The sequence below is a fragment of the Pezoporus wallicus genome, unplaced genomic scaffold, assembly GCF_028554395.1.
Source record: "Pezoporus wallicus isolate ANWC-B61680 ecotype Strahan unplaced genomic scaffold, APGP_CSIRO_Pwel_v1 contig_7379, whole genome shotgun sequence".
Taxonomy (NCBI): Eukaryota; Metazoa; Chordata; class Aves; order Psittaciformes; family Psittacidae; genus Pezoporus; species Pezoporus wallicus.
Genome location: NW_026642884.1, coordinates 1,245,349 through 1,315,887, shown reverse-complemented (window position 1 = coordinate 1,315,887; position 70,539 = coordinate 1,245,349). Strand labels below are relative to the sequence as shown.

At 42.1% G+C, this 70,539-nt stretch overlaps 3 protein-coding genes across 7 annotated transcripts in view; 2 read left to right on the top strand and 1 right to left on the bottom strand.

The window, feature by feature from the left end:
• The window catches only part of LGALS3 (galectin 3), a 2,479-nt gene extending 575 nt beyond the window's left edge, over positions 1–1,904 (top strand). Inside the window, exons 3-6 of the mRNA XM_057433043.1 lie at positions 1–278; positions 484–572; positions 828–996; positions 1,638–1,904. The exon at positions 1–278 is cut by the window's left edge and continues 52 nt beyond it. Of these exons, the coding sequence (XP_057289026.1) occupies positions 1–278; positions 484–572; positions 828–996; positions 1,638–1,793 (692 nt within the window). The 3' untranslated portion in view covers positions 1,794–1,904. The remainder of the gene's footprint in view (positions 279–483; positions 573–827; positions 997–1,637) is intronic.
• A 1,772-nt stretch (positions 1,905–3,676) lies between these two features.
• On the bottom strand, positions 3,677–22,777 carry DLGAP5 (DLG associated protein 5). Its single transcript, XM_057433076.1, has 18 exons — positions 22,523–22,777; positions 21,892–22,100; positions 21,325–21,417; positions 20,057–20,141; positions 17,946–18,050; positions 16,727–16,797; positions 14,761–15,056; positions 14,237–14,358; positions 14,025–14,154; positions 13,574–13,659; positions 12,852–13,012; positions 11,258–11,350; positions 9,847–10,066; positions 8,542–8,791; positions 8,134–8,191; positions 6,619–6,781; positions 6,007–6,056; positions 3,677–4,961 (listed from the first exon to the last, which is right to left on the bottom strand). The coding sequence occupies exons 1-18, from the start codon at positions 22,761–22,763 to the stop codon at positions 4,839–4,841; spliced, it is 2,556 nt and encodes an 851-aa protein (XP_057289059.1). The 5' UTR covers positions 22,764–22,777; the 3' UTR covers positions 3,677–4,838.
• A 7,747-nt stretch (positions 22,778–30,524) lies between these two features.
• Positions 30,525–70,228, top strand: FBXO34 (F-box protein 34). 5 transcript variants are annotated; one of them, XM_057433041.1, is made up of 6 exons: positions 30,525–30,657; positions 44,671–44,747; positions 55,540–55,644; positions 57,735–57,883; positions 58,160–58,359; positions 67,533–70,228. In XM_057433041.1, exons 5-6 carry the CDS (start codon positions 58,283–58,285, stop codon positions 69,709–69,711), a joined length of 2,256 nt encoding a protein of 751 aa, XP_057289024.1. In that variant the 5' UTR covers positions 30,525–30,657; positions 44,671–44,747; positions 55,540–55,644; positions 57,735–57,883; positions 58,160–58,282; the 3' UTR covers positions 69,712–70,228. The 5 variants fall into 5 exon arrangements, with proteins under 5 accessions (XP_057289024.1, XP_057289023.1, XP_057289020.1 ...); XM_057433040.1 differs by having other exon boundaries at positions 57,712–57,883; XM_057433037.1 differs by lacking the exon at positions 57,735–57,883.
• Positions 70,229–70,539: the final 311 nt, after the last annotated feature.

Below are 70,539 nucleotides of genomic sequence, written 5' to 3'. Positions count from 1 at the left end.
CCCAAGGCTGGCCCTCCTGGGGGAACCAGCCACCACCTCCTGGGGGGGTCCCAGCCTACCCTGGCCCTCCAGGACCCTATCCTGGAGCACCAGGACCCTATCCTGGAGGACCAGGGCCATATCCCGGAGGACCAGCAGGACACGGACCGTATCCAGGAGCACCTGGACCATTCCCTGGAGCACCAGCAGGACCAGGGCCGTACCCTGCCCCAGGACAACCACTCAGTGGCCCTGGATTTGGGCCCCCTCATCCACAGGGGGGACCAGCTCCTCCAATGGTAACAGCTCCATTGTTTTACAAGGGTTTCTGCATCTTTACTGCTGAGTTTTGTTTGTCGATAGGAGGGATGTGGGGCTGGCTGTCCCAGGGAGGTGGTATGGGTGGTCACTGCCTCATGGGGTTGTCACACCACAAGCCAGCCTGTGCCAAGCTTCTGGCTTTTAACACATTTTCTGCTAACATCCATCTCCCTTTTCTCCCAGACAGTCCCCTTTGAGCTGTACCTGCAGGCAGGACTCAGCCCTCGGATGCTCATAACCATCACAGGGTCCATCAACCCCAATCCAAGCAGGTACCAAGGGGCGTCAAGCACCAAAGGCAGGGGGAGGGTTCTGTGGGGCACTGCCAGATGGAACACAGCAACTGGAATTTGCTTTCCGTTCCTGAATCATACCCACCTGGTGTAAGATCAAATATTACACACAATAAATGTCCTGTTATTGCCCAAAAAGGTCTGTGGGGCTTTTTTCCTGCCTTGTTGCTGCTATTTTTGTCAAGCCCAGGGCTTTTGTAGAAAAAAGCAGCAAACCTGTTACTGTCTTTGCAGGTTTTCACTGGATTTCAAGAAAGGGAATGACATTGCCTTCCACTTCAATCCCCGCTTCAATGAAGACAACAGGAAAGTCATCGTCTGCAATTCGATGTTCCACAATCACTGGGGAAAGGAGGAGAGGACAGCTCCAAGATTTCCATTTGAAGCTGGAAAACCCTTCAAGGTGACAGAAACGTGCCCAGCTGGGTCTCTGTGTCTCAACAGCACCTGCATCAGGCGCTGGGGAATTTGGTCAGGGCTGTCTAATAATACTTTCGCATCAGCTCTCAGGGGTGCTTTTAGGGCAGTTGCCCGATGTTCTTTGCTGGCTGTCCAGCACCGAAGGTTCTATGGAACTGCCACTTCTAACCCCTCCTGCAGGTCCAGGTGCCCAGGGTATAACTTCTCGCCACTTCCATTACTCCTGTTTATTATTAGAGCCTCATTATTTATACTGCTGTTGGTCTATAAAGCATTTTCCCTGATAGCACCCAAGCTCCCTTTGTGAGCTTTTCCCTCCTGCAGAATAGGTTAAGATTTGGTGTGAATGCAGCTCTCACTGTGTGGAGAACCACTTACTGAAAGCAGTTATAGTCATGAGGTGACAAACTCTGGGCTAAACCATAGAGGAGGAAGAGCATGGCAGGGCTTTGGTGAAGGCAAAGGTCACCAGTGATGTTTGCAGCTATGAATTGCTGCACCAGCTCATCCTGGGCTGCACTCAGCTAGCAGCAGCAGCCATAAGGCAGTGCCAGCCTGCTCAAGCCTGTGGCTTAAGACAAATCCAGCGGTTGTCATTTGGCTGATGTGCGGGTTTTATTTCAGCTCCAGATCCTTTGTGAGGCAGATCACTTCAAGGTAGCAGTCAACGATGCTCACTTGCTGCAGTACAGCTTCCGTGAGAAGAGGCTGAACGAGATCACCAAACTCTGCATTGCTGGAGACATCACTCTCACCAGCGTCACGCCAACCATGATATAACTATGGTGGTGCAATTTTAATGCAAACTTGATGCTTTTAATATGGCTGTAACCAAAAGTGCCTTCTTACATGAATACTTTGAGGTAATAAAACATACTTTCACAAGTAAAATTTGTGTTCGGTAAGGTGTCAAAAGGCAAAATACCTTTCAGCAAGCTGGGTTCAAAGGTGGAAGTATCTGAATTCTTGCTGTAGAGACAGCACATCACTTTAGCAGAGGATGACGGCTCAGAACAGCTTGATTTGCTGCCCTGTATCCTGGGCTGCATCAAAAGGAGCATGACCAGCAGGTCGAAGGACGTGATCCTGCCCCTCTACTCTGCTCTTGTGAGACCTCACCTGGAGTATTGTGTGCAGTTCTGGTGTCCTCAACATAAAAAGGACATGGAACTGTTGGAACAAGTCCAGAGAAGGGCCACGAGGATGACTGGGGACTGGAGCACCTCCCGTATGAAGAGAGGCTGAGGAAGTTGGGGTTGTTCAGCCTGGAGAAGAGAAGGCTGCGTGTAGACCTCATAGCAGCCTTCCAGTATCTGAAGGCGAGCTACAGGGATGCTAAAGATGGACAGTTCATTAGGGACTGTAGTGATAGGACAAGGGGTAACGGGTTCAAACTTAAACAGGGGAAGCTTAGATTGGATATAAGGAGGAAATTCTTTACTGTAAGGGTGGTGAGGCACTAGAATGGGTTGTGAAGGGAAGTTATGAACGCTCCATCCCTGGCAGTGTTCAAGGCCAGGTTGGACACAGTCATGAGCAACATGGTTTAGTGTGTGGTGCCCCTGGCCATGGCAGGGGGGTTGGAACTGGATATAAGGTCCTTTCTAACACTAACTCTTCTATGATTCAGTGATTTGCATGGAGAGTACTTGGGAAAGCAGCCTGTGGTGTTCTGCTGCTGGACCTCTGAGCTCAGGCAGCAACCTTCAAACCCATCTTCTACAAGCACCAGTTAGGGGATGGTCATTTGATGTTTTTTTTTAGCCTCAGCAGCTCTGGTAGGTAGAGCCATTTTTTCACTAAAGGAATCAAAGTAGTGCAGCAAAGGACTGAAGTTCCCCCCCCACCATGGGGAGGAGGAGGTGCACAATCAGGCTGTGAGTGGCTGCTGCATAACTCACAGAAGTACCACCTTGCTAGAGGTGTCCTCTTAAACACTGGAAAACAGGGAAAGCTCGAGAGCCTCTGAGCCTGACCAGAGTGAGGTACTTCAGGAAGGGGCTCAGAGCTAGAGGAAGCAAAAATCTCTTTCCTAGACCATAGCTAGAAAAGTTATATCACACCTCCATTTCAAAGGCATATTCTGCTCATTTGGTGGCTCAGTTCAATGTGCCATGCTTCCTTCTCATGGGAGATCTAAGTTGTACAAGTGTTACATGCTCCATGGAACAGGTCATGAGCCTTGGGCTTTTCTCCCTTCATCACTTCCGTGTGAGTCAAGACCAGTTTCAAGGGTGGGGAGGTTTACTGGCAAATTCACCGCATGACTCAGGCTAGTAAAAAATAAAGTATGTTCCCTTTGCTGTGAGTCATTCTCCTGGTCTTGTCTGCAAAACAAGAACAGTAATAGCCGCCACTAACATTTTAAAGATCTCTTTGACACGGCTCATACTCTTGTAACAGTTGCTTCATTTAGCGATGCCATGTTAACAACAGGCACAGTGTTGGAATTTCCAGCAGATGTAGTAGCCTAGACAAATACACTTCTAAGATCAGCTTAAGTGTATACATCAGATGTCCAAAATCCCTTGCCCTCACTGTTCAATGCAGTGTTGATGGCTAAACAGAGGAGGAAAGTCATTAAGAGCTACCTGTTTGGAACTATCCATGTTAACAGGAATTTAGTAACAAAGTTGATTCCAGCACAGTAACACCAAGTCACATTAGCTTCCTCTATTTATTTCAGTGTAATCAGTACACAGCTTCCAGGTTAAAATTCATGTCATACAAGCTCCCCAAGCTGTACTGGTGATGCTTTCTGCTGAGGGATTTGAATTACCTTCATTTGGTTTAAAGTGAAGGCTAGAGGAAGAATGTGTGCATTACACTAAGGTCACCATTACAAGAAGCTGAGTCAGATATTGGTTAAAAATACAGCACTCAACTGTACTCCTAATACGATTGCTCAAATCAAGTATATATAACTGGCATACTCCTTATGCATAAATATATTACAGTCCAGAGAAGAGAATGCACAGCAATAAGATGCAAGGAGAGGCTGAGGTTAGCATGTCAAGTGTTCAGAGAAAGAGGTTAAGAGATTTTCACATGAAAAAAGCAAAGAGAGAATACAACTGAGCTTGAAAGTACTTAAGAGACTCAACAGATAACTGTGTCCTTAAAGAAAATATCCAGTGCCTATTTTAATACATTGCCAGGAAAAGATATTATCTGACTCAGAATTCCTTGTTCTGAGTTTCTACTATTACAAAGCAAGTGGTTGTTAAACACAAAAAAAGACTCCCACAGAATTAAAAAAGACATGCATCAATCCCTGCCACAGCTGCTGCTCAGGCAGTTGTTAACGCACAGAATACCAGAGCCTAAGGGTGCAACAGCATCCTCAGAGCAGTGACCGAGCATGTAACAGTGCTTAGGGAGGTAAAATGTTGAGTTACCTCAGAAGGCATGCACACGCCAGAAACAGGGCACCAGTACAGCTAGTCTGGTAGGCGTCTCATAATAATTTATGAGGTAAGTAAGGTCAGAATATAGAAGTTTAAAAATGAATAGTTTTAAAGCTTGAAGTAGACAGGCAATACATAGAATTATACAAAACTAAAAATATTTCATGTTGTAGGCAAAATATGCAATCATTGGATACAGCAGGTATAAAACCAGTGAACACCCCACTGCTAATATACAGCAGTACTTACAGTACAGACTGACTGCACTGTAAAACATTATGAAATATTTTTATGAGCTCCACTACAAAGTGCTACAGGCATTCATTCACTCAGACCACAGTTCAAGGGTAACAGATGATTCCAGATACCTGGGGGTTTTGTTGGTATAATTTACATATTTTTAATTTCAAGTTAATTTTCATTTTTCCCCAGAGGAAGAAAATGGAGAAAATACAATAAGGTCATTGAATGCTTCAGCTGCTGCAAACTTCTGGGCTATGGTCTTGACTGGAGTGATGGGAAGCTCAGCATCCAGCACTGGCTGTGGGAGAATGATAAGAGTGTGAAGTAAGTATTGGAGGAACAGTTATCCACTCTACAAAACGGCACTGCAATGACTTATCAAACAAGGTAATAGCAAATTCTACTAACATCATCTGTATAAGCACCAGACCAACAGCAGTTACTGTCAGCCAGCCACTTACATATGCGAGGTGCCTGCCTACCTGAGGCCACTCAAACATCATGGGGCAAAAACTAGCAGAAAATACCTGACCAGGGAACAGGAGCATGCAATTCTCTTGCCTCTCACTCAGTACTATAGACACACTGCAGCTTCAGAACAAGCCACGCATGGATCTGTCAGACCCATGCAGCCACTTAGTAGATGTAAGCTTATTAAACTGTGCTTGCTTCTATAGGATACTGTTACAAAGCAACAGCCACAGGTCAAAACCATGTGCCACTTTAAGTACCATGGCCCTGCGAACAGAAATTTTGCAAGCTTATTTCCAGACATAAGAAGTGAATGTGTGGTCCATTTTGAAGACACTCATTGCTATAATCAGTAATCCATATATTTTAAAGAGGATTTTTCACAAGACCCAAGCAACTCTATGCCCAAATTCTGTTAGCAATTTGAAAGGTTTTGCACACATGCTTTTCCTTATTGAATCTTACTGGCAGCTCTAAAATTTAAATTTAAAGCTATGTAAAAAAAAAAAAGAGGGATGGGACAGACCTGAAAAATTCCAAGAAGGAAGTGGAATGAAAAAGCCAGGCCATTCATTACATTAGTAAATATTTACAAGGGAATTCACAAGAAATACAATTTAAAGGATCAATCTGATAAAAATCAGTCACTTTTCTGTTACAATTATCTTGATTCATCCTACACTCATGTGCAGTAAGGAATAATAGTGCGAGCCCAAACAGGGAGACAGGCTGTTGCTGTGGCTTGTATTTGGCGTAAGTTAAATGAATTGGATTAATAACATCTTAAAGAGTTTGATTTACTCTGGAGGAAAGGTTAACAGTACTGTAGTGTGTAAATTGTCTTAGTCAAATGAACTTGAAGGTCAACTTACTATATCAGAAGGATTTCTCTCAGTAGATGTCAAATTATTGCATGAAACATCTGAAAAATTGGATTATTAAGTTAGTCTGATGCTGCCAAGGCTGAAAAAAAGGTATCATTTTCTGCACTTACTGAACAAAAAAACCAAACCCTCCTCCCATCCCCCAAAAAAACCCCAACCAACCCCTAACTATATTTACTTCCACTTCAAGCCTTTTATATTAGCTTTTTCCTTTACATATCACACAGAAACTACAAGGACAAACCTAGGGGCACTTTTTGCTCAACGTGTAACACCTGTGAAAGTCATACTAGCTAAAGGAGGTTTTGCTAACAGCATACATAGATTAACCAAGCTACAATGACAGTGATTTCAAAGAGTAATACTTAGACTACCATAAAGCTTTAGAATAAACATAAGGCCCCAGCATTATCAAACAAACTACACTAAGCATCTCAAAGATAACCACTGAATCACAGCATGGTTTGGGTTGGAAGGAACCTTAAAGCTCATCCAGTTCCAACCCCCCTGCCACAGGCAGGGACACCTTCCATTAGCCCAGGTTCCTCAAAGCCCTGTCCAACCTGGCCTTATTTTGTCTCCCCCTTTCAGTTAATGCACCTGTTTGATGTGGTTTTGGTTCTCCAGACTGAACAAAGTTAGTCTCTGCGCCATTATCCTTCTCTGGACTGTACATGACAATATCTTGTTGTTCTGCAGCAGATAATACCATCTCTTCTGTGCCATCCATTACTTTTAATTCACTGCTAGAATCCTCCAGCACCTGAAAAACAGGAATTTTCACTGTTCCTAGCCCTCTGAGAGGCTAAGATGTCTGGAGCCACTGTATTTGCTTCTCAGAGAGCCAAAAGGAAAGCATCAGTGAAACCCGGTGGACACTAAAAAGCTCTCTCATTTTCTTTTTGTGTGCAATTTAAAGAAGTTTGTCAGCTCTTGATACAGAAAGCACAAAGTTGAAACAGCAGCCAGAACATTCAAGGGATGTAAGTTTACGGAAAAGAGCATGTCCCTGCTTTGTCAAACCAAGTCCATACATCTAATCTACAGGCTTTATAGACAATTCAGGAGAGACAGGATTTTAACTCTGGACACTGTACAAAGCACAAGCAGGACAAGGCTCACAGCTTAAGACTGTGATCCATTTCATATGAACTATCTTCCCAAACATCCTTGTAAGCCTGATAATCTCTTTGCGAGTATAAAGGAAGCTCTTCCACATGAACGAAGATTTTGAAGTTCAAGTGCCAAAAATATTCTGAGGATGTTCTTCTGAAGGAAAACCTATCAGCCATACTGGAAGTTATAAATTACCACCATTTTCCCAGAGACATCACCAACAAGCAACTTCTCATTTGATAGGGAATAGATGAAGTAAAAGGTATAAAAACAAATCAGTAATCAAGATTATTTTTTAATACCTATTTTATATACAGGGCAGATGTCTAGGGGGATATAGACAACATAACAACTGTTGTAATCATGCATAGATTAAATCAAGATACTCTATTTCCGATGAAAGGTAGTAATGGATTAGTGACTGCAGGACACTGGCTTTCACCGAGTATCACAGTACCACCTAAACCAGTGAAGGCACAGCCCTTTTTTCTTATTTTTTAAGGCTACTCAAACACAGGCATATCACCAAGTCCTCAGACATTTCAGGGCATGAATTCCCAATACTTGTATTAGTAACGTTACTCTTGCTATGCCTTTGAAAAGTGTAACAGCCCAAAGCTCTGCTATGGCAGCCTAAGGACCATGAGGACTAAATGCTACTGCTGCCTTTAGCCATGGTCCCCCAAATGCAAAAGCATTTTAAAGAAAAATTCACACCAGAAAACAGTAGTGGACTTCAAGGAACATTGCTTGCCCAGGTGATGTGTGTCTTCACAGAGCAGTCAACAGGACCTCAAAAAGATAGCTCCCAAAGAGCTAGACAAGATCCCCAGTCTGCAGCAGTCCCTACCTATGTCCATTGAGAAGGAAAAAAAATCACCAAATGAGGATTTGATCAGAAATCCAAGTTCTAGAACTAATAAAAATAACTTTCTCTTTTTTTTTTGCTAATTAATAATAAAATATTTAAAGCACATACATGAACTCTGCATGACTTACCTTATTTACCTCTTCTGTGCCAGCAACAGAGCAATGTTCTTCAGCAACTACAGAAATGCTGAAATAGAAGCCAAAATGTTATCATTCTTCTCAATCACCTTCAATCAATCATGTTTTGACTTACCCAATTGATCCTAAGATGTATTATGCCATTATATTTGCTTGTTTGGCACTGGTCAACTATGAATCAAACTTTCTGGGCAAAAAATAAACTTCTACCCCAGCAGCAAAATTACACTTAGGAAAAGCTCTTAGTATTTCCTTGGGGGAGGGAACAGACACAAGGACTTTGCAGCCTTTACCACTAGCAAATTGGAAAGCCACATTTAACGGGTACTAATATTCATTCTTTCAGTGAGAACTATAAATTTACTTGTACAAAGTCAAAAGCTGCCTTAACACATCTACCTTTGTTCAAGAAAACCACCAGGGAGTTTTTCCAGTGGGGGAGTTTTTCCAACAGGAAACTGGTGCATTTTCAAATCTGGTGCTGGGTGGAAGCCTTTGGGCACTGATGGTGTTTGTTCTGCAGTTGTATCCTCAGGGTGATGAAGGGCAGAAGGAATGCCTGGAAACAAAGCTCTACTGGATGATCTTGGAGTTGCCAGTTTTTCAGAAGTCCGCTGGGAAGATCTGCAAGGTGTCTTTGAAAGCAAGCCTGAAAAAAAGCATTTTGTATTTCATTGTTACAGTAGTTTTTAGAAGATGAACTGTTTGTTATCATTCTAATTAGGAATGCTTTTTTCCTGCTTGCTGAATTGTCTCATATGTATTATGTAGAGAAATTACAAAACTACATTAACTCCAGCTGAGCAATTTAGTAATGACTATTGCTTCACAGAAAGCCTGAAATAGTCAGACTTGCTGTTCCTATTAAGGAATCCATCTGGTGACACCTGTCATTAATTTCCATCTTTTACGTTTAGATAATTTTAGTAGAATTAAAAAGACAGGTTCAGAATTGATATTCTGACAGACTGTCTGCTAGAGCTTGCTTGAACCCGGTGTCGCGCAAAACTTTTCAGGTCTCCTCTACTAACAAGAGGCATACAAAAAGAATCGCTAGTCTTGTGATGAGACAAGAGATCTACACACACACAAAAAAAGGCAAGTTAAAAGTTAACTCTAGCTCAAAAGAACTAGAAATAGGAGAGAAGCAGAACTCCTAATGAGTCAATACATAGATTGAAATGAGAAAGCACTGAAAATAAAGTTATATTTTGAGCACCTGCTAAAACACAAAACCAAACAAAAGCCAACTAAAACCCTACAACTATTAAACATCTTTTATAGCAGACTGGAATTATGTTACAATCTTGTTAACCGTGAACACAGATCACAGGTATACTTCATTTGCAGCTTTGAAGACAGCACTGCAAGATATTTAGTTTGAAAAAAAAAAATAAAAATCCCTACCTGGGAACACTCAAATTGAAGCTTCATTATTAAACAGATGCTGGAAAAAACATGAACTGGTCACTTTAACCTCTCTGTCCAAGCCGAGATTTCATTTTGCCGTAATCACTCAAATCAGTGCATTCATGTAGAACAGCTTACTTTGGATCCCTGATGTAATCAACCACCAGTTAAAATCCTGTGTCCAGCACTGGAGTTGTATCCAGTATAAACAGCATAATTCCTCTCCCCAGTGAGATTGCTTAAACTCTCATCTGTACTTTCAGGTCACCAAAATCATGATTAGGCTCCACCCACCTGGAAAGGTTTTCACAGGGCTTTCAATTGTGAAAAATCCCCCTTCAAAAACCACTTTTTCTGCCTGTGGTAGCTTCTCCTGTTGTGTATGATCAGCAGCTCCATCATGCTTCATTTTATCCCTCATAGCTGCTTTTACAGCAGCAAGCCGGTTTTGGGCTGCAGTTCTTCCAGCTGTTCCCAGCTTTGGTTTAGACACTCTGTTTGTAATAGTCTTTTTCTGAAATTTTAAGAAAGTCTGGATCACATCTGGACATTTCAGACAGATCAATTGCATACAAACATCTACACAAAGCAATTACACACAAACACCTATGCAGCTGCTTGTCACACGCTGCAACAGCAACAGGCAACAGACACGCTAGAAACAAGATCTCTCTTAATCTCTGGAATTTCTTGGTCTAATATTCAGCTATTAAAGTTAGTTTGTGTTGACAATATATTGAGGATTTTTCATGTTGAGTCTGCAGTTCAGAAATACGCCATACAACTTTTTCCTAACGAAAGCAGCGGGATACAGGGACTCCTAGTGGCAGGGAGATAAAGTAACCGCAGGACAGACCCCAGTAAGCCAGGGAAGGAAGTCTCTCCTGACATTCAATTTTTCAAAGGAAGTTTTGTGTCTTGTATTATCTGTAGGGTTCTGACATTTACAGGTAGCTCACAAAGACCTCATTCCCTCCAGTTTCCTATGCCTGGAGTTTCTTACCGACCTTCCTATCAGTTTTATGATTAAACAGTCTCAAGGAACTGGACGGAGTTTAGGTTATGTGAATATGACTTGGTATTCAGTCATTAGAAGAAATTTTATATTCCAAATCAGAAAGTAGATAAAACAGCTTACATCAAAGCTTATCTTGCAATAAGCAACAACTTATTTTGGGAAGTGTCAGATCCATTTGTGCTTAGCAAACTAGCAGTTTAATGCTAGCCAATGGTGCTGTCTTAACAGGACACCAGTGTAATCTCGTACTCACTGCTCAAAACTCGCAGTCACTGCCAAATTACTGTGTGGTTTCCTTTTCAGCTAAGTCAGTGGCAACAAAAGTGGCCCAGATAAGATGTTCTATATCTGAAGGGTAAATTTCTATTCTAAAATTAATAATTTGTCTTACTAACAGAGAGTCAAATGGCTCCCAAACGATTCATTGCTAATTCTTAGTTCTAATCTTCCCAGCTAAAAGAGGCAATTAGCATTACAAACACCAAGTGATATTGAATGCACTTGGAAGATGCAAGGGAGAAAGGATGCTTCTTGACAAAAATTTCACTGAATTTCTAACCATTAACATGTAAAGAAGCCAGATGAGCAAGGCTTTTCCATTTAAGAATAGTCTTACCGCAATAGCATCTTACTAGTTATTTTAGATAACACACTGCTGCAACTTGATGCCTTGGGGACTATTCATACCTTTACAATTGCTTTGCTTGGGACATCAAGTGGTTGCCATTCATTGTTTTGGAGCTTCTTCAGATCATCAAATTTTTTATTCACATCTCTGATCTATAGGACAGCCCAAAAAAGTCCAGGTTTTATTTTCAAGACTTACCAGATTCACATTAGAGCAGTGTTTCATAAAATTAGATAACACACTTAAGCATACTTATAGCATTTAAGTTTTTTTTTAATACAAAAGCAAATTAAACCAACAACAGAGTATTAAGCATTCATACAGTTGACATGAAGGCTATATTAACATACACAAGCTTCGGATTAGATAACAGTATTGGTCTTATTTCTGTAGTTTAAGGTCTGTAGGGAAAGCATAGAATTGTTCAGTAAGATCCAACATCGAAAATTAAGGAGCTGTTTTACAACCTGATCTACTGAACTTAAGCACTTTGACAATTGTCACATTTAAGGAATGCAGAAGAACACATTGCGTAATAGCTTTTATCCAAACAAGCAGAGTCTTCCATTATGTAGGAAACATGCCATGCACACTTGCTTGCTTTTTTAAACTTCTGGCCTTAACAGCTTCCTGATGCAATCTGTACTTGTTTGTAACAAGCAAGCTCTACAGCATTACCTCCTCCCCACATGGTGCAACAGCCTGCTCTTAGGCTTTGTAATGGAGGCACTTGCCTCATTTGCTAGTGAGGTCATACAAGGGTTATTTATGTACAGCAGACCAGCGGCTAAGGTGACAAATCTTTTACATCCTCCCTGAAACTAGGAGGATAAAGAAACTTGAGCTGCTCCCAGATACATAGTAAGCATAAGTAAACCTTGCTTTTTCAAGTTACTTGTTGTAGGAAACTTCCCCTCAAACATCTCTCAAGAAGGTCAAACCCTCACACTTTCTGGAAGGAATTCAAGACCTATGACTAGGATCTTAACACTAAACCCATCTTTGCATTTAACCTAACTAGTTACTAGTTCCATTATTGAATGCTGACTTACCAATATTGTTGATATTGGTAATTTAGAATAATTTATATAATTTAGAATAACTTGGATATATTTAGAATATTTTTGATAATTTAGACTATTATATTTCGTTCTGAAACCAACAGAAGTAACAATAGAGTGACAAGAAGATTTTCTACCACCTAAGCTCACCCCTATAAGAAGTTACTGTAGTTTCTGCATTATTCTCATGCTGAAACATGGAATTCCTACTTTTCAGGTGAACTTCAGAAATGTTCCAAAGCTCTCAGCTTTTGGTCCAGGTAGGCATTGTGACCTCATCCTCATTCCAAATCAGAATAAAACGTGACCACATGCCTTCACTCCAGAGAAAAACAAGATACACAGCACACAAGAAGCCACAACAGATGAACAGGTCTACATATGCTACTATACACCTGTACAGTATAAAATCATGGTATATCAACTGGTAATATTCACTATCAGAAAGTGTTTAGGAAGTACGTTGTTTTTTTTTTTACATTAAAAAAATAAATCAGAATCTGAATATGCAAGAAAACAAAAACGCTTCTATCCATTGTTTGTAAATAATCCCATCAACTTTCTTCTAGGAGGTTAATATGCAAGTACTTACCTGAAAATTAACCATATCCCAAAATCCATCTAAGTCTGTACATGTCGTTTCTTTTTCACCACGTTTAAATTCACAATTATCCACCAGTCCTTCAAACTGTTGAAATCTTTCTGCAAGGAGCAGTCTTGTCTGACCAGTCGTGGTACGAATAAGATCTTTAGCTAACAGCAACAAGGAAACAAAAAAAGCGTACCTTGGAATAATCCATCATTGCATAGTTGATTTAAATATGTATTTGAAGGGTCTGGAGTTTGGTTATTGTCTGAACTATGTTCATCTATTACAGACCTGCAATACAATTCTGATAGAACAAACTTATCCATTGAACTGCTCTAAACTTGCTTCTTTCAAAATGCTTATCTCTAAGTCTTTAAGATAAGCATTGGTGAGTCAACTTCATTCTCCCAAATGTGAACACTTATTCTACATTAAAACCTAATTTTATTTTAAAAAATAAATCAGCTGGGTTAAAGTTCATACATTTAAATACATTTAAAACTAACAACAGAAAACCTGTTTTGATAGTATCAACCATGTGTCATGTCAAGTACTACACATAAGTTTTAGTATTGGGAGATAAAGCATGCCTTTTTGTCTTGAGGCAGATACAACTTTAAACTCTATTTAACATAACTTTACTCAGTGCTGTAGATTTAGGTGCTATTTTGAGAATATATTCAGATATTCCACCACTTCTAGTGCCTATTACAGCCTAGTCTTACCATCCTCTGGAATGTCCAACTCTAATTTTCCTTCCCACTGGAGGCACTGAGACTCCAGGCTCTGAGTCTCAGACCGAAGAATGTTTCTAAAAATAAAGGGATAATGAAAAAATAAGGCTTTGGAGAATTTTCTAACTGCTGTCACTACTTGTGACTGTTATGATTAGTACCCTTTTGCTTTCAGGGAAGCTATGCCATTAATTTTAGTTTGCTGACTGAGATACTTTTCTACTTCTTTCAGGCTTCTGTTCCTTAGGGCAAGGCGCTAGTCTCCAGAATTTTATATTCTTTACTTGAACTAACAATATAAAAGGGAAGATAGGAATATGTGCCTACTCAGGGTACTACTGACCAAGCATCGTAAGCTGATCTTTACAGGGTGTGTCATTACACAACACACGTCAAGGACTTCCAAATAGACAATGGGGAAGTGAAACAAATTAACACAAACCTGAAATAGGGCACATCATGCTCTTGCTCTCTTATATCATCTGACTTGGTTTCAAGCACTCTTGTATCTGGAGAGATTGGAGCTCTGGAATTTGATTTCTGAATGGAAGTTTTTTCATCCAGTTCACTTGCTGAAAATTATGAAAAGCATTTGTTCAGAATCTGGTGAAAACTAAAAACATTAGAACAATAAACTAAGTGTCAACTTCCTACCTTTTTCTTCTTCCAAACTTGTAGGGGCTTGTTGTTCTTGAATGTCTTTACCAGCAGGTGAAACTGGACTTTTAAAATTAGCCTCTTGTGCCTTAGTTTCACTGGATTTTTTAATTGTAACACTGGAAAAAAAAACAAAAAGACATTTAGAGGGAAGACATTGAGAAACATGACATCAAATATGGCCAAATACACAGAAACTCGCAGTTTGAAAGCAATCCTACACACAATGCTAGAGAACTGAAGGAAATCCTATTAAACTGAATAAATCTGCAGATACATATATGGCACAGTCCCTGATACATGTTGCTGCTCTACTTCTAAAGCATAAACAGAATTATGGATTGTATTGCTTTCTTTGCTGTTGAATTAAGTCCACATTTAAGCTATGTTAGCAACCATGTTGAGCAGGTGCTTCAACATAACAGTTTGCTACACAGGGAATCTCTAACAGAAAGATGACGTTTTGGGTATCATCACAGAGGTTCCCTTGCATTTTAGGCCATTAGAAGAAAGAATCTTACCCTGGTGATTCTGAAAAATCCCAGAAGGCATTAGGTGTCAAAAATGCACTTGCCCTAGAAGGAGTCATGGGTCTAATTTTGTAAGTTTCTAATCCATTTAATGGCTGGAACACAAAGTTTTGAGGTGCAAAAGAATGCATTCTGGGTCTCCTCAGAGCAGAACTGGTTTTGTTTTCCACTGAGGTTTGTTCCTGTTGAATTTCTATTGACACTGGATGTTTAGAATCAGCTGCAGAACCTTTCATCACTGGATCCGGTTGAGTGTTTTTATCCACTTCATGTTCAGAAGGAATTACCTATAACAGCACAAAGAGACAAAGCAAACACTACATTATCGAATCAATTAAGTGCTTACTATAGGCTTGGGCTGAATTTTAACATGACTGAAAGCCATTAGGAAGGGAACAGTTTCAGGTAACTCGCTTTCTGCAATAGCATACATGTATAGAAGTCATGATTTACCAATAGGCCCAACTGGATTTGACACCTGCAAATCATTCTAGCAGCAGGGGTAGCACTTCGCTACAAGGAACACAACAATCCACTGAAGGGGCTAAAGCAGCAGAACACCTCACCTATGAAAACAGTAATTAAAATCAGCAAATGCTTGATCCCACTGCTAGAAAAAAAATGCTTTAAGGTGATAAGCTCCTCAAGAGCAGAACGACTAGCTCCAAATCAAACTATGCCTGTTGAATAATCACAGTTTATACACATACTCTAATCCAAAGACCAAAGAACAAGCTAAAATAAGCTGACAACTGAGGAATGCAGACCAAGACAAGTGCAGTTAGGACCACAGAATGTCATTAAAAGAGGAGAAAAAGTTAATCAATAAATTGAATCCACATTCCTATGAAATGAACAACCAGATAGTCATACAGAACACACTTCTGAGATACCTATATTGAGATATTGTAGCTCAAACCAGCCAAAAGAACTTGGATTGTTTTTCAAGAAAATATATGTCTTCAATCCACTGAAAGTCTTGGCTCTACTTTAGATACCCCTACTTGAAATGTAAGCCTTGAATTCAATTTTTAACTCACTTCTAATGAGATGACTGAGGTTACAGCAAGAGTTTACCAACTGGCAGCACAAACCAACTCCTGCCTGTAAAGAGGTACTCATCTAAGCAAGGGTGTAAGCGCCTCTTACCTCCTGTCAATGTCTGTACATGACTGCACCAGTTTCAAGACCATGCTAGAGCACAGCCACAGTTATGGAAACAGGAGCAGAGATGGGAGACATGAGGTAAGAGGCAATAGTGGAGTGCAAAGAAGGAGAAAACTCCTTGATAGTTCTCATACACAATGGTCAGCTCATGAAGGCATGAGAGCTATAATGAATTCAAATACTGCTGTCCCTATGTAAAGGAAAAAAAGTTTTTATTACAGCAGTGTCACTAAGAACCACAATGACTGCCTTTAATTATGATAAATCATGTCATAAATCCTATCTACCTTGCAGCAGAGAACATTCCCAGCTTTATTTTTTGGTGGTTCAAAACCTAAACATGTACTTACTTCTCAGCTTCTGGAGTATTGTATCTTTAACTGAGCAGGGAAAGGATACATCCAGAGTTATGTTTCAAGAAGGAATGAACTGCACAAAAATTACAAATGCTAGATAAAACCAGCAGGTTTTGTGGATTGTTTTTGTGTATATGTTGTGGTTTTTTTTTAACTAGCTAAAACATCAGACATGAGATATGTCATGTAAGAATCTATCTAATTCAATTCATTGTCCAGATCTTGATTTGTAATCAAGTCACATGTAAGCACTACAGCTGATCTTAATTTTAAAAATATACCATAATAAAAGACATACAGCTTCTTCCCAAAAATCTAGCTTATTAGTGAATTTATTACTTGTTTGAACACAACCATGTTTGAGCTACAATTACGTTGTTATTACTCTTAAATCAGTTTTACTGCTTTTCCATTTCAAATGGTAAAAGACCTACCTCTGTGATGCCAGGTTTGACTGTTTTCTTCTGCTTTCCTGCATTTGCTGTCTTCTTTTGTGACTGGTTACCTAGAATGAGAGAAACTCCCAAAGGTCAAAAAGGCATCTGATTAATATAATTTCTTTCTCTCAAGATTGCCATAAAAGTCCAGTGGCTAAAGACAGGGAGAGACTGCTTTGTTTTTTGAGGGGGATGTGGCTAGAGGGCAGACACCTGACTGCATAAGTTCATTCAAAAGAAAACCCAGCCTAGGATTTAATAACCTATTAAGAGATGTATCACCTAGAAAGGAAAACAGATGCATTAAGTCATTAGGCTTTAGATGTTTTCTTATACAAAAGTCATCTTAAGTCCTTAAATGCAGAAAAGACAGCATCAAGCCAAATAGAGTTCAGATTTTTAATTTCTATATGGCATAGGATCCATTGGCTAATCGAAACTGATACTACAAAAGCTGTGCTTTTAGCCTAGGCGTTAACTTCTGTCACATATATAACAAGGAACACTGCAAAACATTCTAAATATCCTGAAAGCCAGAATATATACTAAAAATTTACCCTTCAGTAGCCATCATGTTCCTCTATTCTAGTAAACAGGCAAACATGGATGAAGAAATATTCCTGACCTGAAGAATACAAGCTCTCATCTCTTCCAGAGGTATCTGTTCCTGATCACAGACTTAATAACCCTACAGCATTAAGCAGTGATACACTGAACTGGCAAATCTTTACCAGTTCTCATTTTGTTCTTTCAGGTTGAGATTACCATATGGATACTGATGCTCTACACTGACAGATTTTATGGGAAGCTGTCCAATGTTAATTTCAACATCTTGATTTAAATACTGCAATAAGGCTCCAGATGAGAGTTTAAGTGATACAGTATTTAGTCCTTTTCTTACATGATGATTTGGCATGATTTACATGCAATTTATTCAAAAGAGATAGTTACACTGCAGAACATAGTATGCTAAAACAGTTCAGAACAAACTGATATTTATCTCTACAGCACAACAGAGTGAGATATGAGCAAAACCCTAAAGACAAAGCTCTCAGTATATAATTTGACAGTGAGCCTAACAGCAGCATATAAATACGCACATTGTTTCCACTGTTCACTTATCCAGTACTATATGGTATCTCTTTACAGCACACTATTCCAAACACATGTTAGGCTTGAGCCACACAAGCAGGACTAGATTCACTACCTCACTTACCAGTAGTAGCCTCAGTAGCTGTCGTTTTCTGCATCTGCCTAGCTGCAGAGGCTGCTGCTCTGGTGATTCTTACATTTGAGGCTGTCTGGACTGCAGTCTGCAACACTAGGAAATATTAATTCCAGAGATTGCAAGCTTAATAAGGAGCTGCACTCAAGTAATAAAACAGAAAGTTTATATTTTACAGAAATCAGAGAAGTGCAGTAGCAATTATCAGTTGCACTAGTTTGCCAGAATCAACAAAGTTGGGTTGTTTTTTTTTTGTCAGTTCAGTGCAACCAGTGCTAGCAATGCTCTAAAGGTCCTTGATAGAAGGTGTTTTTGTTGTGTAGTAGCACCTCCAGGACCATCAAGGTACCAGTGTGCTTGATGCACGTACAAAGCTTAAGGAACCCTTCTCAAAGTTCCCTGCAATCAGAATCAACATAATCTCCACTTTAGAGATCACGCTTTCTAGAGTAATAACTTGTCACAGTTATTTGCACAACTGGAAGCTTAAGGAGACCATCTGTGTAACACAGCGATGCTCTGGTCATTATATCAAAGTATTGTAATGTCTGAATTTAATCTAGTCTAACAAAGTATTCTTCCGACAAAACATTTCAGGGTCAATTTATAAAATACGACAAATCCATGCACTGTATTACCCATCTTAAAAAATTCCATCTTTGTATTTTAGTAATGTTTTAATATCCTTCAAAATGATAGCATCCTCCTGCACAGAAAAATTTAACAGGAGCTCTTTATTTCATACCCTCCCTTTCTACATCTGCCTGAAACCTAATAGCCTTACTTGGTCAATCCTATTCATGTTTTTAATATCAAACTGCAATTCCATGGAAGCTAGAATGACAAGTTGGGGAAAAAAAATTACCAGATATATAACATTTGATTTAACCAGACATTTACTTCCATAACATTTTTATACCAGTGTTTAAATACATAACATGCATTCTTGATTCAGCACAAAAGGAATAATCAAGTCTACTGGATGAAAATTGTTCAAATGTTACTGTTTCAATTGTTATATCAAACACTGATAACAGATCTTTTCAGTATTCACTGAAGGCATTACTGAAATTTACTTAAAAGTCTGCTGCTTGCCGATTTAATTGAATTAGTGATGCATAAGTGATTTAACTCTGAATTACTGAGCATCTTGCATTAACGTCAATATTCCACATGACTTCGCCTGATCTACTTAAGGCACAGACATCATTGCTCTATCAGGAAGTATTTCTAATCAAAAGTATTCCACTCCCTGAAAGGTGGCATGGGTTGTTTTTTTGTTGCTGTTTTCTTATGAAATATATGTAATTGTCACATAGAAAGTGACAGATATAGAAGGGGCTCTTGTAAAATAGGAAAATGCAAGATTGTAAAATTTACTGAAGAGACAATCACATCCAGTTGCACCAGTGTACATCAGAGGTTTGGGCTGTTGTCTCCAACATTCTGTGCTAATGTGTTTTACCATTGGGCTATCCTTTCCCAGTGCTGAGTTACACAAGCAGTTCCATTTAGACACCACAAACAGCATATTTACTGTATAGACAGAAGGTGACCTCACTGAAAATATGTACAGCTCATGGAGTGAGCTATTTTTCAGGCCACCCACAATACCAAGGAAAATTCATATTTTCTTATATCAGCTAGCCTTCATCTTCCCAGGTGAAGTCCCTTGCTCTTCTGTAACAGCAGCAGTTACATACAGAAGTGATAAACTTCTCAGAGACAAACAGAAAGCTCTGAAAAGTTCCAGATGGTAAAGCAGCTAGCAGTCATGCAATCCAGACTACCGACTTCTCCCGCTCCTAGGGTGAATAATCAGTAACCAGGACATTCCATTTCCTACAGCCTACAGAAGCAACAAGTACACATGATACTTAGAGCCACACACTTTATAATCTGCCAGCTGCTGCCCTTGTCATAGTTGATAGGAAGAGCAGTCCTAAGAACTTTTTGTCTCCTATGGACAAAAATGTACTGCAGATCTTAACTGAAGATGTTCCTTGCCTCCCTCCCATAATGTCACAACTACTGACTCAGGAAAAAAACCCAGAGGTGTCCTTCTTATGGATTCAGGTGTAGGGATCATACTACTTTCATACCTTTTGCTTTTTCACCAGCTTTGTCTGTACTCGTCTGTTGACATTCTGCTTGCATAGGGCGCACTTTATGCCCGTTGGCAGAGACCTACAAGTAGACAGTATTTTGCTAAGTATTAGACTTCTAGAAATGAAGCAGCTTAATTTCTTTCCTCATCTTTCTATCCTAGGCTCCAGTAAAACAAATGGTTATACAATTTGGCACAAAAGTAAAAAAAAGTAAAGCTAAAACAGCTCAGTTTAGACATGTGTTAACATGTATTATACAGCTAGTTAAGAATTTGCCAGAAAAAGAATGAAGAAAAATATTTAAGACACATTTTCAGCTTACTGTGAAACTAGGTGTCAATTACTGTCACATCCTAGTAAATGTGTTTTAAAAATCAGTTTTCAGAAAAAAAGCCCAGTATTGATTCAGTTGTCCCTTTGTAATGTTATGACTGGAAACTCTTAAACTACATTCAAGTTATACAAAGGGTACAGTTAGAAAGGACCTTAAGATTATTCAGTTCCAACCCCCCTGCTATGGGCAGGGATGCCTCACAGTAGACCATGTCGCCCAAGGTTCTGTCCAACCTGGCTTTTAACGCTGCTAGGGATGGAGCATTTACCACTTCTTTGGGCAACCTGCTCCAGCACCTCACCACCCTCACAGTAAAGAACTTTTTCCTTGTATCTAACCTCAACTTACTCTGTTTTAGTTTAAGTCCATTACTGCTTGTCATATAATTTTTGTAAGTTTGTTTCTTTTAAGTTCTGGAAGGCAAGATTGCTAGATTTGAAATACAGCTTCTTTTACAGATTACTGCTGGCGAAATTCCCCAACAAAACCTACTTTTTATACAACTAATAGCAGAAGGGACTGCCAAGATTAACAGTAAAAATATGCCAACACTGAAATAATTTTGGAGTGAAGAATTAACTGCATTCACGACAGACTTTCTGCATTCCAGGGAGATGCACTGGCTCTCCAAATCGAAACCAAAGTATGTAACTTCAGTCTCACTACTGCCTCAATGCATATCTGCAGTCCTTGCTGACTACAATACTTTGTATTGAAAAACCTGATCCAGAAGATCTGTGCACTCTTCTCAGTACTGACCTAATCAAACTCCCTCTACTTCAGATCAGCTGATCTAATTTATCTTTCTTACCAGGAAAACCTCCTTAGGGACAGCTCTCAACTTTAAGCATACAACCTTCAGTTATGGTCTGAAGAATAATTGCACACTTTTCTCTAAATTAATCTGAAATTTATATAGAAAACAAACCATAGAGTGCTTAAATGCAGTTGGTATCACAGTTATTTCTTCTTGGTTCTTGGCCTTTGATCGAGTAATCCTCCCAGAGAAAGCAGGAGCTGCCTAGAAACATCCCCAAGGAAACAGGAGTTAACATAATCCTTATCCCCCACCCTATCATTGTCAGAGTAAGCAAAAAGTTCAAGTGTTAAAAGCAACATGCCTGTGCAGAATGTGTCAAGTGTGTAATGTGAAAACTTTCAGTCGAGTGAATTAAATAGGAACAAGTTACCAGTTCTAAAATAACTTAGTTGTTTCATTTGTGGATGAATCATTCCAGTTTTGAAGTGATAACATAGTCATAAATACAAAAATCAACATTTCACTAGTACTATTTCCAGCTTTGTTAAAAAACAAACACTAAAGAGCCAAATCACACCCTTATTGTTTCTTCTTATAAAATAAAGTATTTATGAAGTATTTACAAAATAAACTGTTTGGCATAACATACACATCATTTTGTGTACAAATAGAAATGTTAATATCTTGTACCACATATACTTCATTTATATATATATTTAATATTACTCTTATTACCTTTTCTCTCTGCTTCACTATCACTGGATCTTCAGGTACAAATGAGAGAAAACCTGGCGCAGTTGGTCTATATAACCCAACTTTAAACACGCCCTTCTTTGCTTTCTCTCTCTGCTCTCTCAGTTTTCGAAGTTCCTTTTCTTCTTTATAGCGCTGGAGCATTTCCTTGCGTTCATTAATCCTCTTGGAGGCTGCATTTGCAGCTTGTTCTGAAGCAAAGATGGAAGACAGGCACATTACAAAATCTTGGAGATATTTATGAGCCAACAATAAGCATATGACAGACACCAGTTAAATGTTAGATGAAAATTTAGATTTGAGTTTTTCAATTCTTGAATGACAAAGCGACTTCCCATTGATTATTAATAGCAAAACAGCATTCTTCCTTTAGCTGCTGCAGACCAGACAGAGCAAAGCCTTGCTTATATCACCAGAGCAGTGAGGAGGATAAAGCTGTATTAAGACTTCATTTTCTTAGAAAAACTGATAGTCATTTTTTTAATCCTAAACCTTTTCTTCAAATTAAAGCATTGACCACAATTAGGTCCCTGTGATAATGTTACTAAATCTACCTAAAACATTGTTAATGATTTAAAAAAGGTTTCTAAGATTTTTAAAAGTTTTTACTTACTCTGTTTGACACTGCTGTCCTCTTGAGAACATGTTTCACTCCTCTCCTTTAGTTGAGGATTTCCCTTCTCTCTTGAGAGCTGAATATTGACATCTGCCAATCCAAAGTGTCTGCCTTTTTCAAACAACTTGTGTCTGTTCTCCTTCTGAAGCATTGATTTTCTACGTGCCACTTTTGTTCTGAGGGCTTCTGTACTGAGATCCTTTTTGTATCGACTGGCAAACTGGGAGGTAGCAGCCATCTCAATGACCCTGGACAAAACCCATAATGATTAGGAAAAAAACTGTTATGGTTTGTTTTGCTCTTTTCATTCAAGTTTGCATGTTACAAAAAAAAAGCCATGGGTTCTTTGAATTGGGTATGTACCAGAAAAATTGCAAATGACAATTTCAGTAATGACTCTGACTACCTCTACTGTAGTTCATAGGTCACATTTGCCATGCTTTATATCCAAGTAATTAAGAAAGGTTAATTCATGAGGATCTCCAGTAATAATTTTTGAACTGATCTGGTTAGTATTCCCCACTGTATTACAGGAATCCATGAAGAAAACGATCAGAGGAATATATCTCTACTACCTAACTTCTAGAAGAATCAGGCTTTCTGATCCCATTGGATGAATGTCACTCCTAAAAGCAGCAGTTAACATCAAGCCTCTACACCCATCCTTTGTGGGCTTTCAGAATGAATTCCCGAAGTTTACCTTAACCATGTACACTAATGGTACTTTCAAAGTGTATGTGCAATTTTTGATTTAGTGCCTTGAGGGAAGGTAATGTAACCTGTATGCACAGAATACACATTGTTTTCTACCAGGCAAGCTCACAGAAAGCTGCATTTGCTTTCAACATGGATAAATATTTAAAACATTTAAAGGATTTTTCTGCTCTACTTTCTACTTTGAACAACTTTTTCCTAGCTATTGTGGTATAAATGCACTTAAGGCCTTCTCACATGAATAAGCCTCAACAACAAGTGATTTCAGTATGTAATCCTGCAGAAGAATTGATCTGAAGCTTGAAGGTGGCAGATATAAGTAAAGATACAGAGAGAGATGCCCACAGAGGTAGTATCATCTCACATCCTAGGTCAGCAAAACCAATACAAGAGATTAACCATGATCCCTTTGGGCTCATTAAAATTGTATGGCATGTTCCATGCCCTAAGCATCTCTTTAGGACGAAAAAAACTGTCTACTTTTCTTTCCAGGCTACGTTTTTTGAGTAGTACCTTGCCCAAACAGGAGTCTAGAGTCATATCTTAGAATCACGGAATGGTCTGGGTTGGAAGGGGCCTTAAAGCTCATCCAGTTTCAACCCCCTGCCACAGGCAGGGATACCTTCTGCTAGACTAGGTTTCTCCAAGCCCCATCCAACCTGCCCTTGAACACTGTCAGGGACAGGGCAGCCACATTAGTTAGACTTTAAATTAGCACAAATTCAAGACTAGTAGCAGGAAAGGGACAAAGGACTTAACGTAAAACCAAGGATTTGTGACCAGCTAGCATAACCTCTCAAAATTAAAGTTGAAAATCTATAGGATTGATTTTTATACATATATGTCTGCGCATATATATATTTATGTATATAAATAAATAAAAACAAGGGAAAATGCCTACTTTTGACCAACATCACCACAAGCACCAAAGGACTAATACAGACATGAAATACGTTTAGATACCGAGTTTACATTTTTTAACCTGAATAGCGACAAAATAGAACTATTTTTAAAGCAGGAACCCAGCAAGTTTAGGGGCCGAACAGGGTCTAGACTCAACGGTTTTGCGACGGGGGTCACGACAAACAGCACGCCATCCTCCATCCAGCCCCCGCTTCCCACCGCAGCTCCTGGATGCCACCGCACGTCTTCCCCTCAGCCCCTTCCCCGCCACCACCCCACCATGTTTTCAGGCCAGCTCAGAGAAAAGACATCGCTGCTGGGCCCCCACGTCCCGCTCCCGAAGCCCCGCCATACCTTGGGCCGACACTGCTCTCAACACCCACAGAGCATCCTCTCTCGGCCCTCACTTTCAAATCTCACCTGACAACGCTCATTGGCAAGCCCAAGCCAATCCACAAGCTCTCATTGGCCCAATCATACCAACCGTTAATGGGCAGAGCCGCATATTCTAGATGCTTATTGGCCCCTCGTGATCGCCACGGCTGATCTTTATTGGCTGCACTTAGCATTTTCGCCCTCGCACTTGCCGCTTATTGGCTGGAGGGATGAGGAAGGCGAGGTTTCTGTCTGGCGTCCCGCCTGCGGCGGGGGAGCTGTTTTAAGATGGCAGAGGGGCGAGGTGAGGTGGTGGTCTGGTGCCTCATGCTCCGCGAGGATTCGGGGCAGGGTGAGGGTTTCGCTCCGTCCTGTCTTCCCGGCGCCCAGGCAGGTCTGTCTGTATCTCGGTGCCGTCCTGTGCCGCCGCCTGAGGAACCGAAGCCGGGTCTGCCCAGGCTTTAGGCAACGTAGGGTTGTCGAGCCTTTGCCACACCAACTCTCTCTTTAAGTCCTGTGCTCGTATCGTACCAACCTGGCGTTTTGCTGTGGTGAATTGTGTTTAATGCGACTCTGGTCTGCATCGCTCTGCGTTTGTTTATCAGCAAAATTAAAATGTAAAAACGCTATTGAGGGAACCAACCGCTTGGTGGCACTGCAAAAATGTAGACAGCGTTTGAAATGAAGTGGTGTCAAACAGGAAATTGCTGAGCAGCAGGCGCTGGGGAAACGGGAGGAGCAAACCTTCTTACAGCCTACAAATGCAGGATCTTTACACGGCATTACAGTGAAACGTCAGTAAATTTTTACATAAACGCGATTACAGTGGATGGAGACAGTAATGAGTGGATTAAGAGAGCAGAGCGGTCTGCCTTGAACCACTGGAGGCTCTCTCTGTCCCTCACAGACTGCAGCAGTTAGAGAAGTGTTTCCCCTCCGACTCCCGGTAGGGACTGCCAGGGGTGACAGCAAAAGATTCGCAAACATCGACCATCCGGACGAATCCTACAATCACTGATTTACTGCAGGACAATGAAAGATGAGTATGGAGGTTATTAAGTGCTGCCAGGTTCCCTTGTGGCATGCAAAAGATCCAGCTAAACAACAGAACTACAGGAGTTTGTAGACTCTGCCCACAGAGTTCAATCCAATGCAGTCCTCAGTGTTTGCTGATATTTGTTACTCCCCTTTTTCTCCCAAATGGGTGGAATTTGAGGGCAGTCAGCAGTTCTACCTTAGAATATCAGGTTGTAGTCCAGTAATGTGAACCATACTGAAGCACAAGTTTTAGGAGAAAAAAATTATTTTAGGAGTGTTTTCCAAGCAAAAATCATTTTCTCTTATTGTTTACCTATATATGAAGGATTCCTTCATGCTGAAACAATATTTGTCTCCTCCTTGGAGCACCTAGACCAGCACATTTGCTCATTTCCACTCATGGATGTCGATACTGAATTTAGGAAGCATGGCTGCACTTGTAGCCAGGGCTTTAATCTCACTAGCTCAAGTAACATCAGGGATGACACACCTTCAGGGTGGACAGGTAACCCAAGTAGGTAGCTCAGGTCTTTGGCAGGCTCAGGCTCTGCTGTGCACCTTCATGGGTCGTTACTTGAGCTAGTGAGGTTAAAGACAATTTACTTAGCATACTGCAGTACCACCTTCCACTAACACTATCTAGGTCACAGTAAGGGTCTTGACGTTTTTGAGTAATGCTATGATTTTAAAGTATTGCAGTGTCACTTTATGATAACATGTGGTGTGTGCTTTTCAACCAAATTCCTGATTGCTACTGATTTTATTGTGTTAAGAGGAATAAACATATTACCATTTCATAGAGACAAACAAGCAATATAAATATACAAACTCATTATCCTATGAAGATATTATACATGCCTGGAAGGTTAAACCCATTTTCTTACAGTCCTGATGATTTTATGATAACATGCTTACATTTTGCCCATTGAAGCTTTGAGAACTAATTTGACTATCTGTTTCTTGGCAATACAACTGTCATTATCAGATACATTTTATACCGAGGAGATGGTTATGTGAAAATCTGCTGACTTGCTCTTTCTACTCTTCATTTGTTCACATGGGACATTGTTTTTTGTGAGTGTGTTTCTTCCCACCCTTGCATAAATGCACCTTACTGAAGAATAATATGGAGTGTGTAGGTAAACCTATCCCCAAATTTAGCCCTTAAATAATTACATTTCTGAATATATTTTTGGTGAATGGAATTATAAAGCTGTAGCCCACAGCAAGACATACTTGTCACTTGCATGGAGTCAAAGAAACCCCCCTGTAGCAAACTCCAGTAAGTGGAGTGCAGCTTGATGCTGCAGAGGGCACAGAATACACCTCTCACCAAGCAATTCATATCCTCTTGATCAAGAGTGGTGCAGCAAAACCATTAAGGGCTATTCCCACTAACTTTTGCTTATGCTTTCCTTAAGTGGTCACTAGTTTAAAAAAAAAAGACCAATTCTAGGTGTGGGAAATAGTTAAATTCCTGTCTTGCAACAACTAGGAAACACAGTTAAGCCTTCTGCTGCAATTTCTTGCTCTGTTCTTTGGGTTTCATTTGCACTGTAGCAATTCTTTAATGGGACTATGAGACTGCCACCCACCAACACCCTAATGCCTCAGACTGTAGCCTGGAACAAGGGAATGGTCCAAGCAAGTGGGACAGATAGACATTTGGACTCTCACTAGGATGACCTTGGAGAGCATCTTCCCTTTCTTGGATATTTGCTCCACCACCTAGATAAGCACACAAATGAGTGACATCACATTCAAACCCTGCAGTCCACGGCGTTAAAAAGAAATTGGTGACATTGCTCTGTTCTTTCAAAAAGACCCCTAAACCCTCTATGTGTGGGCCCAGGATCCAATGCTGATGGAAACCCCTACATCTGGAGCAAGTCTAAACCATCCCTGTTTGATGTCTCTGCTCAGGAGATGGGAGTTTCCACTCACCCTTGGGAGGTGTCTCACACTCTCCTGGCTATAAATAGAAAGACAAGGTACCTGACTCTGGGTATAATATTGCACTCTGTCAGCCTGATCCCTAGTTGCTAGATGTTGTAGCACATTTATAAGCTCCCAGCTTTCACAGGAGACAGCCTAAAATGCAAACTAGCAACTTTTTAATGTAAAATACAGTTGGAAACAAAGCCTGAGTAGTTTTTATCTCAGCATATCTTTACATCCTGTGTTATTTATGGTGGATTTACACTGAGTGTTCACTGCTGTTACAGATTTCAGTTAAAAACCTGCTGTAGAAGTGAAAGTATCCTGCAGCTGGTTTCATCCTATAAAGATTTTTCTTAAGGAAATCACATTTCTTTCCAAACACTCTCAAACCTTGGTTTTCTTCCATAAGGAAGAGGGGAGCAGGAATTACCTAAGAACAGACACTGTCTTCAACCATAAGGCACTGCTGAGTTGAGACCAATCTTTTTGTTTTTTTTCCAGGGACTTTGTGGACTTCCATGTGGTTTACTTCGGGTGAACTGTACTTTCATCCCTTTTAACATAGCAGATGAAGAAACCACTTAGTGTGGTGGTATTAGAGGACGTTTCAGCAGCATGAGGTAGGTTTCTAATTGAGATAAGCCATGACCATTATGTTATCATTTGAAAAGAGCATCATTTTCCTTAGCTTAGACAAGATTTCTAGTATATGTGTGTGTGTATTTAATTTATTTTGGCTTAAAACCTGCATGTGTTTTTTTTTTCTCAGCATGCACCTCTGTGTCTCCACTGCCCAGAAGCAGAACATGTCATATGGAAGCTGGATGTGACTGCTGGGGTTGTTTCATGATTAAAACAAATACAAGGAACGGCTTGGTTTAGAGAGTACAACAATGCAAAACTTTGAGGAATATGACCATTAATTAAAATTGAAACAATGAAAGAGCTGTAAGGATTTGGTTAATCCCATGTACTCTGTCAGTTGAACTTCTCCAGGCCTCTGATAAGATAGGACTGGGTTTATCTATTGTATTTTTAATGTTCAAGGCTACTGAAATGCAAAAGTGCCAGATAGCCATGTAAGCTAAACAATGTTCAAAAGCTTTCTTATATTATCACTAAATGCCCTGGCTGGGCTGGGAGGGGTAGGGGCAATGGGAGAAAGGTTTCTTAATCATTAGAAGGTACTTAGCAGCAAATGGCCTTTAGCTGTGTTTATCAACTTACAACAAAAGATTTGTTCTGTACCATTGTGAGGCCTTTTTCTAATATGACAGGGCACATATTTCATTCCCCTGTAAGCTGTTGGGCGATATCTTGTGTGTCAGTGTATGTCACTGGGCTGTGGTACCACTCTAGTAAATTTTTTTTTTTTTTTCCATGTGCACAAACAAATCACCATGGTCCTATAGCAAACCCCAGAACTTTCCTCTGGAACACATGAAGCTACTGTGTCAGCAGCAGCTCAATCCCATTGTTCTGGGGTTTTGTTACGGTCCAGAGGAGAAAGTACTGGAAGGATGAGGAACTGTAGGTTCTGTTTTCTGCCCTGTCACTGATCTAATATGTGACGTTTGGCAACTCATTTTACTTCTGTCATCCCTCCCATCCTCATGTTATCTTTGTATATAGCAGCTGTAACTAACAGGGACGCTGGAGACTTTTGGAGATTCATCTCAGCCATCTGACACGCCATGTTCATGTGATCCTGTGTCTTGGCTAATTAGCTCTGCCCCTTGTCAGCACTGTGCTGTGCTGGCACACACTGCTTTTTAGCTTGAGAATGGTCTCGAAGATCTTCTCACAGTATTGCATTACACAGTTGTAAGTCACACCCCCACTGCTGCCCTCCTGCAGGTCAGAGAAATTAGACCTTTTTGGTTTGCTAGCCTTGCCCTTACTCTGGGTGATCTGTGGTCCTCCCTCACAGGACCTGCATCCCTCCTCAACTGCTGAAATCTTTTGGGATTTCATCCTGGGAGGGGGAAAAGCTCCTTCTTGCAGGAACTCTATTAGGCTTCAGCTAACATCTGGTGCCCACTGCTTAATTCCCTTTTTCCCAATGCCTTCCCTTTGCATTTTCCTCTTGTACTCAGTACATTTGGTTTTGGAGGACTTCCCTGGTGCCCGTTTCCCTCTGTAGGCTGAGGGCTCCAAGAGGATAACATAAGGAAGATGTCTGGGGTGATGCCTATGTGATGAACCACTGCCCAGGGGCTGCACAGCATGGGACAAATCTACACCAGGAACAGCAGCAACATTTTCACAGATCACTGCAAAGGGTACTTAGTGATTGTGCTGAGGAGGCAATCTTGGCAAACAAGCTAGCTGGAACCGAGCTAGCGAGGTTCCATTATCTTGAAGGACTACTTTCAAGCTCCCAGTAACGCCTTAGAAGCTCTTTTGGTCCTGCAACCAGGAACTGAGTAGATTTTAAAGCCGGAAGGTCTATCAAATGAATTTCTTTAGCCTCCTGCTGAGGGCCGTATAAATTTTTATCCTGTTATCACTGTATTAAATGCACTTGTAAGCTGCTGGTGCCAGACAGCTGGCTGGGCTCTGGCACCGTTGTTGCTGAACTTCACAGCAGGTGGCACAGGGGCAGCAAGGTCCAGGCCTGGCGACACCAGGGCGAGCAAGGCTGTGAGGTCCCACGCCGGCCAGCTTGGGGGACTGCGGGGAGGCCATGATCCTGCCGGTCTCCAGCACCGGGGTCTGTCTAGAAACATCCCTCGCCTCGAACCTGCCGACGGGACCCCACGGGCTCTGGGGAGACCGCCGAGGCCCCGAGGAGCACTCCGGGCCCGCGAAGAGGACAGCCTCCGGGCCATGAGGAGAGCTATAGTCTCTGAAAGGACCCGACAGGCCCCGAATCGGGACCCCGGTCCCTGCAGCCGGCGGTGCCTGGCGCGGCGGGGATGCCGGTGCCTGGCACTGTACGACGGCGGCCTGCAAAACCGCAACCCCCAGCGGGCCCGGGATCGTTCCACCCCGTCCCGCCCCGGGCGCGGATTGGCGCGGCCGGCGCGGCCCCTCCCGCCGCCGGGGCTGGGCGCAGGGGGGATCCGGCCGCGCCGCGCTCAGCCCATCTTAGCGCAGCTAGCCGCTGCCGCCGCGGAGCCGCCGTCTTCTGCGCGGGAGCGCGGCCAGCCCCGCTCCGGGTAGGCTTCTTGTGGTGGGTTTGGGACAGGGAGGAGGGGCGTCAGCTGCTCGGTGCGCTTCGGCTCGGCTTGCCTCGGCTCGGCGCGGGGCCGCAGGCCGGGGCGGGCAGGTGGGCGGCGAGCAGGCCCCGCACGCGCCTCCCGCTAGCACCTCCCGCTCTCTGGCCGGCCATGGTGGTTCTGGGGGCCGCCGAGGGGCCACTGGCCGCCTGCCGGACAGGGCTGCGCGGCGCCGGGCTCCACGGAGGGCACCGGGCCTCCTCGCTCCCCCGGCGCGGCGCCTCCCCGCCGCCGGCCGCCCCCTCTCGTTTCTGTTTTGTCCTGTGTTATTCCCGGCGCCCCTCTCAGCGCAAACATTCGGCTCCCGTGCCCAGGGCGCCGCGCTGTCGGCGGTCGCAGCCTCCCTGGGGGTTTCATTGCGTTTCCCCTGTCGTGTCCCCTCCCCGGCTCCGTTGGCAGCTCTCCCGTGGCCTTCCCGCCTTCGGACGAGCCCGGCCCGCCGGGTCTGACAGCGAGAGCCCGGCGGCGGGGGGAAGGAGGGCTCCTTGTGAGCCGGGTGCCGGCCCCTCCGCGCGGCCCGGAGCTGCTCTCCTCCCATGCGGTTGCATAACGCGTGGCTGGGGGGGTTGGGGGACGGCCCGGGAGCTGTGTTTTGGCGGGTCACGGGCTCTCGGTGGGCCCGCCTGCAGGAACGCGGGGCTTTTCCTTAAAAAAAGACAACATCAGAACAACCCCCCACGTATTTTTAACCAAACTTTAGCCTTCTGAGCGCTGTCACTTCCTGATGGTGTGATTCTGTATGGCTTACGCCGTGCTCATGCATCTGTCAGCTTTCCAGAGGGAAGGGTTGGGGAGCTCAGAGAACATAAACAGTGATCTAAAAAGACAGCGTTAATCGTTATTAGGTATTGTAGGTAGTACTTTAACAAGGTGTTCACGTGGGGATGGTTTAAGGACCTAAGGAAAGGTTCAGTATACAATTACAGGGGAAGAGATTTCTTCTCAAAATTACTTCCTTAAAGGCCTTACTCGAAACAATAAGCGTAGCTTCTAATTTCTTCAGTAAACCGAGTTTTTTGACTTGTGCCGTGTGGCTTCCAATTGGAAACAAAACGTGTACTGGCTGGAGAAATAGGACTGACACTCGTCCTGCGAGGTGTTTTATACAGTGCTCAACAGCAGCGTATGTCTCTCGTCTCCGTTCATAAATAACCGGGTTGGAAGGGCTGTTTAGCACAGCCGCAGCAGCTCGGGGTTCGTCGAGGGCTGTAAAACCAGCCTGCGAATCTGTGTACATACTCAAGTGGTTAACCCTGCTGTGCTGCGAGCTGCCTTGGCTATACCATAGTTCTCGGTATACAGTGTTGGTAGCTAGAGATATCCAGGCTAGCTTTGAAATGGGCTAATGTGTGGCAGAGACTCGAGTCACAAGCCTTAATGAGTGTTTGCGTAGTGCTTCGTATTTTCTCGGATGAAAGGTTTTAAATAATTGGCCATTATAATTGTCTGTCACCCCCAGAGAAGAGCCAAAAAAAAATAAAAAAAATCAATCCACATGGAAGTAGGCAGTTGTTTATGAAGTCCAAAGTCTAAACCTGTAAATGCCTGTAGGTGGTTAATGTTGTTACTGCTTAACACGGAGACGGCAAAATGACTGACTGAAAGAAAAAAGATCTAGTTCTGCTCTCTTTTTGAGCCATTACTCTGAGCATTGGCCGGACAAATGACATCCTGCTGATGGGTGAGCTACTGGTCTTCAGTGCCCTTGAAGAATTCCTGGTGTGACTGGTTGCACTAGTGTTGTGTTGGGGTGTTTTGTTTTTTTTTTCTCTTGAAGTCTTAACTGGAAGCCTTGTGCAGTGTTTTGATTCCTTTTTGGTAAATGGCTAATCCCTTGCTGCAGGGGATAGGAGTGTTCTGAATGCAGTGGTTTTGGGTCCTGAGGGGAGTGCCTTGCATTGCTTTCCAGCAGCCACAGTGACAGCATTATTGACTCATTTTGAAGGTAACTCGCCCAATATTCCTCTTACCTGTGAAACCCCGTAAATTTGCTGTAGCACAGAGCCTTTGAGGGAAAGAAATAGAATGTCAAGGAGCCTGGGCTTCATCACCAGCAGCCTGGGAACAAAGACATTGCACTTGCCAAACTCCTCATGACAAACTTCCATTTTAGTTGGTGGGAAAAGTTGTGGGATTTGATTTAATAACCAGTGTCTTAAAATCATTTTGCATGTTCCATGTGACTAAGTTGTCTCTTTCATATTTAATTGGGGAATGAGCAGAGCTTGAGGAGGAAGCTGTGTATGTTTCACTAGCACTAAATGGTCTTAAAATTCTTTCCTTTTAGATAAGGATTGTGAAGAAGTGCGAGTGACTTGTCAAGCACTAAGCTGCAGCTGACTTTCTTATAGGCATATAAACCATCTTTTTGCTTCCCTTAAAACTGGAAGCTTGTCTTATAATGTGCTGTGTATGTGCACCACAGTGTTGGTGAGCTCTTGGCCACCTTGAATAGCAGTGAGATCATGTGTTCATAGAGACTGGCATGTAGTTCCTGTGCCAGAAGGGGCTGTGGTTTTGAGGTACAGAGGTGTCAAGTTCAATTTCTAGTGCTGTGAAGCTGAATACTGGGAAATAGATACACAATACTACCTAGGTGTAACTGGAGACCTGGAGGTTCCATGTCTCAACACATTCATCATAATGTGTTACTTCCACTTCTTGCTGCCCTATAGCGTAACGAAACAAGCAGTTTGGTATAATCCTCAGACACCAGTGATTTTATTATTGGCAGATATGGCATATTTTAATATTCCTGTTGCAGGCTTGATACCTGGTTTCAAAAAGGATAATGGCTTTTCTTGCACCAGGTAGTTGAGACTCTAAGGAAAACATAGCACTGGTCTTCAGGCTATGTTTAAAGATAACATAGTTTTGGAAGCGTACATCTCTCTTGACTTTGCTGCTTTTATGGGTTTTGTGGATTATTTGGTCATCAGATGTATTACTAAATGTTCCTATCCATGCATTTAAGCTTTTGAAGGAGGTCATTAGTGAAAGTTGGTGGTTAGAGATCAATTTACCAGCTTTGTAAGCTCTGCAGAGAGGAGGGCACAGGAGTGCTGCTCTGGTATGTGTAGCTGCTCAGTTTTTATTTGTACCATATTTTACTGGTTTTGTTTTCCAAGTTGTTTTGATTCTATTAACTTGTTAAATTTAGATACTATTAAAGTCAGTGTAATAGAACTTTTTTAATGTATGAAGGTTGTCTTTTTTTTTTTTAATGTCCTTTTTTTCACCCCTAGGATACTGAGAATTGAATTAAGTGCCTGTAGTGTGGCTTCTGGCTGTAGTGTGGGATTTGTATTTGTTCCCCAAATAACTTCATTTTTTTTGTCATCTTGTGGAAGTGAAATACCTGCTGTATCACTTGCTAATCCTGGTGTTGCAGTCAATGCTAGGGCATAACTGAAGGTGTATTGAGTACTGTAGGCATGGAGGTTGGGTTTAATCTAGTGATTTTTGGGTATAAAATGTAGAGAAATCAGAGCGGGACTGGCTGATACACGTATAGTGTGGGCTTGTATTTCTACTGTCAGCGATACACACTTGGACAGTAAGTTGATGGTAAAAGCCGGGTGTCTGCAGTGTTGTTGTGACGGGTATCAGAGGCAGAAGGATTAACTATAGCTGGTGGTTAACTATGCCTAACCATGTTGCAATGGCACCTCCTGTTGCAGTACACAGGTAATATGGATGTTTACATGGATCACCTTCCTACACATTGGAGGTTCAGCTACCTCTTTTGTTGTGAGTTGCTGCCACATGACTACTTAATGCTGTTTTGAGAGTAAAAATACACTACAGAGGAATGTGTAAATGGCTGTTAAGAAAATGTCAGCTTTTAAAAAAAATAGGTATTCAGTAATGGCTGACTGGTATCTTGGGGTGTAGAAAATAGTGCTTTTCCATGTGATTAAAAAAAGTTCCTGCTTTAGAAACTGCTGTGTCTGCAGTTCATAGCAAAGTAATGGGATTTAGGTAGCACGGAGGCTGAATTTCTGCCAGTTAAAATCTTGCTGTCCTAATGTGCCATTTTGTACAATTCTTGGAAGCTAATATACAATGTTATTCTGCCTTACAGCAAAACAACTAATGATTAAAAATTCAGCAGATGCTGTGGTTCACTTAACTATTTGTTCTTTCATCATTCAGGTCATATCACACAATTAGTGTTTCTAATGTTCGATCTAGCTTTTTTGCTCTAAGAATGGAAATTATCTGAACTACCAGGGGATTTACGAAACTGTTTTGGCAGGAACTGGGCTATGCAAAGTAAATTATTCAGAACTGTTTTTATCCTTCCCCTAACTTGGAGAATCTCTTTTTGATTTCTCAAATATTAGTTAGTGCCAAACAGGGCTTTTGTTTCTGCAACTTCTCTCCCTTTAAAAATCGAACTGTTTTCTTTTGATTGCTTTGAGATAAATGAGACTCCCTACTTGAGAAGGGGAGGGAGAGAACATGATAGGTATAAGTGCTTGGTTTCTTACTTAAACTCAGTATTTCATTTGGCCACAGAAGTGTTTTTGTATGAGAATTCTCATTTTGTTTTGGGCACGGTTTCTGCTGCTTTCAGGACATGTACTTTTAATTTGCACAGTTTTGGTTAATGGTATTCAAGCCAGCATGTCGCTTGACTTTTAAATTAGAGTTAAAGTTTTCCTTCCCCATGTAACTTTAATTAGATATGTTTTGGGCTCTTTTTGTAGCACGCATAGGTTCTAGAAACCTTTTTCTGGACTACCTGGAGCTAGAAAGCAATGTCCATGTAGCAACTTTCGTAGCATATTTTCATTTCTTTCACAAGTTTTCTGTTTGGAAGCTGATGCCTGAACTGCACAAGAAGCAGCCTGTCTTATCTTTTCACAATTGGTGCAGTAACTGCCTTTGGTTGATTTCTCAACACTCACCTGCTGGTACTCACAGTAGGAGATGGAATGCTCTTCGTTGGGTGCCCTCTAAACTGGGTGCATGCATTGACATACATGTTTATGAATCATGCTGTTACAAGCATGATAAAGGCAGGATAACAATGGAGAAAAGTTGCTGGGTCATCCAGTGTCTTTGACAGTAACTTTTTATACTGGGGCAGTGCTTAGCTCGAGTGGTTAAGAGAAACTAAATTCAGAATGTGGAGCGCAGGTGGAGTATTTTGGTCAAGGGCACACCTGAGGTTCAGTCATTCAGCTCAGCGTATTGCTGCAGGTAGCTTGAGAATTGCAGGGTTTAGGAGAAGGCTGTATCTTTGTATGCATGAAGTGGCAAATCAGTAATAGGAATGGAAAAGGTGAATTTGTGCATTACAGAATGTGATATGCAGTATATGACTGATATGCCCACAAACTGCATTTTAGAGAAGTAATAGGCAAAGCCCATTCTTTATGCACATTGTTTGAACTTGCCATTTGGATGACTTTCTGTGTTCTGTGAATTAGCACATCAAGACAATGAATTTTTAGTCAAGGCAGACAGTCTTCTTTGGAAAAACCTGTTTGGACTACAAACGCTAATCTGCTCTGAGAGAACTTGCTTCAGCTAAATTGTCAGCAGATAGTCAGTTGGTTTGAAAAATGAAGTTTAAAATATGTAAACTCTCCCCCAGCCTCCTTAGTGTCTTGCTTAGAATGATGGGAAAGGATTCCGATTGGGTTTTGCATACTCCTAATACCATGTATGCCTGTATCCAGCATGCTGTTTACTTAAGGAACTGATATTCAGGATAATGCGTTTAATCTCCAATTGCAAAAAATAACTTCACACGCAGCTAATTCCATCTGCTGGAAGCAGAAGAGCGAGGCTGACTTTGTCATTTATTTGGGACCTGCTTTCTGCTGGGCTAATTACTATGTATGAACTTTGGAAATTTGCATAATTTTTTGGCAAACTTAAGCAGCAGCCATTTTAATTTAGAATTTTATTAGCTTGAAACATCCCTAGCAACTTCTAAGCTACTTCTACTTCATTCTGGGGTTTTGGTATTTTATGGACTTTGATTTAGCAAGCTTCAGTAACATTTTTTTCTTTCCTCCTTGCAATGACTTCTGTATGTAACAGCAGCTTGCTTCCATTTCCAGTAACTTTCAACCTGCAGTCTAATGCAAAATGCCTTCTGTCATTCAAATAAAAAAAGTGTTGAGATTAAATTCTCATAAAACAGATGCGAAAACATTAGATGTTAGGTTTTGGTTGCCCTTCTGCAGTGTGAGAAGAGCACTTGAAATATTTTAAGTGTAGATGGGTTTCAAAAAGTAACCTTGGGGAGTATGGGGCATGTCAAGTCTGGTCCTAATTCTGCTAAAAGCTGGTCTCATGATGTGAATTCTTAAACTCCAGAAAGTTTGGATGTAAAATCATCATTGCGGATAGCTACTAAATGTTCTGTCATATTGAAAGCCTGGGGTTTTACGCATTTTCAGCTTCTCAAGGTGTCTAGCAATGCCTTTGCCACTCGATTCACTTCTCTTCTTGTGACCTCCTCCAACTGATTTTGCTACTTGGCAGTCAGTGGAGGTGCATAATCTGTAGAATATTAAAACAGTTGGAATTTTATAGTGAAAAATACTGTCTACTTTATTGGAATGCTGTTATTTACTGACTCTTTTTCTTTTGGATGCAATAGACTGGATTAATTTTAAAATCTGAACTATTCTTTCTGTGTTATGGTCTTAGCCTGCTTTCTATCTCAGTACCATGAGAAACTTCCTATTTTGCTGTGTGGAATTGCTGTCCTGTGCCTTTGTCCCTCTTTCCTCCTCCCTGTTATTCCGCTGATCACTTAAGAATGCAGTTTCTTCTTTGGGATGAATGAGGTTATATTGCTAGGCTCTTTAATTCCTTTCTAATCGGCAGAAAGCCAAGCATAAAATCTTGTTCCTAAGTCACTCTAGAGATTTCTTTGTATGTGCTATTTTCTTTGCATGCTAACATCACTGAAAAGATTTTGCTTCTTTCCTTTCCCCAGAAACCAGACATAATTATGTTTGTGTGTATGTGTAGGCTTGGGTGTTGCTGCTCTGCAGCCCAGCAAGCAATTTGGAGTCCTTGGGCAGTTTAAGACCAAAGTAGCATCAAAGGCAGCAGCTATCCCTCTGCATCTAGGTAGGTGAAATAATTTCTGTTGTATCTAAACTTCAAAGACTAACTCCTGACTTGTGCCTGTGGTTTGGCTCTCTGCAATGTGTCATACTGGAGGCTATATTTTTAAAAAGAGTTTGGACAATGAGTTCAAACAAGACTTACTGCATATTGAGTGATAGTAGCTAGTGTTAAACTGGACTGGAGTTTATGTTCACCGGCTCACATGATTACAGAGGCAGCCTAGTTCCCTTTTGATTCATAAAGCTCTTCATTGAGGTCTTTGTTTTGAACTTTGCCTCGCTCTAAGTCTTTATTGCAAAGTGTAAAAATCCTTTCCATCATGAAGCCTCCACTTTGGGATTGGGACTGCAGTCTTAGCGTATTTATGTCTTCAAAGCTTTGGTGCTTCTTCCTGTCCTGACTCCTGTAGTTGAGAGAAGCTCCCTGTAAACATATATGCAAAGTTTACTCTCCTGCCATTAGGCTGCTCTTGCTTTGGTATCATGCAGCCTGTCAGGGTGACTGATTTTCTCAGTCATTTGTCTTTCTGACAGCCTGCGCATGTCCCTGTCCTGTCTTGGGGAGAGGAGGCTGTCCCTGTGCAGGATGTTTGTGCCCAGGCAATCCGCTTCTCAACAGTCTTGAGCATGCAGGGCATGGTAGCTTGAGACAAATGGTCAGGGATCTTTAAGGAAAACCTGCCCTCTGGAAATGGGTTTCTAGACCTCAATTTAACCATCAGGGCACCAGGTATATGTAACAGTTTGCCATCAAGTTTGGGGTAAACTGTTAGATTCTTGCCTCTTTATTTTTAAATTTCCTTTCTAAAGAAGGATGGTACTCTACTGTTGTGTTTTAACTGAGGTAACTTAATGAACACATGAATGAAGTGATGTTATCTTAATAAACATGAATGAAATGATGCAAAGAGTGCTTGTTTATACATCTGAAATCCAAGTAAATCTGCTGCCACTTCTGAAATTTGGGCTGTGGGAGGATTACTGATAGCAGTAAACCCATCTTCCATGGTGTTAAGAAAAAAAAAATCCCTGTGTTTCTCCTACAGTGGTTATGGATTTTTTTTTTTTTAGATGCAGTAGGACTGCAGATCTAGTCATACTAAAATGTATAATAACTTGCTTTGAGTTGGTCTTGCAGCAGAAGCAGTTGGAGATGTAGCTTTGATACAGATTACTGGGAATTCTCTTTTGATGTTGCAGCTTTACAGCCTAAGCTAGAAATGGGAGCTCAGAGCAGTTTCAGTCATGCTCCCTCCTTGCATAGTGCATGGGATGCCACCAGCAGTGTTCTAAACCAGTTTTCCTAATGATTCCTTTGTTAGGCCTTTACAGCTTATGGAATTGTTAAAATGAGATCCACTCATGTTAGCTGTAGGCTTCTGGGTAAACTGTAGGATAAATAGTAGTAGTTTACATATGCTTATGGCAAATGTCTCTGCAGCATTCTGCATACTCTTCTAGCCTTAAAAATTGCCCTTTTTCCTCCTTGGGAAGACAGTGAGGAAAGGGTTGTGTATGGATTTGTGAAGGTAACAGCTTCATCCCTGGCCTGACTAAACCCAAGGAAGTGCAGGCACCGGTGTCCTGTAGGGATGGACCATATGTCTATGGGAAAACATATTTAGGAGGTTGTGAAGAAATGAACATGGAAAAAAGTAAGGGAACTTTATCCGAGTGTAAAATTATGCCTGCAGTGGAGCTATATGGAGCTAGTTCATTGCTGTTGCTAGTTGCATTAATATTGGCTGTAAGGGTTTTTGGGTTTTGGGTTTGTTTTTTTTTTTTTTTCCTTCGTGTTTCTTGGGTCACAGCATTGACAACAAGGAATTGTTCTTCAGCAGGTGGCTGCCCAGGCAAAACAAAGGCAGCTATGGACTATGGAGTCTGTCAGTCTGCTTTCCATTTGAAGAAACCTAGAGATTAAATGAAGTAAATGTAAAAGTTTATCATGATAGAGAAACTTTCCTGGGGTATACTTGAGGCACAGACTGTTGGGAGAAAGCATGTCTTTAATTAGACCAACTGGTACCACTGGGGTGGAGGGGAGGATGAGTGGGCTTCTGAGCATGAATAAATGTCAATATATATTTTATCAGAATTGCAGTTTGGAAGCAGAGATTCACTATGGGTTGCCATTTGGCTTTGGGGTGTCTGGGGCCTTTCTGCATCTTCTGTATATTAGTTGCAGTTAGGGAAGGAGCTGTGAATACTGCTTTACAAACATAAAGCATAACTCTTTAAGGAAGGGGAGATTGTAAATGGTGCAGGTAAAATAAGCTGGCGTTGTCAGGCTGGAGTCAATAAAGCTAGACAAAGTGCCAGCAAGTGATACCTGTGTCCTGAGCTTAATGTATTCACAGTGGTCATGCTGGGGAGGGTTAGTGGGAGATGCTTTAACTTAAAGCTAGTAGGAACAGCAGTGTTGTTTTCCTCTGAAAAGCTATGTGCTTTTACTGGAATGGCTAAATGCAGGCATGTTAAACTTAATATATGCATGTGTGGGTAATCCGAGAAAACATCCCAACAAGTAACCCAGTAACTTTCTTCTGGGGAAATGCTGAGAATATCACCTTTGCTGCCATTCAGGTCCAAGTTGGGCTCCTTAGCAGCTTGTAAGTGACAGCTCTCCTTTGCATTATGGGTATTTTAAGTTACAAGGGTAGCAGAGCTAGAGGGAGAGGTGATAATGTCTGTGCTGGGTGTTTTATTCCTTCGTTTTAGGGGGGAGGAGGAGGAGGAGGAGATGGGACTAATTGCATACCTTCTAATTCTGGTTACTTCATTACTGAATAATCATTGGAGCAGCCCAGCAATCTGCTCTGATAGCAGATGAGCGGTGTAGCTTGCAGCACTTCAATCTAAACAAAACTTAAGGGCTTTTTCCTTTTTCGCCTGCAGTGAAACTGATTTTGTTACATGAATGTTAGCTAGGACAGAGGTGTTCTTGCAGCTCTCATGATGCTTCTCTGGGCTTTGTGCATGTTAGAGGTACGTCCCCAGTGTATGTAGCAAAAATATCCTAAAATACTGCATTACTTTATCTGGCAGATTCAGTTGAAGGCTTTCCAAGTAGTTTGCCAGGGGAAGATCTGTTTAACTTTGACATTAGATGTTTCAGAGGGTTTAAATATAAACTGATGAACATTTAGAATATATGTGCTTTCCATAATGATACATGTTAATTAGTTTTTCTATCTGCATCAAGCCCTGAAATAGTCAAATAAACCAGCTTGAGGACACCTCTGCTACCGCTTCTGTTTCAGAACATAAGTCCCTGTGGTGAGAGTGGTCACGTTGGCAAGGCTGTAGCAGAATGGTGTCATTTTAGTTCCACAGTGTAGAAATGGTGTTATATGCAACCTATATTATGCAAAAGAGAATTATCAGGCAGAGCTTCAGAGAGAGGGTTCTTGTCTGTCTTTGAAATGGGATAAAAGTGCATTCGTGCATCGGGCTGAATGTTGGTAATGTATCTTCTTGGAAATAATGTTGATGATCATGATTTTGAGGTACTGGCTTAAGGCCATGAGAGCACTGCAGACAAGTGCCTGGATTTTGCATAGCATAGTACTGGGCAAAGTTTAAACTCTTGTCAGGTGAACTTTTTCTGGACTGCAGTAGAGCTGTTAAATCTGATCTGTTCCTAAAAAGACAGCTGACTGTGCATTCTGAGCCACATACAATTCTTTGTCTCTGCTTTTGTCTTGAATGGAAAAGTAGTTTGGTTTTGCATTAAATGGAACTCAACTGTCACTGCCCCAAAGGGGTTCTGTTGTTGCAGGCTCTGCTTGAATTCTTAGGCAGTGTTCTTGGCTCTCACTGCTTTTTGCTGTAAGCCCAGTAACTCAAATCAGAACGATGGGAGGATGGCAACACACTAAGACAGATATTTGTTGACAGGTAAAAAAATCTTGTGAAATGAAATATAATGCACTTTTTCACTGTTGATTATTTTTGCAAGTTTGGGCTTGCTTGTGTTGGTCATAACTTGGCTGATAGGATTGGTCATGTAGAGCAACTCGGTATGGGTCCAACTGCAGCATTAATCTCTTGGAATAACTTCAGGTGAAGTGATGTTGAATTTCAGATAATTAGAGGGTATGAGGCCCTCTTAGTCGGGCCTTGCATTTATAGGGTGGCTTTCAGAGGGAAGGACCCAAACGTGCTTTGCTAACTGGCCTGTGCATCATGCACTGGAGTGGATCCATGCTTTGATAAGAACAATATGGGTTCTTCTGATGAGATGAACTGCATCACCTTTTTTTTAAGGAGGCATTTATTTATTTGGATAGAGGAAAAATACTTTTTTCCCTGTGAAAAATCAATAGCTGATCAGACTCCTCCATTCATTTATAGCCACTGATACTGCAGGGACAGGAGGCAGGCAGGTTTGAGTGGGTATAGCCTAAATAAAAACTAGGTTCAAGCCTGGAGTATTATCTGGCAGCAGGATTGTAAGAAGAAGGCTGTAGAACATGAGTCTCATGGGGGAGCGCTGGTGCTGTGCTGCCTTTTTAAGAGAGGTTGGGGGCCTTGCCTGCATGGGAAAAAGAAGCTAGAATATGGGCTGTGATAACTCCTTGTCATGCTGGCCAACCTCCTCTGAGGGTAAGTAGGTGGAAAGGGGCACAGCTGTGGGCAGGAGGTTCAGCTGGGTCTGCAAAGCACAGCTCTTTCCTATGAGCGGGTGAAGGTCATCTACCTGTATGCTTATAATGAATGGTAGACGCCATTACGAGAGGTTAGCATCTTTTGTGCTGAGATGGACTGCTGGATGATAAAATGGTGTCTCTCACAAATGCCTCAAATGTGGAGTGCTGGATCCTGCTTTGTTAGTTGTTAAAGGGTTGTGTGTGGTTGTGTTTCTTTATCCTGGTAAGAAAGCTAACCCTACATCTCAGAATCATCTGTTTGCCTTCTTGGTGCTGCAGTTAGGATTTTTGGAGTTGTCCTAGGGTCTGTGTAAGTTGACATGGTTCTTGTGATTGTTTGGGATGGTGGCTTGTCTCCCCCATATTCTGCTTCTCTTGAAGTTTATTAACCAAGCTTCCACAGCACCCACCAGCCCTGGCTCTTCTCTGGCCTGTGTTTACTTATGTTTTCTTAGTGGTTGAAGTGTGCCTTGGTTTTTAAGTTCTTGTGTTTGGCTTGAAGGTTCATGAGCTGGGATGGGTGCACTGTGGGTGCTCATGTGCTTCAGTGTCTATGCTTATGATCCCTCTTGACTGTAAAAAACAAACTGGAGGCAGATTATAAGGTACTGGAGACTTTTTTGGGGAAAAAAAGTAATGAGTGCCTGAAGTGCCACAATCTTGTAGATTGTGTGTGGTGCCACGTAGTTGTGAGCAAGCTTTCCTTTTTGCAGAAGGTAGATCAATTCCTTGGGGGCTGGGTAGCACCTGAGCTTTATGTGAGGGAGGGGAAAAAGCTGTCCAACTTTAATCTGAATTTACTAGGTAGTTAATAAGACAGACCTTTGCCCTGAGTAACTTGTCCAGCCTGTGTTATGTTGCAGGAGCTCCATGGAGATGAAGCCTGCTGGCTTTATTTTGCTCTGAAATCCATTTGGCTTAAAGTTGCCTCCAAAATCTCAGCCTCTGCAGTACTTCAGACTTGCAGCTGGGTAACCTGCTGGGTGTTCAAGGGCTGAGGTTGGGGCAAACCCTGGATGCTTTGGTGGCTGGGAGGTGACACTGAGCTTGTCATTCAGGTGTCATGCTGAGAGCAGTGTGCCTCTTGCCTGTCTCTTCCTCCCTTCATGATTTACAATTTGTATTTAATAGTAGAGGGACTTAAATGTTTTGTTGTCTGTGCAGTTGTAGTCTGTAGGAGCAGTTAGCTGTAGTGATGTTTGGCACTGGAGCTGCCTATGGTGGCTGATTGCCTAAGTCAGTACTGCTGAAGTGAGCAGGGAGAAAGTGAAGGTATTTGCACCAGTCATTTAGAAACTGGTATAATTCAGGTCTGAATCAAGCTCGGGCTCAAACAGGTTGTAGAATTTGTTTCTATAACACTACTGGGGGTGTGGCATTGCAGAGACAAATAAACAATGGTTCCCAGCCCAGAGGCTTGTGTTCAGTATTAGATAATGAGACATGGGGTAGTTATAGCCAGGGACCTGAGTGGGAGGGGTTAGGAGAGGGTGAAGGTTACATCTCTGTAGAGAACCTGAAATGTTTCTTCTTGTGCCTGCAGCTTGTTAATGGCACTGTTAAGAAATTGTGGGTGTATCTGAGGTTATAGGAAGCATGGAAGTCAGCTTTGTAGAAGGAAGCGTTGTCTGAGTTACGGGACATGCATGGATTAATAAGAGAAAGCGGAAAGAGGTAAACTGAAACTAGTCAAGCGTGCAGGGAGTGGCTCAGTTTACACGGAAGCAGAACATGCAAAAGTACTCAAGGGTCTTGAGGAATTTAGGTGCTAGAGCAATGATGGGAAATCTGCACTCAGATTCCTAAACATGTGTGCTTGATGAGAATGGAGGAACAGGTCAAGAAAGGGGTCCAGCATGGCTGCCAAGAGCTTTGTAGTCCCTCCTCTTTGCTGTCCTTGCAACCTGGACTCCCACAATGCCAAAGCAGCTTCTGCTCAGCCACCCAGCAGGACTTCTCCTGGTGACAGGGCAGCCGCTTTCCACTGTAGTTGCTGGACTCCTTTTGGGGTGTACTCAGTCAGCACTGAAGACCTGCTTGAATTGGTGGTGCTCCACATGTCAGCAATGCATTGATTGTTGTTTCTGCATGCCCTTTGTGCTGGGCAAACCGGATCTTTTGGGGCTTTAAGAGCTAGTTAGTAGTTGTAACACCGTTTACTGTATCACTAATTTCATTTTTCCTTCCCTTTTGCTCTTCAGAAATGCCATTCTCCTGAGTGTGCAAGGAACCTACAGAACTAATGTCTAACCCTACATGGAATAACAACTCTTGGAAGGTACCACCCTTTTTTAACTACATGGCTTTGTTACAGGTTGGGTTAATGTTGCACTGATCTTTGCTTCAAAGCTTGGAATTGAAGAACCATGCCTTATGTAATGCGTCCCTTTGAAAGGATGACATTGCTGTGACACTCCAGTCTCTGATTTCCAGAAAAACCGCGTGCAACCCAGCATTTGGTCTAGGGTGCCAAGGGACCATCCCTCTTTCTCTGTGAACGATCTCTTTAGGCAGAGCCTGGTTTTGCCGTAGGAACAGATGGTGGTTTCTATTCAGAGAGCTGAGCTAAGCTTTCGTCATTCTTGGTGACCATCCTTGGAAACATATTGCCCTTCCTTTTAGCGATGCATGATGTCTTTAACTTGATGACCTTCTGGATCATCTTTCTTGACGAGAGGCTTCTAGCCATATTTATCAAGAACATTATGAGAAAGTGCAGTTGCACTTTTAACATTTAAATTGAAATATCTCTGCTGTTTGTGCTGCATTAACCAGCTCTCAGGCATTGCTTGCTTTGCTTCTGATCCTGCAGTGATGCCATAGTACTGTATTTTGGACTGCCCTGTACATTACCATGGCAACAGACTGATGTCACAGGCTCAAGGACATGACTTCAGTATATGATCATGCAGAGGCACAATCACATTTGTGAAGGAGAAAGCTGACTAATGTGCATTTCAAAAGCAAACAAGGGGAATGCAGGTTACAGCTGACCAAGCAAGGTGCTTCAATAAAAATGTCTCTTTTAGACAGAGGAGGGGCTGATCATGTCTTTTAAGGTGGGAACTTTTGTCGTGATGAGCTTCTCTTTCCTGTGGATAAGCAGACATCTTGCAGGTACCCTGTCTCTTTTAAACAGGTGGTGTTCTGGGGTGGGGAAGCTTGCTGTCTGGTTTCAGAACTTTGAGAGAGCGCTTTTTAAGGAGTTTCTCAGTGGTCTTGTAAGCACACTGGGAGCACTTTGACTTGCTTAATGTTGTTCAAACAGTTTAATTGGTTTTCCAAAGCTTTTAGTTTATCCATAACATTGGAAGGTGAAAGGGGAACTGCATCTGCATTATGGTCACATTTTCCTATATCCTATTAGCAGATTCCAAGATTGTTTAATGTGCTCTCCACCCATTTCATTTGGCTGCAACCTTTGCTCCCATGAAAACAAGGCTGATTGTTCTGAATTGCTGTGTGTATGTGTTTTGGCACAGCATAAAGGTACCTATAATAACACAACTATTGTCTGGGGGGAAAAAAAAAGTCAGTTTGCAGTAATAATTACAAATAAAGGGTGCAGTAATGGGGCAAGGCACATAATGGTCATTTTCCCACCCATTACGTACAGAAAATTGTCAACATGGTCATCCCTTTAACACGACAGGGATGTGGGCTTTAGCATAGTATGTGAATATTGGGAATAGGGGACTGAAATATTTACGTGTTGTTCCAAGTTTCTCTTTCCTGGACACAGTTCCATTGGTCATATCTATGGATGGGGAGACTGAATGGCTTTTGCACAGTGTGGTATTTTATTTGCATGCTGTGAGCAGTTTAACAAGTGTGTGCGTGCTAAATGAAGCATTCCCACTTTCAGTTAGCAGCTGACGCACCCTTAAAATAAAAAACCTAAGTGCCTTTAGGTTGAACAGTGGGGTTTTGAGGGGTGACATTGTGCTGTGTGTTTGAGCGGATGGTTGGTCGTGCCAAACCTGAATGTTAACTTTAAATGCTGTGAGATTCAGTAACGAACTAGCTAAAACTCCTTTGTGCTGAAGTAATTTTTGCTCATTTCTGCACTTGGGAGAATAAAAGCTGTTACAGTGCTAGATTTGGAAGTAATAGTTTTAAATGTTCAGCGTTACAGGAATTCAGGATATTTAACAGAAACTGGCATTTCTTAACAGCAACTTGGTTGCCTCCCAGGGCAGGAAGCTGTAGAGTGTTAAAAAAGGAGGCAGGGAAAGAGCTTAACAGTCTTCTCTCTAAATCAGGATGCTTGAATTCGGTGCTTGGCCTTGAGCTGAAAGGACTGGAAGCTCTGCAAGATTCAGTGATTCAGGCAGCTCTGCAGCAAACAAGAAGATAATGGTGATGGACTATCAAGAAGGCAGCCTTGCTAAAAAGAAAGGCTTTGTGATACGGTAAAGGGGAAGGAAGTCTGGAAAACTTAGGGAACAGATGTTTTTGGAGGAGGGGAAAAACTATCCATGTCGTTGGCTCTTGCAAAAGGAACTTGATACCAAACAAAAGTAGTCACACCCGCTATTTAGCACAAGGATCCTGGAAAGCTGCTCTTCAGAGCCCCCATGCTTCTCTGTTTGACAAATGCCTTGTACAGTGACATCTCAGTACAGAGGCAGAAATGAATAATATAAGCACCTGTGAGCTCGTGCAAAGGTGTCTGTAAAACAGTGAGGGTGTTTGATGCTTCTCTTTAACAGTAATAAGAAATCTTTATGGGTGTATAAAATGATACTCAAATCAGGAAGCCAAGAGGGATTCTGTTCCTGGAGAAGGAAATAATGACAGAAGATGCATTAAAAAAGAGGGAGAGGTTGCTTGTAAGGGTGTGTTTATGGACTGTGATGACTGAAGTGTGATAGATTGCTGATCCTGTGTATCAGAGTGACAATGATTTTTTTCAGGTTGTTGAAGTTTGCATCAAAAAAAAGAAGTATTTTGCTCTATCTAATAGGTTAATCCACTGTAATGGACTGTGAAATAAACCTGGGGAAATTTTCCCGTCTGTATGTGTTGCACGGCCTCTTTGCTGTCTACTTGGCAACTGCAACTTTAGATAATTAAAAGCTGCTTTTTAAATCTGCTCTTCTTTCAACTCTTACTTTTTTTGTTTTGTTTTGTTCTTTTGCATCTTGCTACTTCTCTGAGGGCTATCAGTCATCCTAAGGTGTAAAAACCAAGATAATGTGGTTTTAGGAAGGGAAAACTGCAGGTGAATCTCTTTACTTAAAAAAACCCTACATTTTGGTGAATGCGTGATGCTTTTTAACATGCACATCACTGCTGCATTTCTACGAAGAATTCAACTTGCCCAGTCCAGTATGGAAAAACTAAATTCACTGACTTTCTAAGATCTTGTTCCACTTGTCCTTCTAAAATCAATAACCAAGTCTCCATGGCTGTCTGTGCTTAGGCAGCAGTTGTAATTATCCAGAAATTACAGAACTTGTTCAGCACAGGGGTCCTCTGGTTTCAGCACATAGTTTCATTGCTCTGTAGTGTTTTGAGAGGCTGAAGGGTGGGATGCAGCTACAATGAGTTTCCAGATTCCTAGCAGTGTGAGGGACTGTTTTTAATAGTGATGATAAAAACAGCTATTCCCAGTTGGAGTTTAGTCAGTGGTACAATTATCAGAGCTATGAAATAGTGCAGGGATGTCTCAGAATGGAAAAACTAAGGCTTGAAACTCACTTTCTTGAGGGAGCTGTTTGAAACTATTTCCTGCAAGCTCATAGAGAATTAGTAAGATATCTTTAATGGCAAGAGATGAGGCTGACAGGGCTTGGTGATTACTTTGGTAGTTTAGTTTTCAGGCTAGCAGACTTCAGTGGGCTTTGGGAGAAGGATTTGGTAGCAATTTATTGATGAAAGCCAGCATGATGAGTGGGAGCTCTGGAGCTGGCATGTTTGATATGTAAGGTTATGGTCTTTGCTGTATCGTGTGGTCACACCAGCTGTTCCACTGGGGAGCCTAAAAATGTGCTGAGTATTTTCACAGTAAAGTAACAATCCCCAGCTCAAAATCCAGTTCACTTATACCATCCTTTTGAAAACACAGTTGCGGGTACCTTAATTTCTGCTTAGCTTCTTGGTGATTTGGTGGTTCTTATTCATGTTTTCTCAGTTTTGTGCAAGAGGAGGAAGCCCTGGAGAGAGAATATAGATTGTAGTAGAGAGGAACAGCTGGGAATACTGAGTTAGATAGCAGTGCATAGATTTTTTTTTTCCTTTTTTTTTTTTTTAAGTCTAAAGCTGGTTTTGTGTTAATAAGGCTAAAAGTAATGAGAAGCAAACCCAAATCTGATGTTTTTAGGTAAACTTTCAGAAATGTTCATAGTTATGAAATGGTAATTATTCTGGAAAGAATTGCTTCAGAATTGTTTCTGGTATCCTGTTGTAGGCCTGTGCTACTGAATTTTGAAGATGAAACTTGAAAATGGAAGGATCTATAGCAGAAGTTTTGACAGTTAACAAGGCACTTGAGTGTGCAGAAGTTATCCTTTACTGAAATTCAGATGCTGTTTCAGGGCCTGTCTTTTTCTTTAAAGAATGAATTAGAGCAGAATTTGTGCTATGCCTGGAATTTCTGAAAATGTGATTGTGTTAGTCGCTAGGTGTATCAGATATAAAGCTCTGAAAACATAAAGCTATTTTTTTTACTTCAAGTACCTTTGAGTTATTAATAGGGAAAGAAAGCCTTTGAAAATGTAGCCAAAAAATGAGTAAAGATCCATGGAATTGGTAGGTTTCAAAATTAGCTTACATTTTAAACAGTCTTTGAAACAATCATGCAAAAAGATGCCTTATTTAATGTTGGTCTCTGCTGCAGTTTAGCAGCCAAAACCCAAGCTTATCTGTAGCTGAGTTAGTTCAGCAGGAGACGTTCTGTGTATGATGTCCTCTTAAGAATTTGTATAAAACAAAGCAGATACTTTGGCTGGGAAAAACGTTTAGTGCGTACTCTTGCTTGCCTTCAGTCTTTGTTTGAAGCTGTTCAGCCGTGGTGCATCACCTGTGCTTTTGGGTGTTCAGAGTCCTTTATGATCTCTTTCAGCCGGTCTGTGGTTTGCAAACTGTAAGGCCATTTAAGTGGTGAGAAACATCGTCTGCATCCAGAGTTGTTTCCTGGATCGTTCACCTGCATTTGTCTGCTCACCATGCACTGTTTCCTCCCTGTGCCTGTGTCTGCTGAACTGTATGTGTTTGGGCAAGCTCTGCTGTGTGATGGCTAGTGCCTAGTTTTGTATGATGGATATCTTGGGGGTCTGCTTTGTTTGTAGTGTTGTACCAAATGCCTTTTTGAGTCTCATCTGAGTTGCTGTGTTATTCTGTCTGTCACCGGTTTGGATTATGTTTCTGTTGCTGGCTTTGACACCCTGCTGTACCATTTCCATGCCATGCACGTGTATGACTTAATGCTGCAGGCCTGGAGCTGTTGGAGACAGCGCAGTGTTCGTCAGTAGGCAAAAAATATGCTGTTGGATTCAAATGAGGGGGACTCATTCTGCCTGTTGTGAGCAAATGTCTCCAGCACTGTGACAGATTAATCTTCCAATGAAGAGTGAAGATTGGCAGCCTTTAGTGTGCAGTCAAATTGAAAATCTATGATTCTTGTGTGTGGTGTCAGTTAACAGCACCAGCAATTAACAGCAAAGTCAGAATAACTTTAATTTCTTTAGATTTGTGAAAAGCTGTGAAAAGGTGAGGTAGCCTTGGCCAACAGCCAAACACCCACCTAGCTGTTGGGTAGCTCACTACACCTCCTTCCAGGAGGGAATAGGCTTAGAGAGTTTTAAGAGTCACGGTAAAGACGGGGAGATCACTGGTTACTGTCGGGGACTGTTTATCACCAGTTAAAATGTATTTGGGTACTGAGAAGTAAAGATAAATGTTAAACCAACACCCTTCCTCTCCCATGTCACTTCGGGGGATTACGCCCTGCCAGGGAGCACCTACTCCTCCCTACCCTTCTCTGATCTTGGTGGGTTTTTTCTTTTTCCTCTTTGTCAGGTGTGGTTTTTGCCCTTTCTTAAATAGGTTTACCCAGTCGTGCCAGTCACTTGGCTGTGTCCTGTGGTGGCTTATGGTGGAGCTGGCTGGACAGGGCCTGGGGCAGCCAAGACCACCACCTGCAGAGGCCATGTTAAAAACTGACTCTAATGAGTGGTCTTTAATTTTTCTTTTAGTCTTAGACTGTAGTCTGTTCTTTGGGGGCTTTTTGTTTTGTTTTCTTTTGTAAGATACCACTCAAGACCAGTGAATCCAAAGCTTGTTGAGTGGGTGTAGGTGGAGGTGTGTCTTGTTTGTTTGTGGGTGGGTTGTTTTTAGATGCTTTTAATGAATCTGTTAGAAGTTTCTGTCCTCAGCAGATGCAGTGATGCACTTGGTTATAAAATGTTCTGTGAACTTTGAAGTTTGAGCTTCCTTCTACATGAAATCTCTCCTGAAGGTAGGTACAGTCAGTATAACTGTATTCAGAGCAGTGTTTTTTTTTGTAAATGGCTTACTTATAAATTTGAAATTAGAGTTTGGTGTTTTTACATTATTCTCGCAAGATGAAAGATAGTTTTGTGTACAAGCATGATGCTGGGGCACCAGCAGTGTCCTAGTTTAAACAAGAATTTGGAAAAGATTTAAGACTTCGTGAGAATTCATAAGGCATTGGTGGAAAAAAAAAACTGTAGAAGATGCAAGTAGCTGAAAACAGGGTAGGCTGAGGAGTGTGATAGGAAAAAAAATGGGCGTTTTGAGTTACAGAAATAATGGCACAGTTCACTCTGAAACTTTTTTTTAGTACCATTATATTTAATCTGGTGTTTATGCTGCTGTAAGGTTTCTGTTTGGATTTGGTTTTGGTGACTGAGGAAAGATTTGGATGCTTTAGAGATGCTTAGTGACTGCTGCAACCTCTCAACTCTGCCGTGGATTGGTGGAATGAATCCATGTGGACAAAATCATGTTCTGCTTTGAGTCTTTTTGTATGTGTGTCATTTATGTTTGGTTGGGTTTTTTTTTGGGGGGGTGGGGGGGCGGGGGTGTCTTTTGTGTCTGTGTTTTGTTGAGAAGGTATCCTCAGTGATATAGGACAGAGAAATCCACAATATAACCTTTTGATTTAAGTGTAAGATTTCACAGAAGTAAACAAAAATGAATTACCCCTCACTCTGCTAAACTACATAGGGCTGGACCTGTGATCAGGGCATATGGGGTGAACTCTGTAAGGAGAACTCTTGGCCCAAAGGCTGGTCCAAACCAGTTAGAGCCATATAAACCAGTTAAAGCCATATTTAATTCAGTGAATTAAGTTTCAAAGCTGATGAGTTTATTGTTTAACACTGGGTCACCTGCTGTGGGGTTTTCCTTATTAACAAAGATCTAAAAGAATTGTGTTTATTTACTGGATATCTAAAAGTTAGTTGTAGGTTTATTCTTCTACTTTAGAAACCATTTAATACCCCACGGGAAGATGTACAGAAGCCATTATTACTGTGCATTGTGTATCTTGGTGCAGAGGGACTTCTTGCCTACATAGTATCAAGTATGAGATTTTTAGTTTCCTGCTGGCACTTTACTTTGTGAGTATATGCCAGTAAAATGGCTGGTGCTGTGCTGGAGTACATAGATTCAACTATATGCTTGCAATCAGAGGAATAATGCAAACGGGTTTATTTTCACTGTGTTAAGAGCTGCCACAAAACAGGCAAAGGAAGCTTTAATTTTAAGAATTGGAATGGGTTATAATGCCATGCTGCTGGACTATTATGGGCAAACTAGTGAGTCGTTACTGTCAGGCAGCGCATGTGATGGTCAGTTTATTAGCTGTTGCAGCAAAAATGAATCTACAAAATGTGTGCCAAAATGAGTCAAGTGGACCTCTCAGGCCAGGATCCCTAACATCTACAAGCAAAACAGGGTGATGAAATAATTGTTTACAATCCTCATCTGCCACGTCGGTGCTGTAATAATAATCAGGATTATCTTTAGCAAACTAATGCTGCATTCTTGAAAAAAATTCTTCTTGCTGATTCTAATTGCCTTTCTCTGAAGTGGGATAGGTTGGTATTCCAGCTGATCTCTTCCATGTATTCTGAATTTCTGTCATTGGTGTTTGTCCCAGAACTCTACTTTAACATCAGTTCTGCATCTTGCTGTCATTTCTACTGTTCTTTGTATGGACAGGAGCAATCCGGCGAATCCTCAGCTTTACAAAAGAGGGCACAACGTCTCCAGAGCTCTGGGAGTGCTTCTTTACTATTTTTGGAACCAGCTCTATTGCTTCTATAATAGGAAGGCTTCTGGAAGCTTTCTCCTTCCCCTTACCCCAAGAAAGTAGCCTTTCTTTAATGCAGAATCTGCATGGGAAAACAAATCTAGTTTTATATGCTGAATAATTCAGCCTTGGCTCATGGATCACACGGCCTCAAGTGCACAGCAATACAGTATCTTTACTCATACCCTGTAACCTGAGGTTGTAGCAGCTGTAGCCCTGCTGCATGGTTTTTAGCTACCCCCTATTTATCATTCAGGACACACAGTAGATTTTGCAGTGTCAAAGAGTGCCAAAGTAGGTGGTAGCTTTCTAGAAAGTGGAGTAACCTGTGATCCGTGTATCACCAGCACTGCAGCAGTGTTGGCAAGTAAGAGATTTACTGGTTTTGTTTTCCTCTTGGATTGAGGAGAATGAATCTAATGAGCCAGTTCTCAACTCCTTCCCAGTTGAGCAATGGGTGATAACCTTAACCCAAATTGTGCAAGACAGCTGAAACATTTCAGGAACAGTTTAACAAGGGAAACACTTGTAATATTTTTTTTCCCGATATTAAAATACAGAGTTAACAAGGTGCAGCAGAGTTCTCCTCCCCTTCTGAGATTTCTTCCTTTCTGAGGGAGAGAGGATAACTTAGTCCTTCCAATGCTAACCACACCTAGAGGAGAGAAAGCATGAGAGCTACAAATTTGAATCCTTTTATTCTTATTGATATGCTCTTGGAAGGAAGGCAGGTTCTCCCTGTAGTGCTTCATTAGAATAAACGTTTCATATGCTTATCAGTACAGCAGGTAGTGCTGTTTTACAGCAGTGAAGAGTCAAGGGTTGCCTTGAAGTCCTACGTGCTTGTTTACCCACTTCTGAAACACTTCATTTTGCACAGTATGCATTCAGAAGTCTTTCTTTCCATTGACTTGAAACAAGTTAAAAACTGCTCTGCTGTAGACACTTTTCTGAGCACAATTCAAGGTGTGGATTTGAGACAGCTGAGTTAAGTCTGAATTGCTGACAGCCTTGTCCCACTGGGCTTTGCTAGTGCCTGCCAGGTGCAGGGGTAAGTGGGTTCAGGGAGCTGACGTCTTGCGGGTTAACTTTCTTCTAGTTAACTCCTTGGGCTGCTTCATGTGAGAAATGGAACACGAACCTGTGCTGATAAAGGGGTTGATGTGAAGGCGATGGGAGGGAGGGGTGGGAGCCCAGTACGGCAGGAATTAATGGTGACCAAAATGGCTGTGGAGCTGCACAATGTTTCAGAGCATCCATGTGCGCCCTGCTGACATGGATGGCCAAGCTCAAATTTATGTGGGATTTGTCAGATTTTGGATAAATAACTCCTGTCTGGTGTTATCCAGGGTACAGAGTATGGATGGGAGCTTGGTGGAACTTTGAGAAGGGCAAGAGTAAATTTGGTGGGGAGATGAGCCAAAGGCAGTGGTAATGAGGTCTTGCTGCTTGGCCAGCTCTGATTCATGGTACCTAAAAGAAGTGGTCCTAGGCTTTGGTGTGTAAGTAGACACAGGAAGCTTCCCTCTGTGTTTATTGCAGCTGGAGCCCATGTGGTAGCTTTATTGCTTTTAGATTAGAGAACAGATCTATGCAAAGTTACACCTTTTGACCATCAAATAGAGGGGAAGCTTAGCACACAAAGTTTCACAAGGCAAACTATGTCAGTGGTGGCTCCTGTAGCTGCCTGCTGCAGCTGAAAAGGGCAAACTGCAGTTCAGCAGGACTTGGAGAATCTCATCTGATTGTAGTTATTAATCTGTACATCTCTTAATGCTTATAAGATGGGTATGGTGTCTTTGCTAAATAGCTAGTTCGATGTGGGAGTTTGTTGTCAGCTGCATGGAAACACAAATGTGAGGTCACTCTGAAACTCATTGTAAGATATCCTTAGTTGAAATATGCTTGTTTTCTCTTATTTTGCTAAGACTGTTCTAATAAATAAAAAAGGGAAACCTAGCTGGTCAACTTAGTCTTAAAGGGTGGTTCTTCAAGGTGTTTAAAATAGGTAGATATTACACAAAGAATAGTTAAAAACAAAGGGCTGTGTTCCTCTAGCTGTGTTAAGGGGCTGAGATGAGGACCTGGTGTATCATCTTGCTGTCTGACCTAGTCTGGAGATGCTGTGGGTCTCTGGTTGCTACCATGAAGTGTGAATGTTTGGACTAGTGAAAGCTGCTTTCCTCTTTATCCTGAGTGTGCTGATGTTCTTTGCCCAACTGATCCAGTGAGATGGCCCTGCGGGGAGCATCTTAAAGCTAGCTGTGTGTGGGGATAGGGCCATCAAATGTGGTTTTTACCAACAGCGTGACTGCTGCTTGGAACAAGTTCCCAGGCCATGGACTACTTCCTAGAAAGCAAATTTTCTGAAATGATGTGCCCATCCTTTGAAGTCCTTTGTTAATCATTTACTGTTGCTACTGTTTAAAACGCACTTGCTCTTGCAGTAAAACTTTAGCTATCAGAATATCAGAACCTGCGGTGTATTCCCGCGCAGATGAAGAGACCTTGACCCTCCTCCATACACTCTAGCTGAGCTAATACATTTGTTTTTCTAAACTGCAGCAGCGTTCAGATGGATGATAAGATGGGCAGTTTTGTGAGACCATTCAGGGAGCTGTGGTCCGTTGCTGCAAGGACATGATGCTCACTGCTGCCAAAATCTGAGTCCTTCCCACATCTTATGCATAGAGGCATATGTTTGGGGGTGGTTTCAGAAAAGGAGAACAACATGATTAGGTCTTTAACTTCCTCTTCTGTTTTGTTTCTTTGTGCATCTGTATTTCAGTTTTCAGGCTCTGCCCAACTCTGTGCAAAGCTAACAAATCAGCTGAAGCACCTACTGATAAGGATCAGCCTTGGTAAAGAAACACACTGTGGTAGTTAAAAGGCAGTAAGTATCTCTGCTAGCTTGGATGCTGATTTTTTTTTTTTTTTCCTTTTTTTTCTTAATTCACAAGCACAGATTTTTACTACTTACACAGTAGGAATTTGTCAGTAGCTTGCTGGCATTAATAGTCTATTTCAGCTCTTTTCTACGGCCCAGCAGCTATAGGAGGAAAGGGGAAAAGCATGCTTTGTATGGAGCTGTGTTTGGATCTGTGTTGCAGTGCCCATCTGAATTTGCCTGTGTCTATTTTGGTAGCTTTGGCCTCCCTCTAGTAGATGCTACTCCCTTCTTAAGTGCATGACATCCCACTGTACGATGCCTGTGCTTGGATCCAGATTGTGGATTTGTGACCTGAGCTAGTTTGCTTAATGGTTTTGCTTCTCAAGCACTTTACTACAAACAAGATACCTTTTGGTTTCAATTTTTTGTGTGGCTTTTTACTGTTTACTTCTCAATTGATCTGCAAAGGAGTAAGACTAGGGCAAAACATCTGGTATTCCTAACCAGAAATACATGGAAAGAGGTTTTGCTATTGAAAAAGTGACTGGCATTCTTGAAATGGTATGGTTGCATTTATTTGGGTGTGGATATAATCATGTTTCTGTGGTACAGTTCCTGCTGAGTCTGAAATGCTAGTGTCAGTAAAGCTAGAAGGAAAGCCAGACAAAAGTTTGGATAAAAGTCAGAATTTTAGTGCCTCTTACTTGATGGTTCATGGAAAAGTAATGATTTTGTGTTTAACTTGATTTTCATGAAGCTGTATGCATATGCTGCTTTTTCCTCTGTGAATTACTATTTGTGAATATATATATTTTACAGCCCACAAACATCAGAAATGGCTGATTTTTGTGCCTAGGTTTCACTCTTGCAGTTAGGTCTTTGTTTTAACCTCTGGGTAGTCTAATGAAAATGGTGTTCAACTACAAAGCTTCAGTTTCTACTGCTGTTAACCATAGCAGCTGAACAACTTGTCTTTCTGAATTTATGGAGTAAAGGTCATACTCTCATCCTCTGGCTCTGCCAATGCAAGGTCTCAGTCTTCTCCATCTGACATGTTTCCTTGCCTTGTGTGTAGAGCTCAGCTGAGAGTTCTTCATGAAGACTGGAATGTGTTCATATGTTTTATATAGTATTTTAGGCTTCTGTTTACTCAAATGTGGGCAGATTATTAACCTCTTATTCACTGTCACTAAGGGAATCATGTTGCTACAGTAGACATTGAGTCAGGTGAATCTTCACCAATTCCTGTTTTCCCTGACTGGGAAGTCATCCTTCATTGCTTTCTCAGTGAGTGTGGCTACCAAGTTAGAGCAGGTTTTCCAAGCCAGGAGTGTTTAGTGGCAGCGTCAAGTTGTAAACCACGTTGGTCAAGCACTGATTAACTGAGCTGTACATTGGTAGGTGATTCTCTGCATGGGATTTTTTTTTTCCTCTTGCAGGCATTGTGAAAGGGGTGATGTGAGAGGTTCCATCTCTATGAGAGCTTGGCTGCTGGTGAGCACAAACCTCCATCAAGTGCCTCTGCCAGGCTGCTCTGTGGAAGTATCACTCCCTGTAGGAATAGGGCAGCAGTAGGAACACTGGGCAAAGCTGCTGAAAAGGCAAGAATAACCTGCTGTATTAAATGACAAATACCCTGGGGACATAGCTCTATAGTTAGCATCTTCAAATGGCATTCCTTTATTACGGCATCATTGTGAATGTTCCTCTGGAGAGGAAGCAAACAATCTTTAAAACAATCTGCTGGCAACTCAGGCTTGGAGTATTTGAGTTTTTCCAGGGCTCTTTTGCTGTGTCACTTCTTCCCTTTTATGTTCCAACTCAAAGGTTGTTTTTCTGTCACCGTCAAAGTATGTTAAAGTGCCAGTAATAGTGTCTGCTCCAAGGACAAGGTATAGAAAGCAGCAACCCAGTGCAAATGAGAGATAACTGCAGAACAGTTTTGTTTTGGTGCAATCTGCTGCCTTATCTGTGTGTGATGCAAGGACGGGGCAGTTTTCATAAGGCTTGGAGGCTGCATGGTGGTATGTTTTTTGTCCTTTATGGAGTCTGCCATGTTATTTTGATTAGAACACTAACGTAACTCCTGGCAGCATCAAATCTTGTTGCTAGCAGCGATTTCCCTCCAAAGCTTGATGCGGTGCTAACAAGCAGAAAGATCTCATGCGTCCTGTTTGCATGAAGCTCAGAAGACAGCGTGTTCCCTGGGAGATGCCAAGGTAGCACTGCAGTCGTATATAAGGTGAAAAAGTGTTGTGTGTGCAGACAGGCTATTGTGGGGGGTGTTGCTTGGTATTTTAATGGTGTTCAGAAACTCCAGCAGCAGTAATGATGTGATGATGTTAAGTTCTTTTGTATCTTTTATTTGTGTCTTACATCTATATATATATACGTGTGTGTGTGTGGTGTTGTGTGTGTGCGTTCTCTCTCTTGGGAAAGGGTCCTTGTCCTGACCATCTGTGTTTCAATTTCTGCTGTACTCGAATGTGATGATCTTATGTGCCTCTTGTTTGTTCAGTTTCTAGGTGGCAGAGACACGGTGAAGCTCTGTGTGGGGCAAGGAAAGCTGATGGGGGAGCCTTGTGCATGACCCAGGATGGACTGGCTGTAATGGCGTGCCTTAGCTGAAGAGGTAGTTACGATGAAGAGTTCCTGCAGAGCTGGCCTCCACAGGGAACCGCTGAATTCCACATCTTCCACCTTCCATCAAGTCAAACGGTATGAGCAAACCAACTGGTCTGTCTGTAATTATTTAGCACTTATTTGGCCTTTTCCTTACTTTCGTATTGTCTTACATGTCACTCACATGTTTAGTCTAAGTTCTTACTTTTGGATTGTGTTTAAGGGAAATGTTGTAATGGCTTAAAGGCAGAAATGTATTTGATGTTTTTATTTTGTAATGACAACTACAGATTCACTACAGCTGGCACCGTACTTGGAGAAATCTTTGGGGTTTTAACAACAGCTGTAAATTTGGGAACATGGCTTCAAAGTAAAACTAAATTGGAGAATGGTTTTCATAGTGGCTTTACAACATGCAGTCAGCTTAAAGCAAGTGGAAATGCTGGTGATCGTTGTGGTTTGTCTTACTATGGTATAAGTAATCAGATTAGTTTAAGCTCAGGTTTTCTATTGCTCACTCTCCTGTGTCTCTTCTTAAGAAATGCACGATTGATTTCAAACACGTGTGCTTATGTGACAATTAAGTGAACGCCTCTCACTGTGTCTCTTTATAGGAACACCGTACTGAACAACTTGTCCTTATGCAAATGCAAGAACATGCCAGTTTGTTTGAGTTCAAGCTACTTGAAAATATATGGACTTTTTTTTTTCACCTTCTTTTTCTGCAACCAAGACTCTTAAACTTCCACAGTGTGGAGGAAGAGTGCCAGCTTTCTGGTTTCCAAAAACTGTGTGGGTTTAAAACAGACTTTAACCTTTGTTCTTTGTTGTTGTGTAGACAGCATGTACTTGCTCTGTTAGTCTCGTGTTAATTTAGTGCTGGAAGACACTTCCTGGATCAGCCAGCTCCTTCCTTTCCCAAGCAATATCTCATAATTCGTTCTGTAAACTTAGTCCAGCCTCGTAAACAATTACATCTTCTCTTCTGTAGATTAAGCCGTTAACTGAAGATGACAGATCTAGCTGTGCAGTTGGAGAATCTAAAGAAGGTTCCTAATTGAATGTTCTTACAACCTTGTGTACTTGTTCAGTTTGTGTTCCTTCTTTTCTTTTGTGTAAGGACCACTTCTTATTTTCAGTGGTTTGCCTCTTTTGTTGTATTCTGTAATATGTGGTTGGATACCCCTACATCTGTTTTTGTTGTGCTAAATGACCCAAGTGTTATCTAATAGCTTCATAGAATCATAGAATAGTTAGGGTTGGAAAGAACCTTAAGATCATCAAGTTCCAACCCCCCTGCCATGGGCAGGGACACCTCACACTAAACCATGTCACCCAAGGCCTCGTCCAGCCTGGTCTTGAACACTGCCAGGGATGGAGCATTCACAACCTCCCTGGGCAACCCATTCTAGTGCCTCACCACCCTAACAAGAAAGAATTTCCTCCCTATATCTAATCTAAACTTCCCCTGTTTAATGCATTACCCCTTGTCCTGTCACTACAGTCCCTAATGAAGAGTCCCTCCCCATCATCCCTATAGGCCCCCTTCAGATACTGGAAGGCTGCTATGAGGTCTCCATGCAGCCTTCTCTTCTCCAGGCTGAACAGCCCCAACTTCCTCAGCCTGTCTTCATACAGGAGGTGCTCCAGTCCCCTGATCATCCTCGTGGCCCTTCTCTGGACTTGTTCCAACAGTTCCATGTCCTCTTTATGTTGAGGACACCAGAACTGCTTCTTGAATGACAACTGTCAACTCATTCTCAGTGTAGATAGATCTCTTCTGAATCATGCCAAAGTGTATGCTGCTCTCCAGAGCAGATCTGGCAGGACAGTTTTCACTGCTGTCTTGAATATATAACAATCACCTCTACTTACCTGTTTCATGGGTGTTTCTCTGGTGGCCAATGCACTGTTCTTAGTTACCACCAAAAATTTTGGTGTTCAGCTTGCTGGCACATCACCATCTGAATTTCAGCACTTTCCTTAATTTCTGTTACTTGGTGCTTTGTGTCTCTACTGTTCTGGAAATGCCATAATTTCTGTGGGTGCACCTGTTGTTGAGGTCATTCCTAACAAAATCAGATGTTCCCAAGACTGATACTTGAGGCATTGGTTTTCAGGCTGATATTGTCTTATTCAGCCAGGACTGAATAAGCTGAATAAGTCATCCAAGGCTATCTGCTGCTAAGCCAGTTCCTTTGTCTGTTTTCCCATTCCAGTCTGTCATATCCAGTAAATCTTGTGCCTTCTGAAGTCCGTGTGAGTAAGATGTGTAGTACATTTGCCTAAAAAGATCACTGTTTTGTGAACCTTCAGGTTAGTCTGGCATACTGAACTATTCCCTTTTCCCTGTTTTTCTGTGTTGTTTTAATCATCTTTGCTTGCAAAGCACCTTTGTATTGCAGTCAAACTACCATGCCTGGAGAGGCTGTGATTTATCTCCATTCTCTTTATTCCCTGCATTGCCACATGTTTTGTTAACTCCCATTGTTGCCTTTCAAGATGTTTATAAGTCTTGCTGCTTGGCCTGCAGTTTATAAGAGCTATCTATTTTGGATTCTAAAACTGAGGTGAGCCAATCCTTGCAGTTTTCATTAAGCTTTTTGTTCTTGCTCAAAGTAACCCCTGGGCTTTTGTCCTCATGATCACCCTTTCCACTCTTCTTTAGAAATAATGCAAATTCAAATTTGATATTTTGTGCTGTACCAAGACTATGCTTAATCTTTGCCCTGACCTTGCTTGCAGCCCCATTTCTCTCTGTGTCTTTTCTCACAAACTGAAGAGCTTTTCTATTTCTTTGGTTTTAAATATCTTTTCAGTGACTTAACACTGCACCAGTTTTTGTGTTTATTCCTAGACTTTTTTATCTCTAAGATCCAAGTTTCCAAGTGATGCGACTTGGTGACTTGAACCCTGTGTCTGCTGCTTATACCCTTCCTGAAGAAGGAGCGTGTTCAGTTGGAGTTTCTTCTGTTCCTGTCTGGGATGTGTTCTTGATAATGAAAACACTTTTTGACTCTTGGAGAGTGCCGGCTGGGTTGTGCTGTTTTACAGTGAAATCCTTTGCACCATAGTGCAGCTGACTTCATGAACCAGTTCCTTTTGGTCTTGGGTTTCAAAAGAACCTGATTGATGCCTTCAGATCTGCTTTTGCCTATTCTTCTTTGGAACTGAGTCTCTTAAAGATAGCATGCTCCAAGGTTAATTTCTGCCACCTTTCATGTGTCCTCATTATGTATGCACAAAATTGAACACGAAATAGCATCACTTTGTGTTGGTTCATTAACTGAAGAAATTTTTTTTGCCATGACATTAAGAAAGGTCTTGGTCATCTTGCAGTTAATAAATTAGAAAACAAATCAAGAAAGAGAAAATGTTTCTAGAATGAAACATGTCACTTATCTGTACTGCTCTGGCCAACTTTCAGTAGAAGCTTTATAAAGCCATCACTTTTTTTTCTTACTGTCCTTCTGTGATTTCTTCTCCTCTTAGTCTTTTCCACCACAGGCATGTGTGCTGTCCCATCATCTTTGAGCTACATGTTTCTGGAGCAGCTTATAACCTTGAATACAAAATCTTCCAGTGTTTCCTCCCTTCTGCTTTGTCATGCCTGTGTCATCTGTAGCATGGTTGGGAAGCGGGGAGCAGCATGGGTTTGAGCTTTCTCAGGCTTAACAGCAAATTACTTCTATGTCACTCGCTTCATGGTAAGTGGTTTTATACAAAAAACTGGCAAAGCAGTGGCACTTCTTCCTGTGTTAAATTTAGAAATAGCTGAGGTTACTGTGCTTTATGCTGAAGGGGGTGTGTGTGTTTGCTTTAAAATGTATTCAGAACTTACAGGTGAGAGCCCTGAAACTGGAGTATTCTATGTGTTGGGCTTGAATGTGCAATCTGTTACCTGAAATCTCTGCCTGGGTGAAGATGATTCATTTTATGCTTGAAGGATTTTATAGCAGCTCCTCTGTGCAGTTATATTTGGGTGTTGCTGCACCAGAAGTCGTGTTATTTGAACACCTGATGTGGGTGGACAAATCGTGGGTGATCCAGTATTAAGAGTTAGGCACCTACTTTGCATTTAGCTGCTCAGCTCTTTTGGGCCAGCTCTGCCCCATGTGTTCAGCTTTCTCTTGCTGGCCGCTCAAGCAGCGAGTGCTGCTTTAGTGCTTAGATGCCTTCTGTTTGCTGTCAGTGTCTGCAGTAATCCTCACTTGCTCTCCAGTTGATGCAGCAGGCAGTTTCACAGGTGTGCAGAGGTGGGTCAGGACCAGTTGCTTTAATATGAAACCACTGCTGCAGGGGAGTGGGTTTTCTAGAAATCAGATGCTTCCACAGCTGCTGAAGTCAAACCCGCCCCTGCTCTGGAGCATCATGCTTCCCAACCCGGAGCCTTTCTCTGAGCTTGGACACTTGCCACGCACCAGAACAAGCTGCAGTGAGTAGCAGAGAGTCTTCCATCCCAGCTGCTTGTCTGGGACTTTCCCGCTGCAGCAGAATCCACGGAATGCCTTTGAAGCAGCTCTTTGTCTGCTTTGCCTTGCCCTGGCTCAGTACAAAGGGGATGAAAATGGTACTGGAGAAAAGAGTCCAAAGGACCCACTGAGTCCTTCCAGAAATAACAAGTGGTTGACCATAGTTTAACTTGCATTCAGTACTTAGTGCTTCATAATTGTCAGTGTCCTTTACAGAGGAATTAAGCTCTATAGACAGCAAAATGGGATGCCAGGCTAGAGGAATGCCTTGCCAGAGGTTATGCTTGGTGTGGGTTTTTATTATTGTTGGGTGTTTTGTTTTTTTTGTTCGTCTTTTTTTTGGGTTTTTTTTTTTGGCTTCTGCCTTGTGTTACTACGTCCTAAGGGCTTTTTCAGAGTTGTAGTCATGTACAGTCGGCAGCGCTAGGAACTTTTGTTGACTGGAGTTAGTGTTTACAAAAAGAAGTCCACAGGAAACTTTGGGGTTTTGATTTAAATTTTCTTTTTACTAAAACCTTCTGGTGCTTTGCCCAGAAAACGTGCAGCGTGAATACGCTGTTTGAGCAGATTACGCTTTGTTGTTGTTCTTGCTGGCCAGAGGAAGTCTTGTGGGCTTCACGGGGCATTGTGAGAGTCCCTGACCCAAGTGCAGTGACACAGTAAGTGAGTGCATCTAGGCTCTCTCTGGACCTTAGGGAGGAGTTGTGAAAGTTAAGGCTCTTTGTACCAGTTTTTCCTCCAACTTTGGAGCTTCCACAAAAGTAAATACATTATTTCTTTTTTTCAGGCTGCTGTGGTTTAGAAGATACATAAATACAAAAGGATGCAAAAAGATTCTGGACAGCTTGGATGGTAGCTTATGGGCCTCGCCTTCAGTAGGAAGAGGGGTGTGTGCATGTCTGTGCATGTATAAAGACATATGTTTTTATATCAATCCTCTGTTGTAACTAACTTGATAAAACTGCAGTGGAAACAAGCTGTAGTTACAACTTGTAAAACAGTAGTGTCATTCCAGAATTTTAAGTATTCTGTTTTTTTCAGACACAGCTGATTAGAAACAGAAAAACTGACCCTTTTATTTCGTGAGCATAAAGATGGAATAACAGTATAAAGGCAGCACTGCTAGTTGTTTCAGTGCCGATCATTCCTGGCAGAATTACCTCTTATCAGCAATTCAAAACCACACGTTTGGGATTGAAAACCTTTTATTATTACTCCACGGACTTCTGAAGAGTCGTTGTCTCTAAAGATAGAATGCTTGATAACTTAAAGGGTGGAGGAAAGCAAACAGAATTATTCTGTAATTAAGTATCACAGGGAATTGTCAGTGACTTCACCTTTTAACAACTATTTTTGGTGGTTTTAAATATTTAAAAGCTTACCTGCAGCTGCCACAATTCTCTGCTTGGCAGCACTGAAATGTTGCAGAAATGAGGTAGTCTGTGAGTGGGGACTAGGCTCTGCTTCATCTTCAAAGCAATTTCTGCTGGGAAGCCTTGTTCTAATTCTAGGAGCTAGAAATGAAATGTGTTGCTGACGTGCAGGGAAGAAGCTATGTTTGCTGAAGAGTTCATTGATCTTGATGTTCACAGCAAAATGTGTGTGGGATGGGGGCTTGTTTTGTACTCTCAGGTAAGGCCCATTACTAACATCCCTTTTAAAATGGAAGTTCTCTTCCCCACTGCTGAGTACTGGGAGCCAGGTGACACTGTGATTCAGCTGGTGAGGTGGGGATAGCAGTACTCTTTGTAGCTGTCTAAAGTTATTAAATGATGGTTTAAATCTGGATCCATTAAGACAGTGCAATGAACTGCATGTTGAATTCAAATGAGGCAATTATTCTGGCAGTAAAACTTCTGACTAAGGCATAATTTTGTTATGTAAATTATAACTTTTCAACCTTAAATGGTATTGTTGGCTGAGCCAGGGACTAACTGAAACACAGGAGGAAATATAACCTTAGACAAGAAATCTGTAGTAGGTGAGGCATAGCTATACCCTTTGTCTTTCTCCATAGAGCAGAAATAGCTGGGAGCAGCTGAACCAACTTTGCTGGCTAAACATGTCCTCTGAGTGTGTTGGGGTAACCAGTTTGATCCTGTTTTCATGCGTATAATACCTGGGCTTACCTTCGTGTGCAGCTTCTCTTAATGAAAGGTGTTGAACTGATTGTCCTGCTGAATTCCTGAAAACTGCTTGAAGAAAGCCTTTTAAAAACATGCTCAGCTCATCTTTCAAACATCCTGGCATGAAAACTCATGAATGAAATTTGATCTTCTGCTCTGAGCTCATGAGATTTCAACATGCAAAGTCGTGTATTTAATTGTATTCACCTCTTCTCCCCAGGGTATGGTGGCGAGCAGCCATTGGAGCTTTTCTCTCTCTAATCTGGAAAGCACAGCTCCAGAATGCCCTTCTGGGTGGGGAGAGGAGGGCTGCAGGCACTGTTCTCTGCAGCAGCTTGCTGCAGTGGTTCACCTGCTGCTCTTTTGGGCTCTGGCACAGAACCATTGGTGGCCTGACTCTGCTTGGCTATAATGTGCAATTGAGATGAGGCAGAATGTATGGAAAATGAGGTGGAAGCAAACTACAGCAGCCTTGATTTCCCATTCTTTTTTCATATATTTCAGCACCCTGAAGTTCTGTTTTTATCAGATTTTTTTAGTTTTTAGCATCAAACTGAAAAGGCAAACTAAATAGCTCAGCTGCATTTTGCAGAAGAGACTGAATTGGGAGGTGACCTAATTCTAATATGAGCTGGAATTAGCACACAGAAGGCATGGGGAGAGAATTAACGCAGGGACTAAATAGGTGTATCTGCTGTAAGGAATGCTGTCTTACCCCCCAAGTCTGTATGTGAACTGCAGATGGTTTTGGCACTGTCTGGTGGCAAGAGTGAGTTAATGATCCTCCTGTAAAATTAGGAGGAGAGAGAACATAACTGCATCCTTTCCTGTGTCTGCCTCCTGGCCTCCAAAGCGCTGCACAGGACCCCAAAACCTCTCTGCCCATGCTTGTCACACATCTCCTACTACTTATCATGAGGACCAGAAAGAGGAATCAAAACCTCAGGGGAAGGCAGTGGTTAAGTAGCATGGCCGCTTCTAGTGGCAGAGGTTTCCTCTGCTTGGACAGGCACAGGAAGTGCCTGGTGTGTTGTTGCCCCTGTGCACTTGTGTGTATTATGGTAGTGGCTGGAAGTGGAGCATCTTGCTTTCAAACCTTCCCTCGGCTGGCTCTGATGCTCTCTGGCTCAGCTCTCCATTCTGCCATCAGTTTCTCTGAAGGGTCCATAGCTAATCTGTGGGGCAAGGCAGTCTGGAAGGTCCCCAGGCTGTGCACCATGTTGCTTCTACAGTGTGTCCATGTACATTGTTGGTCAGCATCTGCTGTTATGACTTCCCTCTTACAGCCAGCCCATGCGCTATGGTGGGTCTGCTTGAGGGTGGGTGAGCTGGGTTCTCCCTCTTCATGTGCTGACCCCACAGGTACCCTGTGTAGCATCAGCAAGGCTGTCTTGAGGTAGGTGTGTACCCTGATGGCAGTGTGGCATGGCAGGAGAGAGCTCAGCTGGCCTCTGCCTGCATTGGTCTGATACAAACCTGTAATGTGTGTGAACTGCAGGTGTTACAGCTATAAACTTGTCTGACTTTATAGATGTTATGACTTAAAAATCTTAATTAAAAACTTTTTTTAGGCTAGAAATGCAGTACTAAAGCAACTGTTTTGGTGGTGGCTGTCAAGGGAAACATTCAGTCTGGGTCTGTCAGCTCATGATAAATGTGGCATTGAACCTGCTGTTCTTAAACTAGCAAGCACAGATTATCCCTATTTCAAAAGGAGCCCTTTTAATGTAACAATTCAAAGATTGCCATGGAAACATAATCTATTGTTCTGCAATATGCTTATGCGATCCTCCTGGGAGAAGAGCCTGAAGTCCCCCAGTAATTGCATCCTATGTGGCAGCGCTCTGAGCTTTGAATTGGAGATAACTGCGAAGGTGTACCAGAAGGGAGTGAGTGAGTGCCTGATACTGTTGCACAGTGGTGCTGCTGCTGTAATGTCAGCAGCATCCAAGTGTCTCCTTCACAGTTCTTGAACTCATAAGCATAAAACCACAGCCTTGAAAGTGGTTCTCTTCAGCTGTACATGATGCTTTTGGCAGGGGGGAGATGGGACACGACGGACGGATGACGACACTCATCTGATGTATAGCATAAAGGCCTTTATGGGAGAGTACCCTAAACAACATTATTGATGCACTAAAGAATAGGTTTCATTTTGGATTATATTGGGAGATCAGGTGTCTTCTAGGATCTCTGATGAGTATAATTACACTTGCTAATTTCCCTTTCCAGCTTTAACTGTACATTATCTACTAAAACGAATATCTATTTACCTGGTAGCTAATGTCAAGATACCCTTTTGACCCATGTCTACCTTACTAGTGGATTAAGAAACGAATGAACAGAAGGTTGGCTCTAACTCTAGAATGAACCACTGGCTATGTTTGCAGAGCAGATCTAACTTAAATGTTAGGATTTATCCTTGCAACTTCCTGGAAACATTTCTCTAACGGCAAGATCTCTGCTATCCTTAAGATTGTAATCTTACAAGTTTGCCAAGGGTGGATGCTGCAGCCTTGGTTGCAGCTTTTCCTTTCTCATGTGGTTCTTTTTTCATGTGGGCTGCTTGACACAGAGTAGGAGGCATGGTGGTGCCAGCTCTGGGCCACCTTCTCTAATTCCAGGCAGGCATGTTCTGCAACTGTAACTTCTCCCCTTTCTGTTTTTCTAGGGTTTCTGGTATGCACTTAAAGCCATATCTCAAGTTACAGAAGAAAGAGCGATCTCCAGAAATAAGCCAGGATTCCCTTAGAGGCCTGCCTATGAACCATCAGCGATCAGCACAAGAAGAAAAATACACCAACAACTGCACCAAACTGAGCGTTTTCCCAAAACCCTCCCTCGTGACTCCATCTCAAAAGCTTCTGGGGATTATTTATCCAAATACTATGTGCAATATGAATGGGAAAGGTCCAGCAGATGGTCCAAGTGCAAGGGAAAAGAATAATGCCCTATCTGCAACGATCCACCAGGGAGAAGAAGGGGAAGGGCCGCTGGATGTCTGGGCTGTAGTGAAGCCTGGCAATACTAAGGAGAAGATCGCATTCTTTGCAGCCCAGCAGTGCAGCAGCAACAACCGGCTCGGCTCCATGAAAATCAAAAGCACATGGGATATCGATGGAAGAACAGCGAAACGCAGGAAAAAATCGGTAGATCTTAAAAAAGCCAAAATTCAACTGGAAAGAATGAGAGAGACGAATGCCAGGTGCTCCCAGCCGGAGCCTTTTGCCTGTGGCATCGAGCACTGTTCAGTGCACTATGTGAACGAGAACGGTGAGGGTGTGTTCCCGGGCAGGTCCCTCTCGGTGATAGAGATGGTGGCCTTCCTGGAGCAACGAGCAAGTGCTTTACTGGTAGACTGTACGAAAACCTGCACGCCTGCTTCTGCTACAAGGCTGAGTACTCAGCCTAAAGGTGCACTTTCCAGCTCAGACCCTTTCTTTGCTGGGGCATGTGAGGCACATGTGGAGAGGGGACCTTGCAGCAATAGTGAGCAGCAGCAGAGCGAGCCTGTGCGCGTGCTGGACATGGTGGCCAAGCTGGAGTCGGAGTGCCTGCGGCGCCAGAGTGAGCGGGAGGCTGGGAGCCTCTCGAGGAACAACAGCTTCCGCAGGAATGTTGGGAGGGTGCTCCTGGCAACTGGCACCCAGCCTGAGGGAGAGGTGGGGAAGGTCTCCTCTGGGGTCCTGGCCGAGGGGTCCGGCTTGGAGGAGGCAGGAGTAGAGGCTGGACATGGAGGACATTGTGGCCCTCTGGGTGATGCTGAATTGTGGAGTGGCACTGCTTCTTCTGGGCAGCCTTTTCCTTCTGGGCTGGATCCTCAGATGGAGAATGTGAATTCAGGACTTGCTCATGCAGTGTTGGCAATAACGGCTGGCAGGAGTGAATCTGAAATGCGAATTGAGCCTCCCAGACCTCTGCTGTCCACATGTCCGGCTGCTGCCAGGTTGCTCCCGGATTCCTTGCAGAGCAAGAACACGACTGTTGATTGTACATTGAAAGAGCCTGTAATTTTCCCAAAGCAGAGTCTGCATCCTGCTAGGAAGGAGCCCTTATGCATCAGTATATCGGTCACCAAGACCGAGAAAGGATGCAGGAAAGAGAAGCTCTCTATCTCCAGTTCTAGTGAAGATCCGCTCCCAGGGAGGCTGTTTTTTCTCCAGGCTGACCAGCCTGTGGCTCACGAGCAACAGCCGCTACAGGAAAGTACCCAAGAAAAGCCAGGAGAAATAGCCCAAAATGAAGAGGAGGATGCCTTGGCATCTGACAGATCATGCATCAGAAATGCTACAGAGCCATCTGCCCTTTCTGTTCCTCTGACAGAAGGGGCTTTGCAAGTACTTGATGCTTCCTGCTTGAAAAGGCAGGTTTCGCATGACTTTCTGGAGACCAGGTTTAAAATTCAGCAGCTTTTGGAGCCTCAGCAGTATATGGCCTTCTTGCCTCACCACATCATAGTGAAGATCTTTGGGTTGCTTCCTACTAGGAGTCTGGTTGCCTTAAAATGCACTTGCTACTACTTCAAGTTCATCATTGAATACTACAACATCAGGCCAGCAGACTCCCGCTGGGTCCGTGATCCCCGCTACAGAGAAGACCCTTGCAAGCAGTGCAAGAAGAAGTATGTGAAAGGGGACGTATCGCTGTGCCGGTGGCATCCCAAACCATACTGTCAAGCTTTACCCTATGGGCCGGGGTACTGGATGTGCTGTCACCGGTCCCAGAAGGGCATCCCGGGCTGTAAGTTGGGTCTTCATGACAATCATTGGGTTCCTGCCTGCCACAGCTTTAACCGTGCTATTCATAAGAAAACCAGAGGATCAGGAGCAGAAGTGGAAGAGGAATATTAGTGCACATACACTTTCCTGTGAGATTGTTTGGGGTAGGAGATTCTCATGCCTTGTGCTGTTTACAGTGTATATAATTGTCGTGTGTGTTTTTTTTTTTTTTCCACAGGGCTATGAAAACTGCACATACTTAAACACAAGAGCCTTTACCTTTTAGATTAAAGATAGCTTTTAGTCCATCTATGTAAATAACACTATGAAATCTAATTGTACATACAGAGTCTACAGCTGGCTGAACAACGTAATCACTACAATGCAGCTATGATAGTGTTGCGGCTATAGTTGTGTGTGTTTTTAAGTGTCTTGTTTCAAAATCTGTATATCCTGTATAATATATGAATGTTTCTGAGAAGAAACTCTAAATAGGTAAAGGTCAACTTGTTTAAAGAATCTGCAGACAACTTAACTGGACAACCTTAAAATTAGACTAGAAACAGATCCATTACAGTAGTGTGGCAGTGGAGAAAAAGAGAGGAATGTTATTGTGTAGTCAGAATATAAAAAGTTCTTGTCTACCTTACCCATGTTGTCTGTTTTTTGTTTGGCTTAGTTTGGTTTTTTGGTTCTGTTTGTTTTTTCCTTTTTTTTATTTTTTTTTTTTTACTTAACTGTGCATTCTGGATCTGCCTTACCAGATTTCCTCTTGTGTAATACTTACCCCAAAATAAAAATACTGTAAAACACATGGCAGAAACGTGGTGCTGTGCTGTAGTTTGGATGCGCAGTGTGCTTTCTATAGAAAACAAGGCCTCCTAATGAAAAAAAAAACAATCAAGAAAAAAACCCAGGCCTCTCTTACCTAGAGCAATTCCTTCTGTAACATTCACAATT

Bases quoted from the DNA above. Each gene is read 5' to 3' on its own strand.
- FBXO34 (XM_057433042.1), top strand. From the start codon at position 58,283: ATGAAGAGTTCCTGCAGAGCTGGCCTCCACAGGGAACCGCTGAATTCC. The intron at 58,360-67,532 runs GTATGAGCAAAC...CTGTTTTTCTAG, and splicing joins ACCTTCCATCAAGTCAAACG to GGTTTCTGGTATGCACTTAA.
- DLGAP5 (XM_057433076.1), bottom strand. From the start codon at position 22,763: ATGGCTGCTACCTCCCAGTTTGCCAGTCGATACAAAAAGGATCTCAGT. The intron at 20,142-21,324 runs GTTTGTTTTCTA...GTCTACTTGTAG, and splicing joins CTGCATTTAAGCACTCTATG to GTCTCTGCCAACGGGCATAA. The intron at 6,782-8,133 runs GTAAGTCATGCA...CCTGTTTTTCAG, and splicing joins GCACAGAAGAGGTAAATAAG to GTGCTGGAGGATTCTAGCAG.